We start from the raw sequence: 72,089 nt of genomic DNA, 5'->3' as shown, positions 1-72,089 counted from the left end.
TACTCAATAATAGAATAATTATTCATATTAAAAAGTGAAACAAGCCAAGTTAAAATGAGAACATTTTGTTATTATTATATCCATAATGATTAAACCTAAAGTTGAAACAAAACAAACTAAATAGAATCCTCTAAAACATTAATTAACTTTTGTGAATGTTGCAGAAGGTTGAGAGATTGCTTAAAATCAAAGTGGCATAAAACATCCTTCAACCAAAGCCATGGATATTGCCTTACATGATGGCTTCCACTCTATTATTTATGTGTTTGATTTTGGATTTGGACAGTGTTAGAGTGTCGTAGATGATAGTAATTGGACATAATATAATTTATATTATAACTAACTCTCTCAGCTGTTGGTGAAACACCATAATATCAAATGAATATTTAGTACTATTTGTTAAAAATTATATTTTTAATTATTCTAAAAACAATTCTACATGACAAAATTATTTAAGGTAGCTTTTGGGAACTGTAATTTGGATTTTGATTTTAAAATTTTAACTTTAACATTTTAGATTTGGTTGAATTGAAAATTAATCGGGGTACCTGTCCTCTAAAGAAAATTATTAGATCGATTGACCAAGTAATTAGTACGAATCGATTAAAACAAACAAAAAATCGACTAAGGAGGAACTTGTGCAAATTTTAGATCGTGATATAAAGGTTTTGAGAAGAAAATGAATCCCTCTTGTTAAGGTTCTGTGGTGAAACCATAATAAGGAGGAGGCTACATGGGGATCGGAAGACACGTTTCGACAACAATATCCTCATCTGTTCGAACCAGGTAAATTTCGAAGACGAAATTTTTTTTAAGGAAGGAAGAATTGTAACACCCAAAAATAAATAGGTTTAGATGAAATAAATAACCAAAAAATAACTTAGTTTTGATAGTTAAGTGTTTATTAAACTTCATAGAGATCTTAGGTTTAAACTACATTATTCCTATTTCCTTTTTTTTTTCAATTCCAATCAAGGAACAAAATCACTGTAACAGCCCGATTTTTAGTGGTGTCAAAAATAATGGTTTGAGGCCACTAAATCCAGCAAGTAAGCATTATTATTTACTATTTACCAGTCAAATATGGATTTTAAAAGGGTTTTTGATTTGATAATTTGTGTTTTATAATAATAATTTAGGTCAAGTGGTTTTAGAAAATGAAGTATCGAGACCTCGTTTCTATAAACCGAGCCGTAAATATTTTTATAAATATTTACAGAGTGCCAATAAAGTGGTATTGAATTTTTGTTGAAAAATTTTAACGTTTCAATAGTTAATTAATTAAAAACGACTAAATTGTAAAAGATGTAAAATTTAATCACTATTTGACTAAATGGGTAATTGATAAAAGAAAAGGGACTTAAATAGTAATTAAACCATGGTCAAAGTTTCCAAGCAGTGGTGTTATGATTGATTCTACTAGCTTTTGGATTAATTATTTTTTAGTCCTAATAAGTTTAGGATTAAATTGCAAATAAGTTTATTTAGTTAGAATTTAATTAAATTGAAGGTTTTGAAATTAAACCTTCCTTTGATGGTAATTGTCCCATATATTTATGTGATGGACAAATATGGGCATAGATTTGGTGTTTTAAATTAATTATTAACTAAGGGTAATATGGTAATTTGATGGATTAAATTAAATTAAAATAAAAACATAAGTAAAGAAGGTGTGGTTATCATCTTCTTCCCCAAATTACAACTGAAAGCTTCCATGAAAATAGAGTTAGGGATTGGCCAAGCTTTAAAATCCAAGCGTGGAAAATTGAGGAAAATAAAAAATTACCAAAATGCCCCTAAATCTTAATATCTCTGCAATTTAGCCAAGTAAGCCCGGGTAACTAAATTGTATATTTATATGATTGATTTTGAATATTATGTATGTGAATTGTATAAATTGACATATATGAAAATAAATCACATATCCAACAATGATCGACAAGCATAAAGTCTCGATTGAACAAATGAAAATTTGATGGATACAAGGTTCCCGAATTGGTTGTGGTCTTGCATGTGTTGCGGACACACCACAGCTCGAAAGAGCGTCCCATTATTAGCTCTCATGAGCTTCCTGTTATATGGTTCTTACGAGCTTCCTGTTATTAGCTCTTCGGAACATCCCGATAGGTTGTGATCTTGCATGTGTTGTAGACACACCGCAGCTCTTATGAACGTCCTGAAATATGGCTCCTCGGAGCTTCCTGTTTAAAGGCTCTTATGAGCTTCCCAATTAATGCTCTCCAGAGCTTCTCGATATTGCTCGCTTGAACTTCTCAACATTGGCTCGTATGAGCTTCCGGTTAATGGCTCTCTAGAGCTTTCCGTTACATGGCTCACATGAGCTTCCCGTTTTTTGGCTCGGAAGAGCTTCCCGTTAATTTTCTCGTATAAGCATTCATGCATATGAATTGATGGATAATATATGAATTGATGGATTACAATTTTGTACATTTTAAGTGTACTACCCGTGTATCCATCGATATTTTAATGGTTCAACAAGCACAATTATGATGTGAAACAATATGAATACGAATTGAATTATTATCTGTGTATGCCTGAAATACATGAAACTGATATTACATGACCTGTTGAAATATGAGATAGAAGATACATGCGTATGAAACTTGCCTGATGGCTTAGTACATTAATAATTACGATTATTACCAGAATATATATACGAAATACATGGAAATGATGGTACATGGTATATTGATATAAAGAAATGAATTATATATTTTTATGAAGAAACAGTAAGAGAATGATATGAATCATGATATGTACATATGTGAATATCTTTTAGATGTTGATACAAGGAAATTAAGTAAATTGAGACGAGTAATAAACTCAAGTGTGACATGTTGAGAAAATAAGTTTATCAATGTTGAAGTTATATGGAATATGTGTAAGTACGCTAACAAATGTTGCTGTTGATGCTTAGGCAAGTGCTAAGTTATTGGTTGAATGGTAATATGTTTATTTACATGATGCGTTGAAATGTTAAGTACTCAAGAGAAAATATGCAAGTACTAATGAAAGAGTGGTAAAGTTTAAATTGTGCAATTTCTTATGAAATGACTTATCATGGGATTAATTTGAGAAAGGCTATGGTTGAATATTATGCTTATGACTTTTGAGTTAAGCACATGGAATGAGTGTGAAAAGTAAAGAAATGCAAATGAAGATAAAGAAATTTAGAAGAGTTTAAAGTTATTTAAAATCCTACCATGCTAGGATAACATGTAAAAGTGATACTGTGGATTTATTCATCTTGTGAGCCAATGAATATAGCTTCATGAGTATAGCGGTATCATTATTGGATTATTTACAATATGAATAAATTTTATATTTGAAATGAATTGATATGATTAAAGTTTATACGAACTTACTAAGCATTTATTACTTACTAATTTGTTTTTCTTTACTTTTCAGATTATTAGAAGCTCAGTCGGGTTGGAAGCTTGTTGGAGCTATATCACACTATCCATCGGTTCTATCCATACTTTCGAAAGTTTTGATTATGTTTATAATGGCATGTATAGGTTATTTTGGCTAATCTTGGCTTATATATGTTTTTTTGAGATTAACCACTCATTTGACTTGTATTTTGGCACATTTTAGTTTGTGCACATTTGCTTTATGTGGGTGATGTGTGGTTTGATTTATGAATGTTTAGTGAAAGGCAAAGTGTTAGCTAATATGTGCATTTATATACACGTGTTTTGGTATGCAATGAACTGGTCATGAATCAGTAACTTGATATGTAAGGTATATATAACTAAATATGTTAGTATTCGATATACATTTTAGTATTAAATGGTAAGTTTTGTTAGTTAAGTAACTTGGTCTGAAATAATTCAAACTAGATTGGTAAAACTTGGGTACAATTATGCATATAAGTTAGTTATATATATGAATATATTGAATACATGAAAGTATATGTTATAATATGTCATTTGCGGTGCTTAAAAGAATGTTAGTTTTATGTGAAGATATTATATATATATATATTAAAAGCATGATTCTAGCTTGTTTTGAATGGCTTATTGTTGAGTAAAAATGTTAGATTTGGTCGAAGACAAGTTGGGTGAGAAATGTGGCCTGGAAATGGCCTATTTTCGTCCACATTGGCAGAGACACGAGTGTGTGACACATGGCCAAGTGATATGGTCGTGTGTCCCCTGTATTTTTAAAAAACAAAGAAAAACAAAATGCTTACACGGCCTAGCACACGGGCGTGTGGCTTGACCATGTGACCGCTGCACCTTAATAAATGCAAGTCAGTATGCTCACACGGCCTAGCACACGGGCATGTGTCTTGGCCGTGTGACCCAAGTCAATAAGCACCCTAATTTGGACACAGGCTAGGACACGGCCATGTGACCCTAATTTGAATGCCAACATGGGCGTGTCTCTCGACTGTGTGAGCCACACGGCTCGGCCACACGAGTGTGTGTCCCCTGCACTTTGGAAAAACTTTGATATTTTGCAAAAAATTCTCTAAGTTCTCTGTTTAGTCCTGACTTAATTCTAACGTGTATTTTGGGCCTTGAGGGCTCATATAAGGGACCATATGAATGGTTTATGATTGATTTCTGATATGAATATTAAATGATAATATCTATGAATGATCTGTAAATTTTGATAATACTCCATAACCCTGTTTTAACGACGGATAAAGGTTAAAGGTGTTACAATCATACTAGAATATATATTAAATGTGGCACAAACATAACAAGTATGGGCAAGAACCCAAATGGTTAAGCATTTATTCCTTTTATTACCTAGGTTTGAATCACGTCATTCTCCCCGTCCATTTCTTTTAATTTCGACAAGAATGGGAAATTATCTTGTAGCCCCTAACATTTGAAACCCTAAGTATTTAACCATTTTTCCTATTTATATTAGAACATTTACAAATCCAAATATAAGTTTGCTTTCAATTTCCCTATTTCTCTTCTCTTTCTTTTCCATTATCATCTTTGCAAACATTTTTGTTCCATTGCTGATCTTATCTTCTATATTAACTCATTTTCTCGCTGGAATTGCACCGCTGTCAGTTTCATCCTTAATTTCGCAAAAAAATAGTAAGTTCAATTCAAACCCAATAAATAATCCTGAATTTTCATAGTATTTATATTTGATATTAACCGTCCATCCAAATTAATGGATCTTTTATGAATCTTGCTAAGAAATATCGGTAATCTTGATTTTTCTTGAACCTGTTATTAATTCTCGCATAATTGTTGGATGAAAGACTTGTTGTAGGTATCTCAGATTAGATTTGGGCGTGAGGATCATCGCTCGATCTTCCAATAACAAGTGTTTGTTTCTTTACAAGTGAATCAGGGCAAACTATGCCTCGGAATAAGGCCACATGGCTAGCCACACAGGCGTATGGACCACATAACCATGTTTACCCTAAAACCCTAGGAAAACATTTCTCACATAGCCTGAGACCCTCCACATAGCCTGAGACCCTCCACATAGCCTTCCACACGATAGTGTCACCCCTACACCTTGATTTTAGATTTTTCAAATAGCCGCAATCTATTACATGGTCCAACCACACAACCGTGTAACCCCTCCACATGGCCTAGGGCTCACCACATGGTTCAGTCATATGATCGTGTGACCCTTTTTTCTCAAATTTTACATTTTTGCCTAAAATTTTATGATTTTTTTAGATTAATACCTGATTGATTCCTAAACTATTTTTAGTGTTTAATCTATTCAATTAAGCCCCTGATAAAATGAATAATGCCAACATACATGATCTAATTGATTGAATTAATATTATACTCATATATATGTAATGCCCCAAACTTTAGGGTTAGAAGTTTTGAGATTTGTAGGTAAGGTTAGTGGCTAGATTGGGCACTTGAGTTTGTTTCGTGTTTTAGTGTCTGAATGGGCCTACTGGTCTGGTGGTTGGTTGTGTGTTAGTTTTCCTTGGGGTTCTAGGTTCGAGTCCTCATGCATGCTTTAAGGAATTATTTTTCTACACCTTCTAATTGTTTTGAGTTAAAAATATTTATTAGATTTTAACTTTATTTTTGCTTTTGTCTTTGGAAAAATTGGCACGTTCTCTTCCTCTTTTACTCTAGACGTCCTCTTTCCCTCCCTTGGGTGTCTTTTTTTCAATCGAAAGATTTTTCTTCTTTTCTTTTCCTCTGTTGATTCTCAAATTAATTTTGGGTTTATCATTGTTGACTGATAGGTCTCTGAATTGGCTTGGGGAGTGAATCAAATGATTCAGGTGCTTATCTTGCAAATCAGGTGTGGGCTTCAAATATCTTTTCTTCTGTTTTTGATTTATTAATTCAATTCTGTACTATTCGATAATTCTGAATGTGTACTAAATTGTGTAATTGGTACCAAATTGCTGTGAAATTCGACAATTTATGTGTGTTCTGAACTGCTTATATTCGACATGAAATTATTGTTGAATCTGGAGGATTTATGTAAGATTCTATTTTTTAAAGAGTGGTTAACGATTGGGGTTTGTTCTGATGTTGCAAAACTAAGATTTCGACCAGTTTTGGTGTGGTTTTGTGACCACACAGGCATGTGCCCCCACGTGGGCAGTTCACACGACCTTGTGCAATTAGGATTTAGGGTTTTCGGGTAAATTTTGGTGCCACATGGCTGTGTCCGTTCCTCACACGGGCATGTGTATTTGGAAACTAGGGTTATCTGATTTGATGCCACATGACCTGGCTACACAATCGTGTAGAAAATTTGGGGATTTAGGAATCCCACATGGGATGTGTTTTGGACATACGGCCGTGTCTGCCCTATACCCTATTTTAGCACAAACAAATAGAAAGCTATGTGGCTGGATCACACGGCTATGTTTCTAGGTAACATAGGCGTATGCTTAGCCACACAGCCGTGTGCCTCCTTTCACACTGGTGTGTGCCTCTCCAAATGGGCGTGTTGACCCCCACACAGCATAGGAACTTCCACACGGCTGGAGCACACGGCCGTGTGGCCCTGTTTTGCAAATTTTTGTTCTGTAGCATCACTTACCCGTTCTGTTTCTTGTGTCATTCAGTAGTTATTGAGGTCTTTGTATAAGTATTAAGAACTCTAATACGACTTAGGATCGTGTGATTAACTGTAAGCGTGGTGTTAAAATTTCAATTTGATAGTTCGTGTTTGTAATGTGCTCTGCGAAATGAAACCGTGTTTGATAACTGTGAAGAAATTTGACGTTGAGTTTGTGTGTACACAAGCATTCTGATTCTGTACTCTGATTCCAAAGAGTGTGTATTTTTGTAATCGCACAGAATTCGATATTTGACTCACTATTTATGACCTTCTATGTCTGTGTAACTATTCGTGTTTGGTGTGCATTGTTGCATTGCATTATGATTTGGGTTTTGGTTGTGAAGAGAAGGAAGATTGATTCTGTTCTGATCTGGTAGTTTAACTGTAGCATATCTGTATAGCGGTTTATAGCAATGCACTATACTGAATGTACATCAGCTTTGCTGTGTACTATTATCTGAATGGCTTAGTCCACATACATAGTGTGTCGGGTTGGATGGGGTTTTCGAGGTCCTATATGGTGTGTCTGGTTTGATGAGTTTAAACAACTCTATTGGGGTGTGATCGGGGGATGGAGAGGTGTTTTGGCTGGATGGGTGGGTTTTCACAACTTGACTGCATTCATAAGCATCTGATTAAATGATTAAGTGTAAGTTTGTTTGTCTGCATTCTATCTGTTCGACTTATCATTTGTGATTGCTCTTGCGTGTAATGACGTTTTGTAACACTGTGTGTGATGAAAAGTATTTTGCTTGAGCACGTTCGTTTGGGACGTTGGCCTCGTGTATACCTTCTGATTCTGTATATCTCTGTAAGTATGTTTCACTAGTGTACTGCTATCTAGAATTCTGGTCTGTAATTATGTTGTTAGTCATGTCTCAAACTCACACTGAGCTTATGTAGTCACCCCTTAGTGTTTCCTCGTTCAGGTACATTTTCGAATTCTGATGCTGGACTTGGGCGGAGGTCTCAGAGTTACGCATTTTAAATAATTAGTTTAAGTATTGTTTTGAAAATTATGGTATGAACCTTTGTATTAAATGCATGTAAGCATTATTTGGACTGACGTTTTTGTAACACCGGGATTTTACATCTGAGAGTTTTGCGGAACTTAAATACTGTAATGTTTTTCGGTTTGTTAAACTAAAATTTTCCCACTATTACTTCGGTGATAAACGTGACCTCTGAAATTCAGTCTAAATTCCTAGGCTGGGTATTGTGGTGTTACAATATATTTTCATGAACTTTGAATAAATATATTTATTGTACCTGTATTTATGAATGTTCATATAACATACCTTATGATACTGTTAAATTGGATTCTTGAAAAACATATGTTTTGGCTACTGTGTAACACTCTTAACCCATATCTGTCACCGGAATAGGATTATAAGGTATTATTGAACAATATAACATTTATCAAACATTCAATATCGCATATCATTCATTCACATACACAAAGTCCCCTAAATAGGTCTACAAGACCTTAAAACATGCTTAAAAGTGGTTCGGGACTAAACCGATCACATATTAATATTTCCAAACACATAGAAAAATTTCATGAAATCATAGGTCACACGCTCGTGTGAATAGGCCGTGTGCCTCACACGACCTCCAGACACGCCCGTGGCACAGGCCATGTGAAAACAGGGCATAAATACTGACTTGTACCACACGGTCAAAGACACGTCCATGTGCCATAGCCATGGGAAAACTAGGGAGGTTACTGACTTGGGTCACACGGCTAACAACACGCCCGTGTGTCTAGCCCGTGTACTAGGCTATGTGTCATTTTGGAGGGTTATACTGACTTATGTCACATGGTCAGTCACATGCATGTGTATGAGCCCGTGTAACACACACGGCCAGTAGACACACTCGTGTGTCTAGGCCGTGTCAAACCTATAGGGTATACTGACTTAATTTGTAGGGCTACCCCAGGGGATACACGGCCGTGTAACATGACCGTGTGTCGTACACGGCAGAGACACACGCCTGTGTCTCTGCCCGTGTGGACAAAAATAGGTCATTCGTGTATCACATATAAATTGGGCTTTACGAATGACTTGTGTCTCTGTATCACATATTAAGTACATAACTTAAGCCAACTTATATGGCTAAAAATATACTGACATTTATATTATTAACAAGCAAATCACATGGCTAACATTATAGCTCAAAACATATCAAAACCACACTAGCCTATACATGTCATATACCATATATACAAAGCTTTCAAAGTACCAACAAAATGATCGATAGTGTGACGATGCTCCTTACAATCCCCGAGTCCAAGCTAGCTTTGACTATCTATAAAACATAGACAAATAACACACAGTAAGATTCGTAGCTTAGTAAGTTCGTAGTTAAGCAATTCAATTCATCAAATAATATAGTTCAACCATTTGCACGTTACCAAATCAACATTACATTAACACAAACCATATTCATGTCTCAAACATATACATACCCGTATCACCTCGTACTAACCTCTTTCTCAACCACGGTATTTATTTATCAGTTGAATCATTAGGGTTAGAAGTCAGATACTCAAGAATCACAATAGATAAGTACGTATACTATGGCCTGTAGCCAAATCAAGGTAACTCCTCTCAAAATACCTATATCATGGCCCATAGCCAATTCAAGGTATTATTTGCACCCGAAGTACCGATATCATGGCGCGAATCCAATACATTAACTTAATGACATTACATTAGCTTCATAATTATACCTAAGGTTTTAATCGGGAAGTTTCGCTTGTTGATTTCATCGTCGAACACTTCCACATAGTGGTATTCACAATTCCAAACATTATCCGCAATCTCATAAATACATTTTATGAAATATCAAAGCATATAACATCCATTTATAATGTAACACCTACAACTTACCTCGGTCGTAGAAACAACGAAACTAGCCGATTAATCGAGTACTTTGTTCTTACCTCGATCTAAGTCCGAGTTCCTCTTTTCTTGATCTATATAATATCAAATTCAACATGTTTATTCAACTACACATTCAATTTAACCCAAAAATACCTATTTGGGCATTTTTGCACTTTAGCCACTAAGTTTCACATTTTTTACAATTTAGTCCCTATTTCATAATTACACAAAATTCACAATAATTCAATATGGCCCATGCTTAGCCGAATTCTCTATAGCTTCATAACAGCCCATATTTTCATTTATTTCACACTTTTAACCACAACATTTCATATTTTCTCAATTTAATCCCTAATTGACATTTTTACTAAAAATCACTTTACAAAACATGTAAAACTATCAACAATTATTCATTTTTCATCATCACCTATCACAAATCTCAAGAATTCATCAATGGCAACTAACAATTTCATCAAAAAATTCAAAAATTAAGGTACGGGCTAGCTAACACTCAAAGCAACGATTACAAAAACATAAAAATCATCAAAAACCGAGCTAAAACGAACTTACATGCTTGAACATCAATGGCCGAAATCCAAAGCTTTCAAAGCCCTATTTCCTTTCTTACAATCAGTTATGGAGAAGATGATAACATGATTTGGCTTTTTGTTTTATTTTAATTATCATTAATATGCCATTTTATAATTTTAACCTTAATGAAACCATTATAAAATCATCTAATATAAAGCCATTTATGTCCATCTCCATTATAAATGGTCTAATTACAACATAAGGACCTTTCATTTAATAAGCCATAGCAATTAAGAACTTTTAACAAGTGGAATGCAACTTTTTCATTTTACGCGATTTAGTCCTTTTATCAAATTAAACACTCAAACGATAAAATTATTTCACGAAACTTTCACACATACATATTCACATGTGTCAAAACCATTTTTTGTATTTGGTAAAAAACGGGGATCAACTTTAAAATGACGTGTGGAGTCGCCACTAATCCTTTTTATTTAGGTGAGATCGAATCACCTAATAAAACATTTTGATTTATTACAACTTCGATTTTGGTCTGCGAAATTTGAGAAAAAGGGTTCGGGAGTCGATTACGTACGAGGAAGGATTAGCACCCTCGTAACGCTCAAAATTGGTACCTGATTGATTAATTAATATCCTTATGTCTAAGATTTAAAAATATTTTGAAATATAATTCCTTTTAAAACATTCGAATGGCTCAAGTCGGTCGTCGAAATTCTCTTGTTTCAAAGGAATACAACATCACATCCAGCACGATAGGACACGATCCTTTATACCTTCGAAACCATGATCAATCCTTAACTTCCAAAAGCTCATACGTTGAAAATTACAAAAGGATGCTCAATTATTTAGTCCAACGAAAAGTCGAAACCCGGCACGGTAGGGCCAAATTGCTCGAATTTCCAAACATTGAGCATTACCTTGTTTTAGAATTTAGGAAATACGGATGAAATTTTAAAGGAATATTTGATTATTTTGGACAAACGGAAAATCGAAACCCAGCACAGAAGGGCATGATTCCTCGAATTTCCAAACATCAAACATTGCCTTTGTTTTAGAAGATTTTTAAAAAAACATTTATAAAACCAGCTCGAAACACATTTTACTTAGTTCGCATGCAGTACAAAAACAATGAAACCAATAAAACTGGCCCAAATGTGTTGGAGAAGAAAGCATAATATCAAGCACAAAATGAATTTACATGAACATAACATTACATTGTTGAATGACAAAGATAATAATTCGGACATGCAATTTGAAATATACAATGATGATAACTTCCTAACTTATTCAAACAATATTAACAATCAAAACCGAATACATACATATATACATTTTTAATATTTGCATAGCAAATTAATAAAATATAAAACAAATTTTTGAATGATAATAAATGAATTTAAAGTAAATGAAGAAAAGAAAATTTGAAACCAATCCATTTATATAATTTTAACCTAAATTATATATATAATTTAATTAAAAAAGGCAATGCATGAGACAAGTTGAAATAAAGTATATGATAAAAATGAGCATAATAATATATGGATGAGTTTTAAAATAAATATTACATAAGAGGAAATTTAAGATAAATGATATACAAAATAATTTAAAACAAAATATACGTTGATTCAAAATTGAAAACTTACATATAACGAAAAACTTATTAGAAATAACAAATACATAAAGATAATAATATATGAAAGTGTTTAAAACAAAATTTATAATAAAATAGGATTTTAGAAGAAATAAACTATACACAAATAGATTTAACAGAAAATATATATACATATATGTAACGGTATAAAATAAATAACATATATTTAAAATAAATAATGTATGAAAGCCTTAGGTCAATAATACAACAATTTAAAAAGTAAAGGATACAACAAATTCTAAATTAATATGGAAAAATGGCTAGAACTTAAATATGTATATATATTGGATAATATATGATAAATATATAATAAAACCCTTTAAAGGAAATAATAAAAGGAGCAGAATGATTTAAGATAAATATTATATAAGATATTAAAATAAACAAAAAATAATAAAATATAAAAAGGGTTAAAATCTAAATAACCTGGGACCAAATCAGAACAAGAATAAAATTTAGGGTGAAAAAACATAAAAGAATAAACACTTAAGGACTAAATTAAAACTCGCGCCTAAATAAACAGGGATTTAAAATACAAATATCCCAACTCAAAAAATGCAGCGTTTAAATGAAGATCAAATTGAAACGATGCGTAAATTTCAGGGGAAAAAATAAAAATAAATAAAACATAATCGGTCCTAATTATGGATCAATGCAAGAAAAGAGGGACTCGTCGTGCAAATAACCCTTAAAGACCAAACACGTGGATCCCAGCCGAGCATGGGTCGGGTCATCGGGTTATGGTTCCTTAAACGGCACCGTTTTGAGGCCATTGAAATTGGCCTAAAACGACGTCGTCTGATCGACGTACAAAAGCAAGAAAAAAAAAGAAAAATCATTCTTCTATCTCTTTAAAAAAAAAAAAGAAAATCAAAACAGCCCTAAATTCTCTTAAAAAAAATTTCAAAACCCTTTTTTCTTCAAAACTTTTCAACCTCTCCTCCCTCTCAGTTGACCCGTGGGCTTCACCAATGCCAAACGTGCCTCCACCCCGTCGCGGTTCTAACCAGATCCATAAGGATCCGTTGACTTTTAGACTGGAGAATCAGACGTCAACCAAATTGTCACCAAAAAAGGTAAATAAACCTTCTTTCTTTGGATTCATCGAATGGATTCAAAATAAAGTAAAAAAGAACAAGAACAAAGAAATAATCTGCGAATCACCTTTGGTAAACTGTTTTTGGATTGATTTCTTTTCAAGCTTTTTGTATTGATTTTTTTTGTTTCTCTTCTCTGTGCAAACATTACATTGTCTTTTCTTTGACTTTTGTAGCCAAAAGAAAAATAAAGAAAAAATACAAAAATCTACTCATTTTTTGTCTCTGTTTTGCTGTTATTTTTGCATTTGCTTGCAGGTACAGAGTTTGCCGGCATCGTACGGAGGTACTAGGCGTGTCGATGTGGAGGCGCGAGCAATGGTAGCGCTGGGGGCTGTTGCGGCGCCTAGCAGAAACCTTAGGGTGTCTGTTTGGCTGAGTGTTTAGATTTTTGGGCCCTTGAGTATTGGGCTAGGGTTAATTCGGTTTTGGGTTTTAAATTTGGGTTTGGGTTTGTAATGTTTTGTGTTTAAAATTGGGTTATGTAATTTGGAGTTGTGGACTTTGTATTATTGTTATTAGGTTTCTGGTTTATGGGCCCGGGCTAAATTGGGCCTCTACAGGCCCCTCTTTGCTCATTGTCGTGTAACGAGAATAGATCTAAGACTATAAAAGGGCCAATTTTGCCTGGACCCGCTGATTCTTGGCACTTCATTTTTTCTTCTCCAAATAACCTCGCTCCAATCCACTATATCTTTAGAGGTATAGGAATTGGTGCTTTGACCTGCTCCAACGTAATTTCAAGGAGATGAGATTAGTGTGTTTTTATCCTGCTTTACTGTAACTTCAGAGAGTAAGGATTGTGACTTCGATCTGCTCGACTGCAACTTCAGGGAGATAAGATCTGCTAACTTCAGTCTGGTCCATTGCAGCTTCAGGGAGATAAGACTTGTTACTTCAACCCGCTCTACTGCAACTTTAGAAAGATAAGGATTGTGACTTCGATCTGCTCCACTGCAACTTCAGGGAGATAAGATCTGTAATTTTTATCCTGCTCTATTGCAACTTTAGAGAGATAAGGATTATGGCTTCGATCTGCTCCACTGCGATTTTAGAGAGATAAGGCTTGTAACTTCGATCTACTCTACTAAAACTTCAAGGAGATCTGATGTGGCTTCAAGCCACTCCAACACCATTTTAGGAAGAAGAGATTCGCTGAAACTTCAAGGAGATCCGCTGTGGCTTCGAACCGCTCCAACCCCATTTTAGGGAGAAGAGATTTGTAGCCTTGATCTACTCCTCTGGAACTTCAAGAAGATACGAATTGTAGTTTCGACCTACTCCACTACTGCTTAGGGAGACACGATCTGTAATTTTCAACCTGTTGCCCTATTGCTTAGGGGGTTAAGGCTCACCGCCTTCGATCTGCTCCACTACTACTTTGGGAGATAAGATCTGTAATTGTTACCCTACTGCTTAGGGGGTTAAGGCTCACCGTCTTTGATCTGCTCCACTACTGCTTAGGGAGATAAGATTTGTAATTCGGCCTATTATCCTACTGCTCAGGGGGTTAAGGCTCACCGGCTCCACTACTGCTTAGGGAGACAAGATCTGTAATTTGGCTTGTTACCCTACTGCTTAAAGGGTCAAGGCTCACCATCTTTGATCTGTTCCACTGCAACTTTAGGGAGACAAGATTCGCAATCTTCAGCCTGTTACCCTACTACTTAGGGGGTTAATGCTTGCTTCTTTGATTTGCTCTACTACTATTTAGGGAGACAGGATTTACAATCTTTAGCCTGTTACCCTACTACTTAGGGGGTTAAGGCTTGCTTTCTTTGATCTTTTCCACTGCAACTTCAGGGAGACAAGATCTGCGATCTTCAGTCTGTTACCCTACTACTTAGGGGGCTAAGTCTTCCTTCTTTTATCTGCTCCACTACTGTTTAGGGATAAGATCTATAATTTTCACCGATGTCGCTACACTGTCCTCTAGGGAACATGTCCTGTATGCCTATGTTTATGCCAAATGACTAGGATGCTATGATCAAAATGAACTAAATGCTCCTAACTAGATGTGATCCTTATGTCAAATAATTAGGATGCTATGATCGAAATGAATCAAATGCTTCTAACTAGATGTGTTATGAAAGTAGAAATGTCATGAGAATGATTCCTTCCTAAAATCTTAAAGTTCCATCACTCGTTATTCATTGAAGTATTATCACTGATGTATTACGATGCCATCTTGTTCAGCTAGCATTCTTGACAGAAATGTCAAAAAAACAATCACATTTTGCTCAGCAAGCTTGACCCGCTGCAATTTCAGAGTCCCTTCCACAGTACCTTCTAGGACATAAAGTCTGTATCTCCCATCGCAACTTCAGGGGAATAATTTTGTTTTTTTATTATCCATCCTGCTACAACTCAGAGGTGTAGGATTTGTATCGTTTTCAATCAATTTGATTTGTTACACCATTCCTTGAGTGTAATGACCCTGTGTATATGTCTGACATTTGCATGAATGCAGAATATCATTTTTCTTTTCCCGAGAATGATCCCCTTTTACACTTGGGTTGACATTGCTCGATATTTGTCGAGGTGGCGTCACTGACACAATACCTTGTTTTTTGTACAGCTGATATCTTTAACAGAGAATTCGAAAAGGTAGCCACAATTTAGACTCCTATCTCTCAAATATTTCCAACCCTTAGGCTTGGTGAGTTCTAAATAATGGTCCTGTTTCAGGTTCCTATACTATTTAGAGGCTTCTAGAGTAATATGCAGAACTTCTTTTATAAAAGTATTATTGATCCATTAATTGTTATTTCAATGCAAAATGCTTGAAAAAGATCATAACAATGAACAAGGAAATTCATTGGGAGAATATCTCGAAATGAATGAATTAATCAAAGATTGCAGATGCAATAGGAAGGAAATTAACTCAAAATGAATAAGTTAATCAAATATAGCAAATTAAAATTGATAAAATAGAAAACTAGGTGCCCTAGATATCGCAGCTTGAGCTTCTTTGTACCAACTTCTTGAGGACCCTTTTGAGCTCAATATGTGTTTAGGGGATCCAAAGTACTTTGCCGATGCCCCAAGACGTAGCATACTTCTTCATTGTTAATTTAGGCATAGCAAGACTGCTGTATGCCCCACTTTGATCCAAATTTGAGCCACCCTTTTTGGGTTTTCAACTCAAATCCCCTTTGGTCTCAAAGCGCCCTTTGCAGGTTTTTGCCTTGGCCTCTCCCTTTTTTTTTTCAATGCGTCATTTACAGGTTTTCACCTTGGACTCTTCTTTTAGGTAGAATACTCCTCGACTGGATTTGAATTCACTGGATTGGGCAAATCTTTGCCATCAACGGCTAGAAACGATGCTCCTCTTAGAACAGGCATTCTTCACTACATAAGTTCCTTCTCAGTTAGGCGCCCACTTTCCTCTGAAGTCCTTTTGTATAAAAAGGATCTTTTTCAACGCTAGGTCCCCCTCGTGGAATTCTCTAGGACGAACCTTTCTATCATAAGCTCGCATCATTTATTTCTGGTACATTGGACCATGACAGATGGCTTTCAACCTCCTTTCTTCAAATTCAACTGATCATATCGGGATTGGATCTATTCTGTCTGATCCAACTTCAGCTTTAACAAGACTTGGCCAAAAGAAATCTCGTCTTCAAAACCGTTTCTATCCCATTAAGCAAACAAGCAATGTGTTGCCCCGGCAAAAGTTCTGGCCGATGTTCGGTAAGTATAGAGGGTAAATGGTAACTTCTTTATGCCAGTCTTTACAAGCCTCGATTATCTTCTACGATTTTTTTTTGCTGCCTTTGCTACACTATGATATCGCGTCTGATCTTCGAACAAACTACGAACTTTTGATATTGTGCAGTTAGATATAATCTTTTTGGCATCTTTTTTTATTTTTTATTATTTTTTTGTTATATATATATATATTTTGGAATTTGATGATTGTCGACTTAGTAACATTGGCATATGAAACAACTTTTAACCTTTTCGCGAAGTAATCGACGACCCCAAAGATGGATCGATATCGGTTAGAAGCTTTTGACGAGATCGGCCCCATAATATCCATGCCCCACATATAGAAAATTTGTGAAGAAATTGAGGAGGTATACAAGTCTTGTCTTCCTCCGTTTGGCATTCATGGCTTGACTGATACAATCCCCTTCCATGGTAGATCAGCAGTACCTGAATCCTCATGATTAGTCTGGCTAATGTAAGACCATAAGCATGTGTCTTTCTGACACTCATATGGACCTCTTTTAACATCCATAGGCCTTAGTAGCCCAGGCATATATTGATGCGATATGTGAAAACATCTTTGAATTCTTGGAACAACTCAATGATGTCTTGCTTTGTCTTTGTGGTGATACAGACTCCGATGTTTGCCTCTTTCTCTTGTCCTAGGCTTACTTTCCATTGAATTTTTGTAAGGTAGGATCTGTTTTCATCTTACTCTACCATCCTTAACAAATCAGGAGATATGTTACAATCTCTGTCATTTTCCAAGTCCTGAGATCCCTCAAGACACATATCTCGCTCAAAAGGAGGTTCTGGGTCAGTAGCAACGTCGCTCATGTCATTGATATCTGGGGCCCTATTGCAAGCATATTCCAAAGAATAAATGATTCTAAGGATGATTATTTGTATGGTATGATCATGAATGAATATTTGAAAGAAAGTCCAAAGAACAAATGAATCTAAGAATGATTATTTATACAGTATGAAATGAAATAAAAGAATATTTGCTCAAAAAGATGCATTTTATTAAAATAAAAACTTAGAAAACAAGCCTATTTCACCAAAAGATTCTTATTGCTTCTAGGCTTAAAGCAACAAGCATGTTTTGAATATTACTCTAGATTAGCTCTAAAAATAAAGGGATCTCTTCCACAGTCCTATTGCTCAAAACACCCCCAAGTATGCAAGGGTTTGGAAACTTTTATTCCCCGGTTCCCTCTTCGAATATGTTGTTAATGTTCAGGTTCACCAATATCAAGTCTTGCACTACAGTCCTTAGCTCGATGTACCCTTGGATCTCATGCCCCTATCCATCATGGAACTCATAATGTTTACCCCCTTAATAGAAAGGTTGGGTAATGGATTTTCTGCACCAAAGGGATCATCGAATTTCACGATACCCAATTTGGTAAATCTTTTGATTAACTTTTTAAAAGCGGTGAAGTTCTCGATGGAATGCCCGGTGATTCCTGCATGGTATTAACATTGGCCGTTTGCATCGTACCATTTAGAGTATGGAGGGTGTATTGGTTCTATGTAAAAAGGGGATACAACATGTACGTCAAACAAAATTTGGTACAAATCCTTTTATGTGATTGGGATAGGTGTAAATTGGGGTTTTTTTTAACTCAATCTTGATTGGGTTCTTGCCTTGGGAAGACCTGATGACTAATAGTTGTCGTCCTTGGTTGGCTTACTATAACCCGCTTTGAATAGCCTTTGTTATACCTACTCGCATCATTCGCTTCCTTTTTTTTCTTCTTCGGGGCCTTTAAAGTCCACTTTCCCCTTTCCTTCGTTTCTGCCAGAACAACTGGTTTGGCTCGATCATCTTCTAAGTTAAAACCTGAACCTGTCAAGAAGCTCAACAGTGCCGATGTATCAGTCTGATATTGGGGTCCGATAACGACAGGTACCCCTTGCATGCCTGGTTGGGTCAGGACGCTTATTGGGGTAAAACCTAGGGAATAGATGATGTATTCATTATCATCCTAACTATTAACCACTAGGCCACTCTTTTTTTCAAATTCTCCGGCCAGTAACTAGGTTAACTGGCCCATCATATTTCTTTGGAGTTCTAGCATTTGTTCTCACATATCTTGTTGAATTTTGATCAATTACTCTTGCATCTATATTTTTCTTTGCTCTATTCTCTCCAACCTTTGGTCCATGCCCTTTGTCGGTTCTGAAATAATTTTACCTAATTAGGGTTTTTTTGGGAAAATCTAATGCAAATGATGCAATGCAATGCAAATGCGTGGAATGAATGCAAAAAAAGGAGAGGCGTTGACTCTGAATTCAATTCCATTAGAACAACGTTTATAGAAAACAAATTTCTTTACATAAAACGGATTACATATATGGCCTTGCTTTCATATTCCTAACGAAGACACCAATCTCTTTTCTTCATGGAAGTCAAATCTTTCAAGCTTCCAATAAATACCTTCACTAATTCCTTTTTGCTTGATCCAGACCGTGACTTATTATCCTTGCAATGTTAATTAGCTTTTTCAAGAAAATCGGGACGCAGCGGATCTCGAACAATCTTTATCGGCTTGGATATTCAGGTAAAGACTTATTTTCCTTTGCGAATCATCAGCCTTTTTCTGTTTTGTTTACTTAGACCATATTTAGACAACTGTATTATAATCCAATTTATCAAGGAATTCATTTTCTTATGACAAACTGTTCTATTTAGCAATTAAATATGAATCAACACCTCCTTTCTATGAAGATGTAATGCAATGCAGTCATAAGCAAAACAAAAACAAAACATGTTAGTACAGGAGAAATAAATGAAAAATAAAGCACCTATTCAGGTGACCACTGAGGTTCAGAGTGGCTCTACCTAGGGTAAGCTCCTAGGTCTCTCTATATGTGGCTCGATTCTAGAGTAAGGGTACCTGAACTAGCAGATTCCTCGATCCTCACCCATTATAGGCTCATACGAATCGAGTTCAGTTCAGGAGAATACATTTCCCTATGACCATGCGGAGATGAAAATCTCACGAAATCATAGGTACGGATGTATCCCGGAAGTAATCCACTAGACCATGCGGAGATGAAAACCTCACGAAGGTGTAGTTTCTCACTCCCACTTAGAGGGTGTGACCACACTGGTCATGCAATTCAATGCAATAGTACACTACAAAACTCGAACAACAACAATCATGCAAATGAATGCAACAAAGAATCAAATCAAAATTTCAATTTTGGACAAAAGGACAGAAATTAATCAATTTTATGGCTTGGCTCTCTTGTTCAGTTCCCCAGTGGAGTCGCCAAGCTGTCGAAACCTTTTTTTGTATTTGGTAAAAAACGGGGATCGACTTTAAAATGACGTGTGGAGTCGCCACCAATCCTTTTTATTTAGGTGTGATCGAATCACCTAATAAAACATTTTGATTTATTACAACTTCAATTTTGGTCTGCAAAATTTGAGAAAAAGGGTTCGGGAGTCGGTTACGTACGAGGAAGGATTAGCACCCTCGTAACGCTCAAAATTGGTACCTGATTGATTAATTAATATCCTTATGTCTAAGATTTAAAAATATTTTGAAATATAATTCCTTTTAAAACATTCGAATGGCTCAATTCGGTCGTCGAAATTCTCTTGTTTCAAAGGAATACAACATCACATCCAGCACGATAGGACACGATCCTTTATACCTTCGAAACCATGATCAATCCTTAACTTCCAAAAGCTCATACGTTGAAAATTACAAAAGGATGCTCAATTATTTAGTCCAACGAAAAGTCGAAACCCGGCACGGTAGGGCCAAATTGCTCGAATTTCCAAACATTGAGCATTACCTTGTTTTAGAATTTAGGAAATACGGATGAAATTTTAAAGGAATATTTAATTATTTTGGACAAACGGAAAATCGAAACCCAGCACAAAAGGGCACGATTCCTCGAATTTCCAAACATCAAACATTGCCTTTGTTTTAGAATATTTTTAAAAAAACATTTATAAAACCAGCTCGAAACACATTTTACTTAGTTCGCATGCAGTACAAAAACAATGAAACCAATAAAACTGGCCCAAATGTGTTGGAGAAGAAAGCATAATATCAAGCACAAAATGAATTTACATGAACATAACATTACATTGTTGAATGACAAAGATAATAATTCGGACATGCAATTTGAAATATACAATGATGATAACTTCCTAACTTATTCAAACAATAGTAACAATCAAAACCGAATACATACATATATACATTTTTAATATTTGCATAGCAAATTAATAAAATATAAAACAAATTTTTGAATGATAATAAATGAATTTAAAGTAAATGAAGAAAAGAAAATTTGAAACCAATCCATTTATATAATTTTAACCTAAATTATATATATAATTTAATTAAAAAAGGCAATGCATGAGACAAGTTGAAATAAAGTATATGATAAAAATGAGCATAATAATATATGGATGAGTTTTAAAATAAATATTACATAAGAGGAAATTTAAGATAAATGATATACAAAATAATTTAAAACAAAATATACGTTGATTCAAAATTGAAAACTTACATATAACGAAAAACTTATTAGAAATAACACATACATAAAGATAATAATATATGAAAGTGTTTAAAAACAAAATTTATAATAAAATAGGATTTTTAAAAGAAATAAACTATACACAAATAGATTTAATAGAAAATATATATACATATATGTAACGGTATAAAATAAATAACATATATTTAAAATAAATAACGTATGAAAGCCTTAGGTCAATAATAAAACAATTTAAAAAGTAAAGGATACAACAAATTCTAAATTAATATGGAAAATGGCTAGAACTTAAATATGTATATATATTGGATAATATATGATAAATATATAATTGTAATCACCAAAATTTGCCCGGATTATTAAAACTAAAAAGTTAATAGATAAATAATTAAATATTTATTTATTTAATTTAAACAGTCCATAAAAGTTTTTTTTTACAAAGCCCAAATACACAGACCCAACAGCCAAATAGCCCGTTACATTTGTAACCTAATCAGGCCCAAACTACCCAGCAGACCCACAAACACCCGTGACCCAATTAAAACTAGCTAGCCCAAATTCAAAAAGCCCAATTGGTCTAGCTTGTTACACCAAGGCAGGAAACCTTAGGGTTTCTGCCTTTTTTCTCGCGCCGCAAGCAGAAGCTTCCAAAAGCAATTTCAACGGATGCGTCTGCTCGTCTCTCACGACGGTTCAGTAACCCTCCATCAGCGTCGTGATCAGTGCACGCGTCTACACCACCTCGCTCGATTGCCGGATCCCTCGCTCGATTGCCTGCAAGAAAAGGAAACAAACAGCTGATACGCGATAAAGCAGAATAGAAAATGGCAAGGAAATCGTAGCACATCAGTCAAAGATACAATAAGAATCAAAGATTTCTTTCCTTATGTACCAAATCCGTAGGCTATAAAAAGCCCTTTGTAACTCTTGTAACAGGAGAGGCGCACAAATACAGAAATAAAAAAATAAATATAAGCAGTTTCAAAGGTGATAATCGAGTGACTTGTTCTTTTTTGGCACATATATATGAACTGTTTAGCAAAATACTAGGGGTATTTGAGAAGGAGAAGGACTACCTGTTCTGGATCTTAAGAGACGAGGATTTTTAACCCTCCGATCCTCGTATACAGTGGCCCTTAGGACGGCGCGTGGCGCGTGGGTCGGCGCTTGGCATACAAAGGCCAGAGCCGGAGCTCCCTTCTTCTCTCTTTTTCAGAGAGAATTTTTTAGTTTTTTTTTTTTAAAATCAGGGTGCAAATGAATTTTAAGCTGAGATGGTAGCTTATATAACTTGAACAAGCGGCGCTGATTCTGCGACCCCAGGATCCGCGTGTTGACCCGATTACCGAGGAGGATCCGCGCATTTTTAAAATTGGGTTAATTGCCCAATTGGTCCTCTTGCAATTTTTATACTTTTAATTTCATTTTATTTATTTGTTTATTTGGTATTAATATTTTAATTCTGTTTCAATTCGACCCTTCCAATGATTTACAATCGTATTAGGGGAAAAGGTGACGTTTTGGGAATAGGGCTATTTGCCTAATGACTCCTTTGATTTCATGAATGTTTCAAATTGGGTCTTAATTCAGTTTTAGCTTTGTGAATTTGCCCTATAATTTTGTTAAACATCAAATTTAGTCCTATATTTATTATATTATTCTATATATATATATATATTGTATTATTTGTTTATTTTAATTTTACTTTTATATTATATATTATAAAATTGTTTTATTATGAGTATTATTTTTAATTATATATTATTATTACTTATTATATATATTATTTTCCTTAAATTATTATTTTACATCTTTTATATATTATTATATTTTCACATATATTATATTTATTAATTACTTATACATATATATATATATATATATTGTTTTATATGTTACTTTATATCTATTATTTTTCTTATATGTTTATATTACATTTTATTATATAATCTTTATTATGTTTTATTTTCATATTATTTATTGTTTTATCATGTATATAAATTATATTATTATATATATATATTATTTTAAAAATGTAAAGCATTATTATTAAATCATATTTTTAACCCACACTATATACATATTTTTATTAATTATTTATTTATTTACCATGTATTATTTCTTTTTAAAACTAATGTTGTTATATTATGAAATCTTTTACATACTTCTAAACCAATATATTATCATATAATTATTATTCTTTTTATTATATTATCTATTAAATATTATTTTAAAATGGTTATGAAATGTCTTGTTTTTAATTGTATGTATATTTTGTTAGCAATCAATTACTCCTTTTTATATATTAGTTTCTTTTCACATGTTTTATATTGTATGTATCATGTATGTGTTAAGTTTATTTTTATTATAATATGCACTATATTTCTTTTATTTGTACATCATACATTATTTGATTTATGTTTTTTTATATCATGCATCATTTAAATATTATTTCGTGTGTTTATATACTTTGTTTATTCATTTTCAATACATGTTATACATATATCTTTGTTTGCATTTTTTGCTTCGTATGTATTATTCTTTATATCATAGTATTCATTTTTTATCTACCTAGTACAATAATATATTATTATGATTTATAATGTAATACGATTTTCCACGCATCATCTTTAAAAGACAAGGCTCTAAAATTTTCAAAAATATAAAGGCAATACTTGGTGTTTGGAAATTTGAAAAAGTAGTGCCTTAACTTATTGGGTTGCAACTTTTCTCGTTAAGTTTGAATAGTCAAGTACCCTTCTAAAGTTTTTAAAGGATTTCGAAATATAAATGACTGTCTTGGAATTGCAAAGTGATATGTCCTAACTTACTGGATGTAACATTTTGCTGTTTTGAGATAGAGATTTCTAAGTGCTAACTTATAGTCGATACTTTGATACAAGTAAACCCAAAATTTCAAATATTTTAAAGAGGATTATATCTTAAAATTTTTAAATTTCCGACATTAAAGACATTTGATAATCAATTAGGTACCAATTTTTGGGCATTACGAGGGTGCTAATCCTTCCTCGTACGTAACCGACTCCCGAACCCATTCTTTTATTTCGTGGACCAAAACTAATGATTTTAAAACAAAATGTTTTAAAGGTGATCCAATCACACCTAAAAAGATTGGTGGCGACTCCCGTTTTCGTTTTTTAAAATCGATTCCCATTTTCCAAAACTCGATTTGAAAATGGTTTCGACAATAATAAAACCCTTTAAAAGAAATAATAAAAAGGAGCATAATGATTTAAGATAAATATTATATAAGATATTAAAATAAACAAACAAATAATAAAATATAAAAAGGGTTAAAATCTAAATAACCTGGGACCAAATTAGAACAAGAATAAAATTTGGGGTGAAAAAACATAAAAGAATAAACGCTTAAGGACTAAATTAAAACTTGCGCCTAAATAAACAGGGATTTGAAATTCAAATATCCTAACTCATAAAATGCAACGTTTAAATGAAGATCAAATTGAAACGATGCGTAAATTCCAGGGGAAAAAATAAAAATAAATAAAACATAATCGGTCCTAATTATGGATCAATGCAAGAAAAGAGGGACTCGTCGCGCAAATAACCCTTAAAGACCAAACACGAGGATCCCAGCCGAGCATGGGTCGGGTCATCGGGTTATGGTTCCTTAAACGGCGCCGTTTTGATGCCATTGAATTTGGCCTAAAACGACGTCGTCTGATCGACGTAGAAAAGCAAGAAAAAAAAAGAAAAATCATTCTTCTATCTCTTTTAAAAAAAAAAAGAAAATCAAACCAGCCCTAAATTCTCTTAAAACAGATTTCAAAACCCTTTTTTTCTTCAAAACTTTTCAACCTCTCCTCCCTCTCAGTTGACCCGTGGACTTCACCGACGCCAAACGCACCTCCACCCCGTCGCGGTTCTAACCAGATCCATAAGGATCCGTCGACCTTTAGACTGGAGAACTGGACGTCGACCAAATCGTCACCAAAAAAGGTAAATAAACCTTCTTTCTTTGGATTCGTCGAATGGATTCAAAATAAAGTAAAAAAGAACAAGAACAAAGAAATAATCTGCGAATCACCTTTGGTAAACTATTTTTGGATTGATTTCTTTTCAAGCTTTTTGTATTGATTTTTTTTCGTTTCTCTTCTCTATGTAAACACTACATTGTCTTTTCTTTGGCTTTTGTAGCCGAAAGCAAAATAAAGAAAAAATACAAAAATACAAAAATTTGTGCATTTTTTGTCTCTATTTTGCTGTTGTTTTTGCATTTACTTGCAGGTACGGAGTTTGCTGGCATCGTACGGAGGTACTAGGTGTGTCGACGTGAAGGCGCAAGCGATGGTAGTGCTGGGGGCTGTTGCAGCACCTAGCAGAAACCCTAGGGTTTCTGTTTGGCTGAGTGTATAGATTTTTGGGCCATTGAGTATTGGGCTAGGGTTAATTCGGTTTTGGGTTTTAAATTTGGGTTTGGGTTTGTAATGTTTTGGGTCTAAAATTGGGTTATGTAATTTGGACTTGTGGACTTTGTATTATTGTTATTAGGTTTCTAGTTTATGGGCCCAGGCTAAATTGGGCCTCTACAACATGCTATAAACACCAAAAATAATATTATAATAATTTTACAACCTCATATTTGTGGTATGGGAATCACTGTTCTGATTTAACTAAAATTGGGTTGCTACATACTGTATCAATTAGTTGAAAGCATAATTATTGTTGCCTTATTTGATCTACCACAAATATGTTATCCATTTCCGTTTTAATATGTTATAAGCATGATATATTTTTTTTCATGGGATGAGACGATTTGAAAGGACGAAGGTCTGGCAGATTTTTGATATGCAATTCTGGTGGTTCATCCACATATTATCTGGTAGCTTTTATCTGCAATTATGTTGTATATTTACAACCATCTGATAGTGTATTAACCTACAACATTAGTGGTTCGTACATCCATTATCTGGTAGCTTTCATCTGCATATATGTTGTGTATTCACAACCATCTGGCAACGTATTAACCTGCAACATTGTGGTTTATCCACAACTCAATCTGTAGGGATGGATGAGTTCTAAGGAACTCTTATGGTGTGTAGCAGTAGGGTAGGATCTTTTCTGCTAAATATGTATCTGAGTTGCATTCACAAAAGTATGTGCAAACAAATCTGAGATATTTGAGATGATATATACATGTATATATGTAAATGTGTATGATGTTGATTTGTTAATCTGTTATTCTATTATTCCAAATCTTTCATTACCAACTACTATATGTGATGTGATTTTATATGCTAATTTATCTTGTGATGGAACTCGCACTGAGCTTCATAGTTCACTCCCTTTTATTTTCTACCTTTTCAAATAACCCATCAAGTTAGGACACGGGCATGGCATCCGGAGGGACTCAACTCTGCTTTTATTAAACTATTTTAGAGTTATCATTATTCGTTATTTTTTATTATTCAGAAACGATACTATTTTATTTCAAATCGTGGCATGAAATTGAGGGTTATACTTTTTCTTATATATTGCATGACATTTAATTAAGTTTTAAGATATTTAATTGTTAAATGGTAAGCATGAACCCCAATTTTTATTAAAAATATTAGAAACTATCATTTTCCGCTACTATACTTTAACTATAGTTCTGAGGCATAAATAATCGATATTTTACTAAGTTTTCTACTAAATTAGACAAATTTTTTAAAATGACCGGTTTCAAAACTCCATTAGCTTTATGGGTCTCTTCGGTGGCTAATGTGATCTTCCGAGTTCGGGTTAACGTCTAGGCCGGATTGATGAGGTTACAAATTCAGTTTTGAAACCTTGATGTTGAACGAAAAATAAAAAGTATTTTCAACTTTGTTATTAAGAAATTGATTTGTACTTAAATATCCACTTACTTAGGTATAAATTAAAAGTCAAGGGTTTATAAATTATTTTTTTTAATTTATGGTATAAATGAAATTTTTGAATATTTATAAAATGAATCTTTGTCAATGTTTGCAAAACCGGGCCGATGGATCAGACCTAATGAATCAAGAATAGATCGAGGTACCAGTTCAGAATAAGAGGTCAGACCGATTACTCGTGAACCGATTGGACCAACAATTGGACCGGTCAATCGAGTGGTCAAATCAGTCCAACCGATTTACTCTATTTTTTAAATATTTTATTTTTAATAATTTATTTAATTGAACCAATCAAGCTAATCAAACTAGTTGAACCGAGAACTGATAGTCTGATAGTTATGCCCACCAGTCTAATTTTTAGAATCTTGAGCTTCATTGATGATATATTATAAGTGTGAAATAAGAGAGAACAAAAATGTTCACATGTTTTTTAATTAATATTAGATTTTGAAATTTCCAAGTTTTAAAATTCAAAATTTAACTTTTATGAAATTCGACTTAAATTTTAGATCCAAATAAAGAATTTAAATTATCAAATTCAAATTCAAAATTTTAATCCAAATCATGATTTCCAATGCATAAGTTTCATATTGTTATATGATTTAGCATATCTAAACATTAGGTCACTTTTGTAAAAGGATTTTGCTTTTTATTTTTAAATATTATTATTTGGATTTAAGAATTTTATAATGATTTAACTTTAACGTATTGTGTGAAAAACTTAGCAATTTCAAAATGATTTCAACAGAATTTCAACCATAAATCTTATAAGAATTGCAAGACGACAACAACAATTATAATAAAGTTTTACAAGAGTAAGAGATTAATTATTATTAGAGAAACAAAAGTACAAACCTTTGAAGTGTTACAACAAGAAAGTTATATAAGGGTAGGAGCATGACCACAACAACAATAATATTTCTTATTATAGGAATTGATAACAAAAAGTTCAAATCTTAGTAAACAACTTTGGCTAATGATGTCAACAAATAGCAGCATTACCCCTTCAACTATGGCTTTGTGGCCATTATTATTACATTAATAAAGCTATGTGTAAAGGCTCTTAGGGGTAAACCTCGATGAGAGATGTAAAATCTACAATAGAAGGAATTTTGTAGGAATTAAAACCAGCTGCTAAAAATAGCTTACCCATTCTTCTTCCTGCCTCTCTTTTCCAGCCACCAACACCAACATCAACATGTCGAAAAAGAGCTGTGTTTTAGTTAAGTTTAAGGCTTCCTCATTCTCCCTCCAAATCATGTCTATTATGATCAACTTTCCTCCCACCTTGTCCTGGCTTGAAATGGCCTCTTTACATCGTTTCAAATTTGTCAAGCATCATTCATCATTCCAATCGTGCAATACTTTCTGTTCAATTGTCATTCATAATTAGCTCAAAACATAAATGGAATTTGTTGTGCAATATTTATAAAAGTAAAAATCGCCTCTCCAATTAGAAATGCCTCAAACATGTTGCCTCCAACATATTTCAAGTTCTTATTGCCTTGCAGGCCGACAACGATATTAGGAAGATCAAACACGTTGCACTCCATGTGTGGAAATGTATCAGCAATGGCCTTGGCCGTAGTTCCTGTGCCACCCCCAACATCTACCAGGTAGTTCAATCCCTCAAACGCCTCTTTACACTTTTCGACGAGAACATTAATAACCAGTTGAGAATCACTAGCTCAGCGATCGTTTATCAAATCTTTTAGCTGTGGATCATGGGCAAAAATAGATCCCACAATGTCTCCCCATATGTGGTAGCAAATGGGGTGTGATCATCGTTTTGGAACCAGGTGCTTAGAAAACTCCAAGGCTTTGTTATAATGGGATCCGTCGTAGCTTTCAAAGTAGGTGTTATGTAAAAGGGATTATCCTTGAGCAAAATAAGAGAAGAATTGGTAGATGTCACATGCCTTAATAGGGTTGAGCATCCGTAGCACCATAACAACTCGGTAATAATCATAGGCTTGCCATGATTTTGAATGATTTTTAGGATGCCTAAATCAAGTGCACACTTTAAAGACACGAAGCTAATTAACGAAGTTGAAAGCATGGCTCCAAATCTGAGCTTGTGCTTGGAGTGCTTCATTAGCATCCTCCACACCCATATTCATCTTGGCTGACATGATTTTCTTTCCTTTTTCTTTTTTGAAGTCCTTTTGTTTTGGTGTGAATTAGCATACGATTAAATATGCTATTTATAGGCTATAATACTTTTTTTTTTTGAAGAAATAGTCTATGATACTCTTGTTTGATTGGAAAGGGTTCCATATGTATATGGGTGCCGGTCTCATACTCAATTTATTTGGTAGAACATTAATGACTTTGACTAAATTATTATTAATGTTGCTAGAAGGTTAGCTAAATTTTCCACATATTTCGGGTTTTTTTTGAAGTTACTACGTAGATTGGATTATTTGATTATGAGTATCTAGATTAGATTATTGTCAGTATATATTATGTTTTCGGCAAAGCCGAAAATGGGGAGCTTGCTAAGGGTAGTCAACCGAATACAAATGGTTTACTGAGGTGACGTTAAATTCATATTCATTGAGAGTCTGCAATTTCTAATATTTATAAATTATTAATCTGAGATATAAATTTTATTATTATTATTATTACTATAGCCCTCAAAATTGAAAAATTATAATTCTAATCTCTTTATAAATTAATACAGGAAAATATTCCACTTTGTCTCCCCATAATAAAAATATTCTATCTAGTCCCTTCAAAAATGATAAAGAAATAAATTAATACATTATAAAATATATATTTTGCAACTCAAAAATTTATAATTCAATTGTGAACCCTAAAAAATGGAACTCGAAGCTTGGATGACCTAACTTCCCTTAAAAATTGAATAATATCATACATGATCACTAAAAGTTCATGTATTTTTCAATTTAATCCGTCCACTTCAAAATTATATTTAGAAATTTTTAATTTCAAAACCAACTATTGTTTTCCTTTTTCTTTTTAATTTCACAACTAAATTAATACCTAATTGATTATTGATATAAACCCAATCAAATAATTAAAGTTTAGTAAAGATGAACATTTCAAACCCAAAAATAGTTATGAATTTATGAAAATGACTCATTCCACTCCTACATTAATTGGATTAATTTTACCAAACACCCTTAAACTAAAATTTAGATTTTACACAAATTCTAAACTTCAAAACATTCTAATTAGGTCTTTAAAGTATTAGTTAAATATTAACTAATCTTTATTAGTGACTTCAAAATGGCATCCAACATATGCAAAATGATAATTTTGAAGATATACATTTGTCAAGTTTATGAGTTTATAGATTAAGTAATTATTAGCACTTCCAAATATTTATAAATTACTAATTTTAATAGTACATGTATTGCATGTAATTTTATGTGTTTGATTTTTAATTTATTTTTAGATAATATATTTTAATTATCTTAAATATTTTTAAATTGTTTATTTGAATTTTAAATAAAACAAAATTATATAAAATTATTTAACAATTCAAATATAATAAAAGAAATGTCGAAACCATTTTAAATCGAGTTTTGGAAAATGGGAATCGATTTTAAAAAAAAACGGGAGTCGCCACCAATCTTTTTAGGTGTGATTGGATCACCTTTAAAACATTTTGTTTTAAAATCATTAGTTTTGGTCCACGAAATAAAAGAATGGGTTCGAGTCGGTTACGTCGAGGAAGGATTAACACCTCGTAACGCCCAAAAATTGGTACCTAATTGATTATCAAATGTCTTTAATGTCGAAATTTAAAAATTTAAGATATAATCCTCTTTAAAATACTTTGATTTTGAAAATTTGGGTTCACTCGTATCAAAACATTGACATTAAGTTAACCTTTTGAAAATCCCTATCTCGAAACGACAAATTGCCACATCCAATAAGTTAGGACACAACGCTTTGAAATTCCAAGACAGTTGCTCGTATTTTGAAAATCTTAAAAAACTTAGAAGGGTACTTGACTATTCGAACTCAACGAGAAAAGTTGCAACCCAATAAGTTAGGGCACTACTTTTCTCGAAGCTTTCAAACACCAAGTATTGCCTTTATAACTTTTGAAAATTTTGGAGCCTTATCTTTTTAAAGATGATGCATGAGAAATCGTATTACATTATAAATCATAATAATATATTATTGCACTAGGTAGATAAAAAATGAATACTATGATATAAAGAATAATTCATACGAGGCAAAAAAATGCAAACAAAGATATATGTATAACATGTATTGAAAATGAATAAACAAAGTATATAAACACATGAAATAATATTTAAATGATGCATGATATAAAAAACATAAATCAAATAATGTATGGTATACAAATAAAAGAAATATAGTGCATATTATAATAAAAATAAACTTAACACATACATGATACATACAATATAAAACATATGAAAAGAAACTAATATATATAAAAATAATTGATTGTTAACAAAATATACATACAATTAAAAAACAAGACATTTCATAACCATTTTAAAATAGCATTTAATAGATAATATAATAAAAGAATAATAATTATATGATAATATATTGGTTTAGAAGTATGTAAGAGATTTCATAATATAACAATATTAGTTTAAAAATAATATATAGTAAATAAATAAATAATTAATAAAAATATATAGTGTGAGTTAAAAATATGATTTAATAATAATAATTTTCATTTTTTTGAAATAATATATACAATATAAATGTAAATAATATAATTGACTATACATGATATACATAACATATATAAAAATAAATAAATATTATAAAATGTAATATAAATATATAAGAATTATAATAGATATAATATAAAATAACATGTAAATATATATATAATTAATAAATATATAATATATGTGAAAAATATAATAATATATAAAAATAGTGATAATTTGAGGAAAATATTATATATTATACATATAAAATAACACTTTTAATAATTTTAAAGTATAAAAGTAAAGTTAAAATTAATCAAATATTAATAAAATATATATAGTAATAAAATAGGAGCAAATTTAAGGTTTTGTAAAGCTACAGGGTAAATTTAAAAAGCTAAAACTGAATTAAGGCTCAATTTGAAACACCCGCAAAATCAAAGGGGGTTACTGAGCAAATAACCCTCTTTCCAAACGTCGCCGTTTCCCCCTAATACGATTGCAAATCATTAGGGGGTCGAATTGAAACAGAATAAAATGTTAATGCCAAATTTCACAATAAATAAAATAGAATTGAAAGTATAAAAATAGCGAGAGGATCAATTGGGCAATTAGCCCAATTCTCAAAAATGCGCGGACCTTCCCCGGGTAATCGGGTCGACGCGCGGATCCTATAGTTGTAAAACGACACCGTTTTAAACAGACTATATAAGTCACAATTCACCCCTAAAAATCATTTTAACATCCGTTTTTAAAAAAAAGAAACAAAAATCCTCTGAAGAGGATTCGGAGGCTGATCCCGGAGCTGCTGAGCTTCGTCGAGGATCTCCTCACGCTCACGCCGCGCCTGCATCTGTGGTCCGAGGTTAAAATCCTCGTCCTTCCACAGGTAATATCTTCCCCCTTTTTAAAAGCTACTATTTTTGCTAAAAATAATGTACATACATGCATATATTCTAAAAAAAAACACACAGTTAAATCACCTTTTCTTTGAAACTGCTTGTATTCTCTTTTATTTCGTATGAGTATCTCGTGTATCATCATCATCGTTACAAGAGTTACAAAGGCTTTTTATAGCCTCTTGATTTATTACATAAGGAAAGAAATCTCGATTTCTTGTCTATGGTATCTTTGATTGATATGCTGAGATTCTTTTAGTTTCCTTTTCTTGCTCTTCGTATCTGCTGTGTTTCCTTCTCTTGCAGGTATCCCAACGAGAATCTCTCTCAATCACTGATGTTCGCATGTTAATGAATCCAACGCCAGATTCTGGCATGTCTCGCGCGTTGATGGTGGTGGTGACGAAGGCTGGTGCCAAGGCGCTGATCACGGAAATTGGACAGACGCGTCTGGAACCTTCTGCTTGCGGTGCGAGAAGATAGTAGGCAGAAACCCTAGGGTTTCTTGCTTGGGGCTGCAACCATTTGGGTCAATTGGGCCTTAGGAAATTTTGGGTTTGTAACGGGTATAGGCATTTTGGGCTAAATGGTTTAATTGGGTCTTTCTGGGTTTGGGTTAGTAGGCTATGGGTGGCAATAGTGGGCTTCTTTGAGTAGGGGTTAGTTTTGTAACTGGACTGTTTATTTTTGAGTGGACTTTTAAAATATTTATTTATTTATTATTTTTGCTTGGTTGTTTAAGGCCGGACAAATTTGGGCTCTTACAAGAAACTTTCAAATACCATATTAAAATATTAATATTTTGTAATTCATAATTTTTAATAATATGAAAAAGGTTTCAAATGATAACTTATGTAATAATTATTTAAAATAATAACTAATAAATGTTATTAAAATATATTAATTATTTTTATTGTCCAAATATAGTGCTAATAAAAATTTCTATCATTAAAGCATTTGTACAAACAATAAAAAAATACATTGTAAAATAAACTCTTCGATTTTTATTTTATTTTCTCAATACCCAATAATTTAACAATAATCATTTATAATTAATATTAGCAAAAATAATATTAAGTAAAAATTAAATTTTTTAAATGACTGTAACCAGCTTTTATGTCAACTTTTATTTCAATTATAATTATTTTAACTAAATTTGTTTAGTAATTGTAAAATTATGTAATAAATATATTTAAAAATTAATACAAAAATAAATGAGATTTTTGTTGAAATTGTAACGTCTGGACATTTAATTTTATTATACGATATTTTAGGTTCAAATCCGATTATGTGTATATTCTTTTAGATTTCATATAAAACATAAAAAGACAAAATAATCTAAAAATATTTGCTATTTTTGTAAAAATAATAAAATTTTGGTAATTTCATAATTGACTTAAGACATAATTAATGGACGACAACAACTCAATAAAACAATTAAGCTATAGATGCATCTTTCAAACAAATAAAATATTAATTAACTTTAACTGACTTAAGAATGAGTTACTGGTTCAATAGTAAGGTGTATGTTATTTACTTTTAGGTTTTATGTTGGAATTGAACAAAGTGGAAAATTTTGTTTTAATTTTTGGTTTTTAACTCTGGAAATTCTGGTAAGTTTAAATTTTGTTAAATTCTATCACATTTATTTTTGTTTTTGTTAAAGAGAATCCCCACTTTTGCTCCCACGTTCCCACTCCATTCACGTCAGTTTTATTTTATTTGTTTTCCCCAAATTCAGATTTTAGTTTTTCTTTTCGCTACTGTATGTTTTTTTTGGGGGGTCATTTCTTTCTCTTTTTCTTTTCACTTTGTCTTTTTGGGGTCTTTGGTTCTTCTTTTCGTTCCGCTGTTGACATATCATCCGTTCCTTTACAATTATCGTTCATCAAGGTTTTATCAGGTAAGTGTTGTCTTTTGAGTTTTAGATTGTTTGTTTTTCCTTCGTTCCTATTTGTGTTGTAAAGTCTGAATTTAATAGGTTTTGGTACATATGTGACATTAAGTTTCAGTGCAGTGGAGTAGAGATGAATCTATTGATTTTTGGTGCATTAAAATCGCGAAATCAAGTGTGTTTCTGAAACATATGTTATTGGAGATTGTTTTTGTGTTGAATTTCGTGTCTTGCAGCCGATTTTTGAGTGGTCCACAAACCACACAGCCGTGCACCGCACACGGATGGTCCACACGACTCTGTGCTGCTATATAATAGTCACACGGTCTGGAGTGTGTCATAGGAGCTGGCCACAAGGCCATGTGACCACTGTTTGGGATTTTTTTTTTGAGCGCACACTCGTGTGTTCTTCAGTCACACGGTCGTGTGCTTTCAGTTACACGGACATGTCATTCAGCCATACGGTCGTATCTTTCTTGCTCCTTAAATGTGTTAATTTTTGTTACACTTGCACAGTGAGTTACACGATTTACTCAGATGGCAATGTAACTCAGTCACGGCTGTGTGTCTCACTCACACGATTGTGTAGGACTGTCACACAGTCATGTGGCCTTATTTTTGAAATTTTACCCCTTTAGTGTTAAATGATCCATTTAAGTCCTTAAGAGTCCCTTTACATGTTTAAGCCTTTGAAGGTAAGTTTTGGTTCACGAATGTTGTTCGATAAGGTCCCTGAAGGACGTATTATTGTTAATATATATATATATATATATATATATATTCATATGATTAAATTCTGGGATTTACACAAACAACTTATGATATGGTATCTTAATCTAGTTTACGGAAATGGTTGAATGTTGTAAAGGGAGGTGTCAAAATGTTATTTCTGCTACTCTGTAACTAAATGTTAGTTTGTCAGATTCTGATTTCGCTAATCTGAACCATGTGTTTATGTGATTATTGGTTATGAAATTTGAGTTGAGCATGTCTGATTCTGTAAATCTGTGTGTATAATATGTGCATTGCAGTGTGGTTGGGATATGAATGTGAAGAGAAGGATGTTGGATTTGGCAGTTAAATTGTATTATTATTATATTTTAGCAGTAAAACCGTATTTATGTTAGCAGTTTGACTGCATAATAATATCGAGACAATGAACTTTTCGTGGTGTGAATTGGATGGATAGGTCTACCATTACTCAATGTGGTGTGTAGAGGTCGGAAAAGGTTTAGTATAGGTCTACCATTACTCAATGTGGTGTGTAGAGGTCGGAAAAGGTTTAGTATACCCTTATTAGTGTGTGTGCAGAATATAAAAAGATGGTGAGTAAAGGCTAGTTAGGTGGGGTTTTGGGCCATTTTGCGCATGACTAAAATTTGTATGTTTGATACAGTTAAGGCATTTTTGGTGCTCTCCTCTGACATGATATTCGATGTGACTATAAAATAATAATTGTATGCTTGTTTTTGCTTGTGACTTTATGGTTCTGATAAAAACCAATGTGTTATAAGGTATGATTCTTTAGTGGTATCCGACTATAAATCAGACTTGTGATTTGTTTGTGCGTTCAATTATTTAATAATGTATTGTCTGTTTACGTTCGTTTTAGACGCACACTAGGTTTCGTAGCTCATCCCTTAATTTTTTCCTTTTTAGATAATCTTTGAGATTAGAAGTTGAACTCGACAAATTAGAAGTCTCGAAAATGGCATGTTTTGATTTGATTTAGTTAAGTTTTTTTTTTTCTAGTTATAATAAACTGTTTTATTATGGACTATAAATAAAGTTTCGGGACTGCGGTATGGATTTTTAAACTTTTGAAAAACTTTGGATTTTTGTTTGAACTATAATTGTGATTCCATGCATAAAACTTTGGTTAACTAATCACTTGGTTTTAAGAGGTCATTTATGGTTTCTATTTAAAAGTAAATAGCAGACTTTTCGTTACTACATTGATTTCAAAATTTCGGACTAACAATTAGTAAAATCAAAAGTATTTGCAAATCGTATAAGGACATTTTGACATGGTTTTAACTTTATTACAACGTCTAATGGACAACCTTTTACAAAATCTAAGTAAAATTTGTTACTGAAATTTTGTTAAGTTGAAGCAAAGAGGTTTTCAGAAAATTTTAAGAAATTCAATCAGTAATTTGTTTTGGGCCACTTCTATGGCCAATGTAATATTCGAAATCCGGTCAAAATTTTTGGACTGGATTTTAGGGTGTTTCAGATGATGGCTTTCACTCTATTCTTTATGCGTTTGATTTAGGATTTGGATGGTGTTAGAGTGTTAGATGATAGTAATTGGATATAATATAATTTATATTGTCAAAATTATTTTTTGGTTTCGAAAAAAACGGGCGGGGATCGACTTTTTGAAAACCAAATGTGAAGTCGCCACCAATTTTTTGTTTTGGTGTGATTGGATCACCTTAATAAAATATTTTATTCTATTTAAATCAATTTTGGCCAACGAAATTTGAGAAAACGGGTTCGGGAGTCGGTTACGTACGAAGAAGGATTAGCACCCTCGTTACGCCCTAAATTGGTACCGAATTGGTTAAATAATGTCCTTATGTCTAAAAAAAATATTTTGAAATACGATTTCTTTTAAAACACTTGAATGGCTCAAATTGGACGTCAAAATTCGCTTGTTTCAAAGGAATACAGTCAATCAATTCCAATTTCTAAAAGCCCATACACTTGAAAATTACAAAGGGATGTTCGCTTATTTGGTCCAACGAAAAAAAAAACGAAACCCAGCATGGTAGGGCACGCTTTCTCAAATTTCCAAACATTGAACATTGCCTTGTTTTAGAATTTAGAAAATACGGATGAAATTTTAAAGGAATATTTGATTATTTGGACAAACGAAAAATCGAAACTCAGCACGGTAGGGGACGATTCCTCGAGTTCCCAAACATCAATTATTACCTTTGTTTTAGTGTATTTTCAAATAAACAATTGTAGGACTAGCTCAAAACGCATTAATTTTACTTGAAATAGAATGAAATAATTAATTTGGATTAATAAGTTAAAAATCCCAACGAGTCATTTGCGAATGAAAGGCGAAATTATAAACATGAGACAATATACATGGATAGCGAACTCTATTAATGAATAAAAATAGTATAAAAATAAATAAACAAATAAAAAATTTAACATGCATAAAATAATATTAAGCTCAGATCCAAACATTAACAATCAAAATTGTGAAAGCTAAAAATATAACTAAAGAAACAAATCAAAGTAAAAGCCCTAACAAGTTTTCAACCTAGATAAATAAAATTAAGGTAGCAACAGCAAATACCAATTGAAAATATGATGTAATAACCTATAAAATAAAAAACAACAAAATACACATAGTATACAAAACAATATGGACAAAACAACAAACACATAAATAATTATTAAAATAAAGATTATGAAAGAGGAAATTGAGTCAAATAATGTGCATAAACATTTTAAAAATGATATATGCGCTTAAAGTTGATAAATGTACATACATATAAAAATAGTATTTAAATGTGGGATTTTAATGAAAACAATATGTAATAAAATATGTTCTTAAAAATGACTTATTTACATAAATACACATATATATATATAAGAATTTATAAAATAAATTAACATGGGATTAAATTAATTTTATTATATATGTACAAACATACATAAAACATTTGAACAAATGTTATATAAATAATTAAAATAATATGATATAAAATGAACTTCAAAATAATAATTCTATAAAATAAAGTAAAATTATTAAAATGGTTTAACACACATATAAAGAAAACTAAAGGGATTTTAAAATTATAATGAACAAAAGACTCAATTGAAATAATGCAAGTACAAGTATACATAAAATATTTAAACGAGATATTACACAAAATGTTAACATAATATGACAAAAAACTTCAAAATAATTACACAAATAAAAACAAGCAAAATCATTAAAATGGATTAATCTATAAAAAATATTAAATGTATTTACAATAATAAGTCACACAAATACAAAATTTAATAAAAATTGAATGAAAATAGAAGGGATAATTTTTAAATGAGTCATTAATATTAGAATTAGGACCAGCACGCCACGCATGCGAATACACAGGGACTAGAACTGGAAATAATCTAAGCCCCAAAATGCTGCGTTAAGGCACGGATCCATTTGCATACAGCACAAATTATGGGGACAAATTGAAAAAACAAGAAAAAGAAAATATGGCTCAAATGAACTAAGATGCAAAAAAGAAGGACATATGGTGCAAATATCCCTCCCAGACCAAACACGCGGATTTTGATCATGTGCGGGTCGGGTCATCGGGTGAAGGCTACCATACAGTGTTGTATCTAGACCATTGAAGTTGGTCAAAACGGTGCCATTTCTAGTTCTTTATAAGGGCTAAATCAGCTGAACCAAAATAATCCCTTTCTCTTTCCTTTTTCAAACCCTAAATCCTCCTTCTTAATGGCCGATTCATCTCCACCAGATGGTGTTCTTCAAGCCTGGAGGAATTTCAGCCTTGAGATCTCCTCTTGGCTTCGATTTCAACAAAGTAAAAGGAAGTCTACAGCATATTTACAAGGTAAGACCCTCTTTTCTTTTTTTTTTCCTTTTTTATTAGTATAATCGATCAAAAGAGAAAGTAAGTAAGAAAATAAAAGAGAAAAATAGGTGAGAAAAATAGCGAATAAATCACCTTGCCCTATTTTCTTTCTATTTGATTGCTTTCCATTGCGTAAAAAAAATACATTCCTTCTGTCTTGGGCTTTATAGCCGATGAAAATAAAAAAAATACAAGTTTTTCTATTTTCTTTTTCTATTTACTATTGTTCCCTTGTCTGTTTGCAGGTACACGGTGTGCGTGGCACGTGTACAGAGGCTGTACATTGGCGTATGGAGGCGCAGTGGAGGCCGTACGTGGGGGAGCGACGCGAGACAGATAGGGGCTAGGGTTTTGGCTGAATTTGTTTTAGTTTTTGGGTCGTTTGGGCCTTAGGGTTAGTTATTGGCCTTATATTGGCTGTAACCGAACTTGGACTGCTGGTTTGGTTTAATTTATGTTTTGTATTTGGTTTTAATGTGGACCCGGGCGAATTGGCCCATTTACAGTTGCCCCTCTTTGCTCATTGTCGTGTAACGAGAATAGAGCAAAGACTTCAAAGAGGGCCAATTTTGCTCGGTCTCGCCAAATCATGACTGCTTTGGTGCTCTTCTTCTTCGAGGTAGCTTTGTTCCAATCCTCTGCAACTTCAATGGTATAGGAATTGTTGCTCCAACCTACTCCACTGTAACTCTAGAGAGACTAGCCTTATAGCTCTTAATCTGCTCTACTGTGACTGCTTCACCGCAACTTCAGGGAAATAAGGTGGCTCCGATCTGCTCCACTGCGACTTCAAGGGGACAAAATCTGCTATTTTAGTCTGCTCCACTGCAACTTCAAGGAGATAAGACTTTAATTTTAACCTGCTCCACTGCTACTTTAAAGAGATAAGGTTTGCTATCTTCGATCTATTCCACTGCAACTTCAGGGAGATAAAATCTATTATCTTCAGTCTGTTCCACTACAACTTCAAGGAGATAAGACTTGGTACTTCAACCTACTCTACTACAACTTCAGAGAGATAAGGTTTGCTATGATGACTTAATTTGACCTGTTGTAATTTCAGAGGTATAGGATTTGTGGTTTCACCAGTCTGTTACGCCGCTCTCCAGGGAACATAACCTGTAGAATCGATATTATGGGACTATGTTTATGCCAAATGATTAGGATACTTTGATCAAAATGAATCGAATGCTCCTAACTAGGTGTGTATGATATTTGCATGAATGCAGAATGTCATGAGAATGATCCCTTTTTAATATTTGGGTTGTCATTACTCGTTGTTCATCAAGGTTTTGTCACTGATGTATTATCTTGTATTCTTTGTTCGAATGGTATCTTTGGTAGAAAATCCAAAAATAATCACTGTTCGCTCTGCTGGTTTGTTCTACTGCATAAAACTTGCAGTTTCTTTTATCCATCCCACTACAACTCAAGGGTGTTTGGGTCTGAATTTTCCCCCATCAATTTGGTCTGTTACAGCATTCCTCGAGTGTCATGGCTAGACATGTGTGCCTGATATTTTCATGAATGTATCATCTTTCTTTTCCCGAGAGTGACCTCCGTTTATACTGATCATTTTCTATCGAAATTGTATCATTGATGCAATATCTCATCTTTTGTTCAATCACTATTTTGGACCAAAAATCCAAAGAGATGGTCCTAACTTGAATCCTTTCTACTCAGATATTTTCTTAAGCTTGGTGAATTCTAAACAAAAGTCATGTTTAAGGTTCTTGTATTATTTAGAAGCTTTCTAAGGTAATACGCGAAACTCCTTTTTGTGAAAGTATTATTAATTCATTAATCATTATTTCAATGCAACATGCTTCCAACAAATCACAGTAATAGATAAGAATGAAATTTAATTAGGGTATAACTTGAAATGAATAAATTATCGAAGATAAAAATGAGAGTCTATTGGGCATGCATATCTTGAAAAGAAAAATATTTCAAAGGTAGTTGATTATGAATAAGGTGAAGACTAGGTGCCCTTGATATGGCAGCCTGGGTTTCTCTGTACGAACTTTTTGAAGACCAATTTGGACTTGACATGTGTTTAGGAGATCAGAAGCACTTTGTCAATGCCCTAAGATGAGGCATACCCTTTTCCTTGTCAATTCAAGTATAGCAAGATTATCGCCTTCCCCATCTTTGATCAACATCTAAGCCGCCCTTTGCAGGTTTTCAACTCAAATCACCTTTGGTCTCAATGTGCCCTTTAAGGAAGGTCTCAGAGCGTCCTTTGCAGGTTTTCACTTTGGCCTCTTTCCTTTTTTAAGTGTAATACTTTTTGACTGAATCCAAATTCACTAGATTAGACAAATTTTTTCCATCCATTTTGGCTAGGATTAATGTTCCTCCGAAAAAAACCTTTCTTCACCACGTAAGGCCCCTTCTAGTTGAGCATACATTTTCCTCTAAAATCCTTTTGTATAGGAAGGATCTTTTTCAGAACTAGATCTCCCTCATGAAACCTTCTTGGGTGAACCTTTTTGTCATAAGCCCGCATCATTCTTTTTTGATACATCTGATCATGCTGAATAGCTTTTAGCCTCTTCTCTTCAATCAAATTCAACTGGTCATATCGAGACTGTATCCATTCTACTTCATCTAACTTTAACTCTGAAAAAACTCTGAGAGAAGGTATCTCCACCTCAATGGGTAGAATTGATTCCATTCTATAGACCAATAAGAAAGGCGTTGCCTTAGTAGAAGTTCTGACAGAAGTTCGGTAAGCATAAAGAGCGAATGGAAACTTCTCATGCCAATCTCTGTAAGTTTCGGTCATTTTTCCCACAATCCTCTTGATATTTTTATTGGCTACTTACACCGCCCCATTCATTTTTGGGCGATATGGTGATGAATTATGGTGTCTAATCTTAAACTGACTGCAGACCTCTGCTATTGTGCTATTGTTCAAATTTAATGCATTGTCAGATATGATCCTTTTAGGCATCCCATATCGACATATGATCTCCTTTTTCAGGAATTTTCTCACAGCTGATTTTGTAACTTTGGAATATGAAGCCGCCTCTACCCACTTGGTGAAATAGTCAATGACCACAAAGATAAACCGATGCCTATTTAAAGCCTTCAATGAGATTAGCCCTATGACATCCATGCCTTACATGGAAAATAACCATGGGGAAGTCATAACATGCAAAGGCGATAGAGGTACATGAATTTTATCATCATAGATTTGATATTTGTGACACTTCTTGGCATAATTAATGCAATCTCCTTCCATGGTAGACCAATAATATCCAAATTTCATAATTTTTCTAGCCATTGTTAAGACGTTAGCGTGTGTTTCACAAATGCCTTCGTGAACCTCTTCCAAAATTTTATTGGCCTCCACAGCATCCACACATCTCAAAAGTACTTGATCCTTTCTTCTTTTGTACAGGATCTCACCATCTAAGACATAATCACAGGCTAGCCTTCTCAACGCTCTTTTGTCATTCTCTGTTGCTTGATTTGGATATTCACGATTTCTCACATATCGAAATATATCCTGATACCAAGAGTGGTCATCTCTCTCCTCTTCCTCCATGTTGTAACAATAAGATGCGGCTTCACAAATATTCATCTAAATAGGTTTTACATCTTCTTGTTTGCTCACATTGATCATGGAAGCCAAAATAGCCAAAGCATCCGCTATCTGGTTCTCATCTCGTGGAAGATAATTGAAAGTAACATCATCAAACTCATCAATTAACCCCAACACTATGCTCCGATAATTAATCAATTTGGAGTCTCTTGTCTCCCATTCACCTTTAAGCTGGTAGAACACTAGCGCTGAATCTCCATATACTTCCAACACCTTGATCCTGCGTTCTATGGCTGCGCGAAGTCCCATGATGCATGCTTTATATTTTTCCATATTATTTATGCAATCAAAATCCAATTTACAAGTGAATGGATAATGATTTCCATTTGGGGATACCAAAACTGGCCCGATTCCATTACCCACAGCATTTGATGCTCCATCAAAGTTCAATTTCCATGGGTGACCTTTTGTAACATCCTCTTTAGTAGCCGCCACATACATTAATCCTTCATTAGGGAAATCAAAATTCAAGGGCTCATAATCTTCTAGAGCTCTACTGGCCAGAAATTCTGCTATTGCCCTCTCTTTCACGGCTTTTTGACTCACGTAGACTATGTCAAATTTAGAAAGCAGAATTTGCCACTTAGTCATCCTTCCGTTCAAGGAATTTGACTCCATCATATATTTTGGGGGGTCTAACTTCAAGATTAACCAGGTCGTATGGTACAACATGTATTGCTTCAACCTCCGAGCTGTCCAGATCAAGGCGCAATACAATTTTTTGATTGGTGGATATCTCAACTCACATTCCGTGAATTTCTTTCTGAGGTAATATATCGCCTTTTCTTTTCTTCCTGATTTATCGTGTAGACCAAGCACACATCCCATAGAGTTATCAAACACTGCTAAATATAGTATTAGCGGCCTATCTGAGCTTGGAGGTGACAGCACTGGAGGACTTGACAGATACTTTTTAACCTTATCAAAATCTCTCTAGCATTCATCATCCCATTCTCCTGGGTTGTGCTTTTTAAGAAGATGAAATATAGGGTCGCATTTTTCAGTTAATTGTGAAATAAACCGAGTAATGTAATTTAGTCTTCCTAAGAAGCCTCGAACTTCTTTTTGAGTACATAGTGGGGGCAATTCTTGTATAGCTTGAACTTTGTCTGAGTCAATCTCAATTCCCCTTTCACTGACTACAAAGCCTAGTAACTTTCCTAATCTAGCTCCAAAAGTACATTTCGCTGGATTAAGCTTTAGCTGAAATTTTCTCAATCTCAAGAACAACTTTCTCAACATTTTGATGTGCTCCTCTTCAGTTCAGGATTTGGTAATCATATCATTTACATAAACTTCAATCTCTTTATGTATCATATCATGAAATAAGGTCACCATGGCTCTTTGATATATCGCTCTAGCATTCTTCAGCCCAAATGGCATCACCTTATAATAGAACGTGCCCCACAAGGTTATAAAGGTAGTTTTTCCCATGTCCTCAGGATGTATCTTTATCTGATTGTATCCCGAAAAGCCATCCATGAAGGAGAATAATGAGTAGCCCGCCGTGTTATCCACTAGAGTATCAATATGAGGCAAGGGGAAGTTGTCTTTCGGGCTAGCCTTATGTAAGCCTCTATAATCAACACACATTCGTACTTTCCCATCTTTTTTAGGAACAGGTACAATGTTGGCTACCCATTCCGAGTATTTGACCACCCGCAGGAATCCAACATCAAATTGTTTTTTGACTTTCTCTTTTATTTTTAGTATAATGTCTAGCCTCGTCCTTCGAAGTTTCTACTAAATTGGCTTGCAATCTTCTTTTATAGGAAGGTGATGTATCACAATATCGGTGCTCAACCTGGGCATATCCTAGTAGGACCATGAGAAGACATCTTTAAATTCTTGAAGCAGCCCAACAAGGTCCCGCTTTGTTTCTTCGATAATGCATGTTCTGATTCTTACAGCTTTTCCTTCTTCCAAAGTCACCACCTCCACTGTCTCTTTATGCGGCAGAATTTGCTTTTCCTCTTGTTCTACCATCCGTAACAAGTCCAGAGATAAGTCACAATCTTCGTCATCTTCAAAGTCCTGAGATCCCTCTAAACACATGTCTTGCTCAAAAAGTGATTCCGAGTCAGTAGCAGCGTCACTTATGACATTGATATCCAGGGACCTATTATAGGTACAAAAAATATACAAAGAATGAATGAATTTATTGTTTGCATTGTATGATTATGAAGGAATGATTGAAGAAAGTATAAAAGGACCAAGATAATTACTCCGACGGAAAGAATAAAACAATTACTTGCGGAAAGAATGAAAGAATATTTGCTTGAAATGATAGCGAAATTGTACTTCATTGAAATAACGATGTTTGAATATGAGCCTATTTTACAAAGAAATTCTTACCTTTAAGCTTAAAGCAACAAGATTGTTTCGAACATTACTCTGAGTAAGCTCTAAACACTACAGGAATGTCTTCTGCAGTCCAGTTGCCTAGAACACTCCCAGGTTCATAAAAACAAATATTTGACAAGGTCCCATCTTCAGTTTCTTCTTCGAATATGGCATTGATGTGCATATCCTTCAACATTTCTTTGATGTCTTTTTTCTCCGACGTCCTCCGTTCGAGATGAATAATCCCTTCCGATACAAAAGTCTTCGATATGTGAGGGATTATCATGGGTTCCTACTTGACTTCATCACCATTCACACGTGCCCTTCTTCTTTCTTTCCTTTTCTCTAATTCCTTCTTTCTTTGTCTGGCATCTAGCCTGAACCCCAAACCAAAGCGGTCATATTTGTCCTTCAACATAGGCATCACAACTCTTCCTTGAAGACTCCTCCTAAGTCCCCTTCCTGGTAAAGCTCCTCTTCCAACCATCAACTGTAGACTCATCCTTGTAGTTTTGGATAATTTCGGCGTCGGAATCTTGCTCCCCTCATTAATGAATGTCACATTAAAAAATTCGAAAGACTGAAATGAACATTCGATTGCTTCATCATCTGTCTCCAAATATGGTGCATCACTGCTTACAGCTGCAATGATATCCTCTTCAGCATTTATCATTATCAACTGACCCTTTGATGCTAACTTCAACTTCTGATACAATGATGAAGGCACTGTCCTTGCTGAATGTATCCAAGGTCTTCCTAAGAGGCAGTTGTATGAGAGTTTGATATCTATAACCAAAAAGTCCATCTCATATGTAGCCAGGCCAATCAACAAAGGTATTTCTATTCTCCCCAAGACTCTTCTTTCTGTGCCATCGAATGCCCGTACTATATTTTGACACCCCTTCATGTGTGAGCTATCTAAAGATAATCTATTTAATGTAGACAAGGGCAGTACATTCAATGTTGACCCATTGTCTATCAAGACTCCCGGTAATGTGTATCCTTTACATCTGGTGGTGATGTGCAGAGCTTTAGTGGATCCCATACCTTCTGGTGGTATTTCATCATCGTTGAAGAAGTTGAAATTATCAGCACTTATGTTATTAACCAACCGATCCAACTTATTGACAGAGATATCATTAGTCACATATGTCTCATTTAGCAATTTCATCAATGCATTTCGGTGGACCTCTAAACTTAGGAGTAAAGCTAGTATAGATATGTGAGCTGGTTGTTTATGCAACTGTTCTACCACGCTATATTCACTATGTTTCAAAAATTTTAGGAATTCTTTAGCTTCCTCCTCCTTCATTGGTTCATTAACAAGCAGCTTAAACTCAACAGCTTTTCCTTTCTTTTGTTCTGCTATCGGAGCTTTTCCTTTTACAGGTTCTGTTCGGGCATTCACCAAATCATAGCGTCTTCCACTACACATGTGAGAACCCATATCTTGATCCTCCTTAGCTGAACTCTTCTTCCCGGTGATTGTCACATTACAATCATAACTCCATGGGACCCTTTTGTTGTCCTTGTAAGAGAAAATTGCTGGTTTCTAAATTATAACCTTCGCTGCCATTTGAATTCCCAACTCATTTTTCGAACGTGAAATGATGACCACAGGATACTTGACCTTCGGGCCTTTCGACGTTGATTCTGACGTGCATATACATCCCTCCTCTTTGGCTTCTTCATAAAATTCTATCTTCTTGTTGCCTATCAGGCTCTAAACCAAAGCTCTGAACTCTTCACATTCTTGAATTTCGTGCCCCTCTTCATGATAGAATTCGCAATATCTCTCTATCCCTTTGCCACTCCTATCTGGATTCGAAATAACTAATCACCTTTTTGCCATCTCCTTCTAGACCCATTTCAAAGGAGTTTTTACTTCTGTAATATCTGCCTTGATCTTTCTCCCTATACTTTCACTTATCGCGTTTACCCCGCCATCGGCGAGATTAGGTAACTGATTTTCTGCACTGGGTGCATTATCAAACTTCACAACACCCACTTTAATAAGTCTTTCAATTGCTTTCTTAAAGGTAGTGCAGTTTTCTATTGAATGCCCTAAAATTCCTGCGTGGTAGTCACATTGAGCGTTTGCGTCGTGCCATTTGGGGTATGAGGGTTGTAATGGCTTTAGGTAAAAAGGGGCCACCACATGTGCATCGAATAAACTTTGATACAATTCCTTATATGACATTGGGATAGGCGTAAATTGAAGCTTCTCAGTATTTTGCTTTGTGCCAGACTCTTGTCGAATTTAACCTTGACTCCCAAAGAGTCATCGCCTGGGTGATTAACAGAAACGATTTTGAGTACCCTATGTTCGTATTGTTCACCTCGTTTTCCTTTTTCTACGGGGCTAGCCTTTTGGTATTCTCTTCTGCTTCTATCCTTGCAGTTTCGATCATTTCTTCATTCATTACCATGTCTAAAATGCTTTTTGTGGCTCTTCCCAGCATGTGTGTAATGAACAGGGCCTTCGAAGTGTTGATAAAGAGCATCGTGGTTTCTTTTTCTAAAAGCGGCGGCTGAACTTGTATGGAAACTTATCTCCATCTTTGCGCATATTGTTTGAAACTTTCATTTTGGTTTCTTCTCCATATTCTACGGAGTAATCCTGTCAGGAGTCATATCTGTCACATGGCTGTACTGCTTCATGAATGCTTGGGCCAAATCTTTCTATGAACTAATCTTGGTACGACTCAGCTGATTGTACCACTTAGATGCTGCCCCCACTAAACTGTCTTGGAAGCAATGAATCAGTAGTTGATCATTGTTAACATACCCAGTCATTCTTCTGCAAAACATGGTAATATGAGCTTCAAGGTAACTCGTTCTATTTTACTTCTCAAATTCCAACATTTTGAACTTGGGGGGAAGGACTAAGTCTGGGACCAAACTCAGATCCTTAGCGTCAATTCCATGATGACTATCAGCGCTTTCTATTGCTCTGAATTTTTCCTCCAGCCATTTACACCGTTCCTCTAATTGCTTTTGTGATTCCATCCTTACCTTTTCCTCTTTTGCAACTTCATCCAAATCAGGAACAAGCCAATAATTCAAGTTATTAACAACGTTAGAGCCTGAGCCAGCTTGGAAATTCATCAGTATCAAAGCTCCGGCCTAAATCTGTTGAGGCCTGATCATAACAGATGGTCTCTGTAGATTAATCTCAAGTTGTGTCGGTACATGTGTTGGAGTGAAGCCAGGAGGATATTGAGGGTCTTCATTATAATCCATAGGACCCTTTCCCTTATCCATTCTTCCTATCAGCAATTAGGACAACTGACTCATCATCTCTCTTTGGGATTCCATCATTTGATCTTTCATCTCTTGTTGAATCTTGGCTAGCTGCTCTTGCATTTGTGACTGCATTTGTTCCTGCATGTCCTTTTGCATTTGCTCCAATTTTTCAAGTCTTTTGTCCATTGACTTGGTCCTTTTCCTTGTACCGTAGGGGTGCGTACTTGGTTGGTTTTCATTGGTTTCCAAATTACTGAAATAATTTTTAATTAATTAGAATCTTTTTATGACCTTTAATGCATATGATGTAATGTAATGCAAATGCATGAATGTAAAGGAGGCATCAATTTTGATTCAATTCATTTAGAAAACTTTACTAGAAAATAAAATTCTTTACATAAAACTGAGTTACAAATAAGACTTCGCCCTAATGCTCAGAGTCTTAATTTTCCTTAGCAACAACGCTAGGTCCTACCCCCGATCTGACTCCAACTCGTACTTCACGCTCAGTATGTCCAGTTGTACCTCTAAGGCTTGCAAGTAATCGGTTACCTCCTAAATCTGGGTTATGGCTTCCCCATAATGTAATCCCTGTTTCTGACATGATCTTACGCATGTTGGAGTTGTTCCTTTCAACGCTCCTCACTATCTTCGAAAAACTTAATCCGCATCTCACAGCTTTGTAATGACACTTCTAATTCTTCTATTTTTCTTTTCATTTCTTCTACCTTACTCAAGCTTGCTCTCAACTCTATTACAGTATTATGGCTTTGATACAGATGAAGAAACTTCTTGAGTTCTGCCACTTTAGCCCTTAATTCACCTTGTTCATTTCTGCTTTCTGACACACTCTTCTCTAAATCCTCATTTCGTGCTTGAGCCTCTCAGAATTTCCTTTCCCATCGGTCGACTTTGGTCATTTCCTTTCGAATTTCCTGGCGCCATTGTTATGAAGTTTTACCTAACCCAGCAGTCCTCATAGACAGGCGTAACTTCTTATAATGTGTCTTCAAACTGTCCAGATCCTCTTCGTCCTTACTTTTTCCTTTTCTCAACTTTTTAGCCTCTGACCTCTGAACATCTACGTCTAATCTCAGATGCATCTTTTCTTCCTCTAATTGTTTGATCTTTTTTCCAAGCTCAGAACTGTTCTTCTTAAAGTCTTGCTTTATAATTTCCAACTCTGACGGGGCGACTTGTAATTGTTCCTCCATTGGTCGGGTGCTTTCTACAATTGGTCTAGGAATATTGTCATTGACCCTTTTTCTAAACCATCCATTATATTCAAGTGTCACCATGGAGCCAACAGCCAACCTCTTCATCCAGCGAGTTTGCTTCCAAGAATCAGATAGTTGCCAAACTTTCTTCTTATAGTGGTCACCTTTATATGAGAATTCACACTGAGCCAGCCCGTAAGTCGTGGGTACAAACTGCCTCGATTTATATTGCCTTAATGCCAGCAAAGGAGTATACCCATTGGCTCCCTAAATTCTGGAAAACGGTACCCAATCAAAGTTCCCACATCAATACAGGATCTCATCAGGAACTATCTAAAAAGCTCTCCACTCTATATCCCCCTCCTTGAGGTTTTGAAGAATTTTCATCCACTTCTCCTCTGAGATATCATCTCTCCTTTGCATAACTGCCTCCGCCTTTAACGGGGAGTAACTTTCCAAAAAGACCCGGTAGGAAACCTTGTTCACTTTCTAAAAATGCCCATGAAACCACACCATCAACAGCTGTGCACACCCAATAAACCGCACCTCGCCTGTCTTTCGACACATGCTTAAGGATCTGAACGTCTCAGCCAATATTGTAGGTACAGGTGTGATTCCCTTCTCAAGACGGTCGAATAAATCAGTAACAGCCTCATCCATATGCTTTAAAGCCTTAGGAAAAATTACCAATCCATAGATGCTTAAGGCGAAGATATCGACCCTCTTTCTTTTATCCGGATGTGTTAAAACCAAATCTCTCAAATTCTTCCAAGGAATACATTTACTATCCCCCTTTTGTTGAATCCGAGCAGTGACCCAAGACTCGCTCATCCCTGAAATATTCATCAATTTCTTCGCGAAAGTTTGACCATTAAAAACCTTGGCATAAACTTTTCTAACTTGAACTTTTGGACACCTGAGCAGGGTAGTATATTCCTCCACTGTAGGCACTAAATCCAATTCCCCAAAAGTGAAACACTTGTAAGCAAAATTCCAAAATTGAACCATAACTCGGAACAGATGCTTGTCCACCCTAATATCTAGCAAGTAGGATATATCACCATAGCTTTGATAGAATAACTGTTTGGTTCCTTCATCCCAACAAGCACATATATCTCTCAACTCTTGCAACTCATTCTGTGTTACATTGATGCGAGTGAATTTCTACAACTCTGATGTATATCCTTCTGCCAGGCTATCCCCTTTCTCCAATTGTAACTTCTTTGACCATGTACGGACGGCCGCATTATCCTCAACGTTATTAAGAAATTCATTCTTCATGTTAAATCTTCTAACTTAGTAATCGAATACGAATCAACACCTCATTTAGTATGCAATGTCATGCAAAACACAATCAAAACAAAACACAAGTTAGTATCAAATATAAGTAATAAGATACAAGCAAAAACCAAAAAAATCAGAACACAGATATGGGAAACTACTAAAGCTTAACACAGCTCTACCTAAGGGTAGCTATTAAGGTTCACTATATGTGGTTTGGTTCTAAAGAGAAGGTACCTGAACCAGCAGATTCCTCAATCCTCACCTATTATAGGCTCATATGGATCGATTTCGATTCAGGGGAATACATTTCCTTATGACCATGTGGAGATAAAAATCTCACGAAATCATAGGTACAGATGTATCTCGAAAGCAATCCACTAGCCCATGCGGAGGTGAAAACCTCACGAAAGCATAGTTTCTTACTCCCACTTAAAGGTATAACCACAACGGTCATGCAATGCAATGCAATATTATTCTACAAGACCCGAACCATAACAATCATACAAACAAATGCAATCACGATTTTCAAAACAAATTCTCAATACTTCGACAAAAGGACAACAAGTAATCAATTTTATGGCTTGACTCTCTTGTTCGGTCCCCAATGGAGTCGCCAAGCTATCGAAACCATTTTTTGGTTTTGAACAAAAAGGACGGGGATCGACTTTTTGAAAAACAAATGTGGAGTCGCCAGCAATCTTTTGTTTTGATGTGATTGGATCACCTTAATAAAATATTTTATTCTATTTAAATCAATTTTTGCCGACGAAATTCGAGAAAATGGGTTCGGGAGTTGGTTACGTACGAGGAAGGATTAGCACCCCCGTTACGCCCTAAATTGGTACCGAATTGGTTAAATAATGTCTTTATGTCTAAAAAAATATTTTGAAATACGATTTCTTTTAAAACACTTGAATGACTCAAATTGGATGTCAAGATTTGTTTGTTTCAAAGGAATACAGTGTCACATCCAGCACGTTAGGACACGATCCTTTAAACCCTCGAAACTACGATCAATTCCAATTTCTAAAAGCCCATACACTTGAAAATTACAAAGGGATGTTCGCTTATTTGGTCCAATGAAAAAAAAACGAAACCCAGCACGGTAGGGCACGCTTTCTCAAATTTTCAAACATTGAACGTTGCCTTGTTTTAAAATTTAGAAAGTACGGATGAAATTTCAAAGGAATATTTGATTATTTTGACAAACGAAAAATCGAAACCTAGCACGGTAGGGGACGATTCCTCGAGTTCCCAAACATCAATTATTACCTTTGTTTTAGTGTATTTTCAAATAAACAATTGTAGAACTAGCTCAAAACGCATTAATTTTACTTGAAATAGAATGAAATAATTAATTTGGATTAATAAGTTAAAAATCCCAACGAGTCATTTGCGAATGAAAGGCGAAATTATAAACATGAGACAATATACATGGATAACGAACTCTATTAATGAATAAAAATAGTATAAAAATAAATAAACAAATAAAAATTTAACATGCATAAAATAATATTAAGCTCACACCCAAACATTAACAATCAAAATTGTGAAAGCTAAAAATATAACTAAAGAAACAAATCAAAGTAAAAGTCCTAACAAGTTTTCAACCTAGATAAATAAAATTAATGTAGCAACAAAGAAATACCAATCGAAAATATGATGTAATAATCTATAAAATAAAAAACAACAAAACACACATAGTATACAAAACAATATGGACAAAACGACAAACACATAAATAATTATTAAAATAAAGATTATGAAAGAGGAAATTTGAGTCAAATAATGTGCATAAACATTTTAAAAATGATATATCCGCTTAAAGTTGATAAATGTACATACATATAAAAATAGTATTTAAATATGGGATTTTAATCAAAACAATATGTAATAAAATATGTTCTTAAAAATGACTTATGTACATAAATATATATATATATATATGTGAAAAATAAAATAGAATAAAATAAATAAAAATAAAGAACACATAAATTTTACGTGAAACCCTTTCGGAAAAAAAAACCACAGCAGAGGAGAAGAAAATTCACTATGTCGAAAAATTTTTACTCAAATACAAGAGGAATAGACTATGTCTATTTATAGGCTTGCAAAGCCATATTCTAGTAGGATTGAAACACCTTATCCTAATCAATATAAAATAGATGGAGTTTAATAAGGTTTAAAACCTTATTCTAAAATAAAATAAAAGAAGTCTAGTTCTATATGGATTTTACTTTTATTTTATTTTCCATCGTATTTTATTTAAATAAGAATTTGGGTCACTTAATTCTAACAATCTCCACCTTGACACAAATTCTCAATGAACAAGTTCTTCATCGCGAACTTTCAATAAACAAGTTCTTCACCTCTTCCAAAAACCCCTTAAGGGTTTAACTTCAACAATGAACACCAACCAAGTCTAAGCAATGCTCAAACTTGGTTATAGGAAGTGACTTAGTCATCATATCTGCAGGATTTTCATGAGTGCTAATTTTGCTCACAACAATATCACCACGAGCAATAATATCACGAACAAAATGATACCGAATATTAATGTGTTTTGTTCTCTCATGAAACATTTGATCTTTTGTAAGAAAGATGGCACTGATCGTCACAAAATATCGTGCTGATTTGAAGGTCTTAATTGAGTTCACTAAATAGTCCCTTCAACCAAATAGCTTCTTTACAAACCTCAAGAATCGCCATGTACTCAGCTTCAGTGGTAGACAAAGCGATCGTAGTTTGCAAAGTGGCTTTCAACTAATTGCACAACCTCCGATTGTAAAGACGTAACTGTGAGAGATCTTCTTCTATCAAGGTCTCCAAAGAAAATCAGCATCAACATACCCTATAACTCCATCTTTAGTTCTTCCAAACTGTAAGCAAACATTAGTAGTGCCTCGTAAGTATCTTAAAATCCATCGAATCGCTTTCCGGTGTTCTTTACCAGATTCGCCATGTATCGCTAAGCTGACCGATCGCATATGATAAATCGGACGTGAACAAACCATAGCATACATGAGAGATCCTATCGCACTAGAGTATGGAACATGTGACATGTACTCAATCTCATTATCGATTGAGGAGATAAGGCCGATGAAAGTCCTGAAATGGTCGCTAAAGGAGTACTAACAGCTTAGCACTCGCATATTGAACTCCGCAAAGAACTTTCTCAATGTACCCCTTCCGACTTAGGTACAATTTACTTGCTTTTCTATCTCTCGAGAATCTCCATACCAAGTATCTTCTTTGCTGGTCCTAAATCTTTCATCTCAAATTCTTCACTTAGTTGGGCTTTAACCTTTCTTATCTCTCTTTATCTTTTGTCTGCTATCAACATGTCATCAACATAAAGAAGTAGATACACAAAAGAACCATCACTGCTTTTTCTTAAAGTAGACACAACTGTCAAAACTACTTCTTTTGAAATCATGAGAAGTCATAAAGGAATCAAACCTCTTGTACCACTTGTCTTGGTGACTGTTTCAAACCGTAAAGGGACTTTTTCAGCAAGCAAACATAGTCCTCTTTTTCGAGACTATAAAACCCTCCGTTGTTGCATGTAAATATCTTCCTCAAGTTCTCCATGCAAAATGCGCTTTTACATCTAACTGCTCAAGCTCCAAATCATGCATGGCCACAATACCAAGCAAAGCTCGAATCAAACTATGCTTAACAACCGGAGAGAACACATCATGAAGTCCACTCGAATTTGATCAGAACCCTTTGCAACAAGCCTTGCTTTATATCCGGGTTCTTCAACTCCTGAGTCCCTTCTTTCTTTTAAACACCCATTTACAACGAATGCCTTTTTACCTTTAGGAAGTTTTACAAGATCCCATGTTCTGCTTTTTGTGGAGTGATTCCATCTCCTCTTGCATAGCAAACATCCACTTTTTCGAGTCTTCATGACTAATCGCCTCGAATAATTAAATGGCTCTTGATTCAGATCTATATCTTCACCACATTTAAAGCATAAGCAACTAGATCAACCTCGGCATACTTCTTTGGAGGTTTAATTTCTTCTTGTCCTGTTTTTGGCGATAGAGTATTGCGGTGAAGAAGCAACTCTTTTCTCAATTTTGTACCGGCTTGAGGAGTTGATTCAGTATTAACTCGATGCTCCACCTGCTTTTGGTTTTCTTTATTGGAAGAGTCTTTAAGAGATAAGTTAGGTAGCATAGCAGTTTCATCAAAAACAACATCTCTGCTAATCACAACTTTTCTATTTTCAGGACACCATAACTTATAGCCTTTTACACCAGCTTTATAACCAAGAAAACGCATTTAATGGATCTCGGTTCCAATTTTCCATTATCAACATGAGCATACGCAGGACACCCAAAAATCTTTAAATCAGAATAATTAGCAGGATTACCAGACCATACCTCTTGTGGAGTCTTTTTCTCAATGGCAACAGATGGAGATCGGTTGATCAAAAAACATGCAGTAGAGGCTGCTTCTGCCCAAAATGACTTCGGTAAGTTGGCATTTGACAACATACATCGAACCTTCTCCATGATCGTTCTGTTCATTCGTTCTGCAACGCCGTTTTGCTGTGGAGTATGACGAACTGTCAAGTGTCTCATGATCCCTTCTGACTTGCACAATCTATTAAACTCATCGTAATGTAACTCTAAGCCATTGTGCATGACGGAGGTATTTTATCTGCTTTTCCGTCTGCTTTTCAATCATAATTTTCCAAGACTTAAATGTGGAAAACACATCGCTTTTCGCTTCGTGAAGAACGCCCAAACTTTTCTCGGAAAATCATCAATAAAGGTTAGCATATAATTAGCTCCACCTCTCGAAGGCACTCTGGACGGCCCCACGATCGTAATGGATATACTCCAACGTTTCTTCGTGTTATGGATTCCTCTAGTGAATCGAACTCTCTTTTGCTTCCCAAAACACGGTGCTCACAGAAATTCGGTTTGCAAATTCCTTGCCCATTAAGAAGTCCTCTTTGCTTAATTTCGCCATGCCATTCTCACTCATATGCCCTAGGCGATATGCCAAAGTTTAGTAATATCATCATCGACAAGGAAGAGGAAGCGGCAATTGCATCACCAAGAATGAAGAGAACCTCAGAAACATATAACTTGGCAATCTTTCTTTGCCCTTTCATCACAACAAGGGACCCTTTGAAATCTTTAAAACCCCACTTTCATTTGTGTATCTGCATCTTTTGAATCAAGAGTACTCAACGAAATTAAATTTCTTTTCAATTCGAACATGCCGCACGTCACTAAGTGTTCGACAACTCCATCAAACATCTTAACTTTAATTGTTCCAACACCGCGATTTTACATGAAGCATTATTTCCCATCAAAACAACACCTTCAGATCATCGTTTCATAAGTTGTAAACCAATCCCGATTGGGACTCATGTGGAAGGTGCACTGAATCAAGTATCCACCTCGCTTACTTTAGAATCATTGATGAAGCAACTAGAAGTTCACCATCGCCGTAGTCTTCTACAACATCGCCTTCACCGAATTTTTCGTCTGTTTTCCTTTTGATTCGCACCTCCTTTTAATCTTATTTTGTAGCTTATAGCACTCAGATTTAATGTGCCCTTTCTTCTTGCGAAGTTGCAAGTTTTACCTCTGCTTGAAGATTTCGATCTACCCTTAGATTTACCACGAGGATTCCGTTCTGTGTTCTACCACGATCATCATCAACATTCCGGTCTTGTCTCCCACGAACAATGAGACCTTCTCCCGAGAGTTGGGTTTAACCACAAGATGCTTCATCTTATCATACGAGGTTAAAGAATCATAAACCTCATCAACTGTGAGAGACTCGCGGCTATATAAAATCGTGTCTCTAAAGGTTGAATAAGACGGGGCAACGAACAAAGTAGAATCAACCCTAGATCTTCCTTATCATATCGAACCTCCATGGCCTCCAAGTTTGAGAGAATTTCTTTAAACACTGTTAAGTGTTCGGTGTATGACGCACCTTCCTCCAAACGATGAGCATAAAGACGCGCTTCATATGCAACTTGCTTGTTAGAGTTTTCGACATACATATTTGTTCTAGCCTCTTCCATAATGCAATGGCAGTTTTCTCTTTCATCACATCCCGCAAAATTTCGTTGGACAAATGCGATGTAATTGTGTTAATGCCTTTCGATCCTTACGCTTCTTCTCTTCATCTGTTAATGTCGAAGGCATCTTATCTATCCTAGCGGGGCATCCTCTAGATCCATCTGCAAGAAGCGCTTGCATCTTAATTTGCCACAACGCAAATCGGTGTTGCGATCCAACAATGAATTTCATACTTCAAAGACGCCATTACCGTGATCGAGATGAATAACCCTAAGCTCGATACCAATTTGTGAAAAATAAAATAAAATAAAATAAATAAAATAAAGAACACATAAATTTTACGTGGAAACCCTTTCGGAAAAAAAACCACAGGCAGAGGAGAAGAAAATTCACTATGTCGAAAAATTTTACTCAAATACAAGAGGAATAGACTATGTCTATTTATAGGCTTGCAAAGCCATATTCTAGTAGGATTGAAACACCTTATCCTAATCAATATAAAATAGATGGAGTTTAATAAGGTTTAAAACCTTATTCTAAAATAAAATAAAAGAAGTCTAGTTCTATATGGATTTTACTTTTATTTTATTTTCCATCGTATTTTATTTAAATAAGAATTTGGGTCACTTAATTCTAACAATATATAAGAATTTATAAAATAAATTAACATGGGATTAAATATGTACATAGGATTAAATTAATTTTATTATATATGTACAAACATACATAAAACATTTGAACAAATGTTATATAAATAGTTAAAATAATATGATATAAAAATGAACTTCAAAATAATAATTCTATAAAACAAAGTAAAATTATTAAAATGGTTTAACACACATATAAAGAAAACTAAAGGGATTTTAAAATTATAATGAACAAAAGACTCAATTGAAATAATGCAAGTACAAGTATACATAAAATATTTAAACGAGATATTACACAAAATGTTAACATAATATGACAAAAAACTTCAAAATAATTACATAAATAAAAACAAGTAAAATCATTAAAATAGATTAATCTATAAAAAATATTAAATGTATTTACAATAATAAGTCACACAAATACAAAATTTAATAAAAATTGAATGAAAATAGAAGGGATAATTTTTAAATGAGTCATTAATATTAGAATTAGGACCAGCGCGCCATGCATGCGAATACACAGGGACTAGAACTGGAAATAATCCAAGCCCCAAAATGCTGCATTAAGGCACGGATCCATTTGCAAACATGCACAAATTCTGGGGACAAATTGAAAAAACAAGAAAAAGAAAATATGGCTCAAATGAACTAAGACGCAAAAAGGAAGGACTTATGGTGCAAATATCCCTCTCAGACCAAACACGCGGATTTTGATCATGTGTGGGCCGGGTCATCGGGTGAAGGCTACCATACGGCATCGCATCTAGACCATTGAAGTTGGTCAAAACAACGCCATTTCTAGTTCTTTATAAGGGCTAAATCAGCCGAACCAAAATAATCCCCTTTCTCTTTCCTTTTTCAAACCCTAAATCCACCTTCCGAATAGTCGATTCATCTCCACCAGATGGTGGTCTTCAAGCCTGGAGGAATTTCAACCTCGAGATCTCCTCTTGGCTTCGATTTCAACAAAGCAAAAGGAAGTCTACAGCGTATTTACAAGGTAAGACCCTATTTTCTTTCTTTTTTTTCCCTTTTTTATTAGTATAATCAATCAAAAAAGAAAGTAAGTAAGAAATAAAAGAGAAAAATAGGTGAGAAAAATAGCGAATAAATCACCTTGTCCTGTTTTCTTTCTATTTGATTGCTTTCTATTGCGTAAAAAAAATACATTCTTTCTGTCTTGGGCTTTATAGCCGATGAAAATAAAAAAAAATACAAGTTTTTCTATTTTCTTTTTCTATTTGTTGTTGTTCCTTTGTCTGTTTGCAGGTACACGGTGTGCGTGGTGTGTGTACAGAGGCTGGGAGCTGGTGTACGGAGGCGCAATGGAGGTCGTACGTGGGGGAGCGGTACGAGACAGATAAGGGCTAGGGTTTTGGCTGAATTTGTTTTAGTTTTTGGGTCGTTTAGGCATTAGGGTTAGTTATTGGGCTTATATTGGCTGTAAACAAACTTGGACTGCTGGTTTGGTTTAATTTATGTTTTGTATTTGGTTTTGATGTGGACCCAGGCGAATTGACCCGTTTACATATATTATAACAAACTCACTGAGGAATCAATTTAGTTGGTGAAACACCATAACATCAAATGAGTATTTAGTAATATTTTCAAAATTCACATTTTAATAATTTTTCTAAAAACCATTGTAAATCAAACAAGAAAAAATTTATGTTTTCTAAACTCAGATAGTGGAAATTTCAATGAATTTGCATACATGCATTGAAGGGGTACTTTGAGAAAAACCATGGCATACATTTTTGAAAATTTTATTTTTTGTAGAAAATTAAATTTGAGACTCCATTTCGGTCCTACTTTAATTATTGTTAATCTGAAAATAGACTGTAAACCCTAAAATGTAAACATTTAAGGAAAATAACTAATGCTTGAGCTTTTATTTGAAAACAATAGATATGCTTTAGATCTTAAGACCTCAAAAGAGACTGTGAACACTCAAGGTAGACGTGATAGGGGCAGGACGCGTAGGGCTACACCTGTAGGGCTGCCCATTATTCAGGGTGAAAACATGATCCTTGAAGAGGATTATTTTGAGAACTCCACCGCCAATGCTGGCAAAGGCTATGAGAACGACGATGATGTCGTGACTCAGGAAATGTTGAAAGTGTTACAAAGGGTTGTTGGAGCCCAAACTTGATCGGGGAGTTGAGGATATGTGGCGAAAAGGCTCTGGTCGAATGGGAAAAAAATTGTTAAAGGAATTACTGGAACGACTCCCACTATGGTAAAATACTAGATGGAGTCAACAGAAAAAATTGTAGAGGACTTAGACTGTACTCCAGAGAAAAAGTTGAAAGGCACTATGTCCTTACTCAGAGAGGAGGCCTATTGTTAGTTGGGGAGCCACGAGATTATTTGTCCAATATGATTTCTGCTATGGTTTTTGAAAAGTTAGTTAAAAAAAGGTTTTAAGGCTTATTTAGCCTATGTATTGGATGGGAATGCCAATAGCTCTGTCTCAGATAGCATCCGAACCGTTAAAGAATTTTTAGATGTGTTCCTCGAGGAGTTGCCAAGGTTATCTCTAGATCGGGAGGTAGAATTTAGAATTGAACTACTGCTAGGAACCACTCTAGTGTCCATTACTCCCTACCACATGGTGCTTAAAGAGCTGTAAGAACTGAAAAATCCAACTTCGGGAGCTTTTGGGTCGTGAGTTTATTAAACCCAGCATTTATCTATGGCGAGCTCTAGAACTGTTTGTGAAAAAGAAAGATGATTCCCTAAGGCTTTGTATAGACTATCGATAGTTGAAAATTTTACTATAAAAAATGTCCTCTACCTAGAATCGACTGCAACAGTGTTTTCAAAGAAAGATCTAAGGTTGGAGCACTATCAACTTAAGATAAATGAGGTAGATGTGGCCAAAACTGTATTCAGAACCCAATATGGCCACTATGAATTCCTTGTAATATCATTTGATTTAACCAATACTCCTGTCGCCTCCATGGATCTAATGAATAGAGTATTCCAACCTTTCCTTGATCAATTCATCACTGTATTCATCAATGGTATCTTAGTCTACTCCCAAACCAAACTTCGTCATGATAAACACCTTAGGAAGGTTCTACAAATCTTCTGAGAAAAGAAGTTGTATGCCAAATTAAGTAAGTATGAATTCTGACTTAGGGAGGTCATTTTTTTAGGACATGTAGTATCCGAAAAGGGCATTCGAGTAGTGTAACACCTCCGACTCTACCTAGGAGTTCCGGCTAAGCCGAAGGCGTTACATTTGATCACCGAAGTGATCTCGTAAAACCATTCCTTTTACTTGAGTCGATTTGTTAAAAACACGCTCTTTTGTTTTAGGAAAAGAATTCATTAATTTAGGCCAAGATGGGTTAGGGTGTTACATTTATTATGTGCATGCACAGATTTATCAAATGTTTCCTATATTTTGTTTAATTTGCTATTATTTCATGAATTGAATGCTTTATTGTTTTTATGTTTATATATAATGGTTTAGAAATTAGACTCACACTGAGTTATCATAAGCTTACTCCCCCTTTCTTTACCTCTCAGGTAGCGCAAAGAGCTAGGACCAGAATGGCATCGAAGGAACCTCAGATTAGTAGCTTATTTTGTTTTTATTCAAAAGTTTGATTAAAGTTTTCCTTATTCGTTTTGGGTTGTAATTTTAATTATTTTTTACTTACATCTTAGGTTTGGGATTATTTAGTTTATTTATGTTAAGCATGGTACCTACTTAATACTCTAATAATTGCATGCAACATGGTTTAGAAAACTAATATTTTTTTCATAGTTATTTTCCGTTGCTTTACAAAATACTCAAAGTTTTGATAAATCATTTCTTGAAAACCTTAACCATTTTCTAAATGCCACAATGATAATATCATAATTAAATTTCTAAGAAAAGCCGGCTCCATAAATGAATGTTTTTCTAAAAACAAAAGTGCAATTTCCTCACAAATTAACTCAGGTAAAAAGGTGGCTTTACAGGATCATTTCGGTGATTAATGTAACGCCTTCAACTTAGTTAAAAGTTCTTGGTCTGATCGAAGGTTTTACATGTTTGACGGAAAGGAATTGGTATCATAACAAATTTAGCCTTCAACTTTTACATATTGTGTCAATTTAGTTAAAACTAAAAAATAACCATCAACATTCAAACTATCTCAATTTAATCCTAATTCTAAAAATATTAAATATATAAATACATAAATATTTTTAAAGTACATAATAAATCCAACCATAGTTGAGTGACCTGTCTTGCATTTAGTTGAGTGACCTGTCTTGCATTTACTTAACAAAAAATTATATTTTTTAAAAAATAAAAATGATTTTCTAGAATTTAATGTTATTTAAACCAAATCGATCGATTGGATCAAGAATCGATTGGGGTATCAATCTAATCAGAGGTATAAAAACAATTAACTTGTATACTAGTACCGGTTGATTGAACCAAGCTAAAAATTTGATTGAACTACAGTTGAACCGATTTTGATTCAAAGCAAAAAAATATATATATAAAATTATAAAAATTGATTCTAGTTGGATTTTTTAGCTTAATTTAAAAGATCCATATTAATTAACCGGTCAAGTAATTTAAGAACTGGGTTAAATTAAATTAAATTCTGATGGGGCAGTGACTTTGGGGTGTTCTCGGATACGGAGGCAGATGACTTGATACGAGACATGTTTGGGAACAGGCTGGTTGGTTATGACCCACAGGAGGGAGTTGCTTCAGTGCTAGAGGCAGAATTGTGGGCAAGAGGCTTTCGGTCCCCTCGGAAAGAGGCTTCCAGAAGGTCTTTGTGGAGTGTGATAGTCCTTTGTTGGCATGGCCGATTTAAGCTCGCTGGCTTTGGACCAGAACATTGCTGAGTTATGCTGCCCAGAATGGGGTGTTAGTGTGTCTCATATTTGTCGAGGAGCTAATCAAGTCGCTGAATATACGGCGAAACAAGGTCTTGCCATTGGACTGCTTAACAACCTGCTAGTATAAAGCTTCTGTTATCAAAAACTAAAAATAAAAACAATATATATATATATATATATAAAAGACTCGTAATGACCAACCAGGGAACACAATTAACCATTTACAGCAAAACCATATGACAAATGCCTCAAACTTTCCTAACTAAGAGATCCACACCAAATTCAGGCTCAATAATTAAATTCATAACCGGAGAATGTCGATATTTTGGCGACAGCGAGAACGTGAAGTTTGACAGTAAAAGGCTGACTAGTATCTTGAGTTCCGCCATGGCAAAATGCTGCCCGAAACATGAACGAGGTCCGGTGCCAAATGGTATGTACACATGCGGAAGCTGACATGCACCATTGATCCCATTGCCAAACCTTTGGGGGTTGAATTTGTGGACATCAGGTCCCCAAATAATGGGGTCTTCGTAAAGTGGCATCAGCGTTACCCAAATGCAAACTCCTTTAGGCACATCAATGTCTCCTAATTTCGTGTCTTGAATCGCCTCCCGAGTAAGCATGCAGCCGAGAGGATAAAGTCGCAATGTCTCGTAGATCACCATTGTGAGCTGCCATAATTTTCAAGTGGTTATAAAAAGTGTCAAACGAATTCGAAAAGACAAGTGAAAGTAGGTTTCACCTTCACACTTACTGTTTTCATCTTGTTAAGCATGCTGGAGCTCGGCAATTGTCCGTCGCAAATTTCGATAACCTCTGCCCGAACTTTGTCTTGCCACTCTGGATACAATGCCAATAACATCAAGGTCCAAATTGCCGGCACGGCTCCGTTTTCATAGGCCGGAAAGCATATGTTCTTGCAGTTATCTACGACGAAATTGTCCATTTCGTCTTGGCTTAAATTACTGCTCTTTGCTCCTTTAATGATCACTTGTAATATGTTCTTCTCTGATGTTGTTCCTTTCACTTCCTTCAAGATTAATGAGTGAACTTCCTTCTCTAAACTCCACATTTCTCTATTGCTTTTAGTTGGAAGCGATCTAATAAATTAACAAAACCAATCATATTTGAAGATTAATGGTCTGAGTCCATAATTAAGAGAAAATACAGCAAAGGGGTCCAATCTAACCTTAGCCCAGGAATCCCTTGCAACACTACTTTCTTGCATGCAATTTCTTGAAGTGCTCTGAGCTTTGTGATAATCTCTTTACAGTTGTTTCCAAAACAAACTTTTGAGATCACTTCTCCAGAGAAGTTCCTCAAATATTCATCAATCTTTATGTCGGCAACACCCCCTTCCGATTTGATCATACGATTCCACTCGTTTACTACCGAAACTGCCGACTCTACCATTAATTTCGTCATACCCTACACATCATGGACTAGTACACCATTATTTGACTTCACACAATATGCCTAGAGATTGTCAATAATTAAACCATACCTTTACTTTGTCCACGTTGAATTCAGGAGCCATCACTTTCCTTTGATGTGCCCATACTGCACCATTTGCATGCAGAATTCCCTCACCATACAGTGGAAAAAGCCCTTTTTTCTGATAGGAAGGCCTTCCCAAGTCAAAAGAAGTGTATGCTGTAATTTCTTTCACAACATCCGGGTGACTCATATGCAAAACCTGTATATTCCCCATTGAAAGCATAAATGTTGGACCTGAAAATTTTACCATAAAAAGAAAACATCTCAGAGCCTGAAATTTCTGCAAAGGCTAAATTATGAACTTATATATGTATGTACCATACTGTTGTCTCCACTGATCAAGAAATGGTAAAACAGAAGCACAACAACCATGGGTTATCACTTGTTTTCCTTCTTCTGCCATATTTGAAACCTTAGATCCTGTCTTCCCAATCTGCATCAGGTTTCCAATCAAAATCGACGGTCGAGGACCTCGAATCCCTTGCTTTTGCAGCTTCGAACGTTGCCTTTGGGGCTCGGACACAAGTGAATAATACAGGCGTATGATCAAGCCAATCAATCCTACTAACAAGATAGTAGATGTGATCCTCCAAAGCATAAACACCAAGTCCATAGCGTTCAACTCTGCTTTCCCTGAATTTCAGTGATGGTTGAATGATTTATCGTATTTTATGTTGAACAACGATGACTTAATATGCAGAATATTTTATATTTTCTTATTAGCAATTGAAAAAGAATTGTTGAGGTGGTCGACGCATTTGCTGATTTGTTAAATTAGGAAGGCACATAAAAAGCAACATATATTATTTCTAAATGCAAATAGTCGTATGAATTAGTTAAGAAGCGACAAATAGGATAATTATGAGGGCTTTTCTCTCTTTCCAAACAGCTCAGCTATCGATTTAGAGAGAAGTCAAAGCAGTGTTTGTTTGTAAGACTAGTTCTCCATGTGAAAGCTTAGCAGGGCTCCGCCTATTTCTTCTCCAGGTTTTCCGGGAAAATTTCAATTCATAAAACCATCATGTGCTACTAATTATATGGCTTATATTTGGTACATTATGAATTTTTTTTTCCTGGACATGGTGCAGTCGGAGGTTTATGGAATTATAGATATTTTTTGAATTGAAGAGGTATAATTTTATTTTATTTATATCTTTATAAGTAATGAATAACATATATAATAGATAATTTATTAAATTAGTTGTTTTATTTTTAATTTAATTTAATACTTTTTATTTTTATTTTTATTTTTGAAGTACGTATATTTTTCTATAAACTTTACACTATTATTTAAGTATTTTTTACTGAGGTGATGACACGAGACAATATATTATTGAGGATACTTTAATCTTTTTATTTTAATAAAAACTAATAAAAATAAAAATATGTATTTGGTGGGATTAGAACCTACACTAATTAAATTGATAAAACCTTAAATTTATTATTCAATCTAATTTTCAGTTTAATGTATCTTATTCATTTTTTAATATGTACAATTTATTATCTTTATCAGTTGTATATATTAATAATGTTGTTAATTAAGTTAATGTTATAAGTCAGCTCAACACTAACTCATAATTGATGACAATACCATAAAAAACAATTATTGTGCATTTAGTATTGTAAATCTGATATATTTACGTGTTTAAATTTCGTTTTACTCATAATTTAATCTATTTTTTATTTTAATTATGTACATATTTCATATTTTATTATGATTATTTAGTTTCAAACTATACAACAAATAATAAAACATGTGATAAAATTTCTTATTAATAGTGTCGTTGATTGAGTTGGTGCCACAAGTTAATCTTTTTTCATATATATATATATATATATATATATATATATATATTTAATGTGATATTATTAATTAGTTTCAAACCAAACGTTTTGATTATTTAAGGTAAACTATCAAAATAGTCATTTTTGTTTGCCTTAAGTTACATTTTAGTCACTAAGTCATTAATTGTCGTTAACAGTGTAACTATAAGCTAACGTGACACATTAAATCATCATTTTAAATGAAAATTTTAGGTTAAATTATATAATTGGTCCCTATATTTTTTCTTTCTCAGCAATTTAATTTTTTTTCTTTTATGTTTCTTTTTACTTTCTTTTTTATTTCTTTATTTTTAATTCTCTTCTGCTTCTCCCTCTATTTTCCTTCCTTCCCCAGTTTTTTAAACATAGTTTTTCTATGTTTTCCATTTGTTAAAACTAGTCTTATACTTTTATTTTGGTATTGGGTATTTCTTGTACGTTCTGTTTAATCTTCCTTTTGATTAGTTTTTAATATGTTTTTAGCTTAGGGTAACAATTTTGTATTGATATTCAATGAAAACACGAATAAAGATTCTTTTTTGTTTAACATTTTTTTCTTATTATAGACAATTGTAAATTAGGGTTTCTGATATTTTACGGTTATTGCTAAAACTATACAAATGATCCAAAAATAGATTATTGTGGTGATTTTATAGAATTGCTTGGAGCTGATATTTTAATGAAGATTCTCAAGAATATGGTTAACTCTTCTGATCTCATTAGGGTTAGCTTGGTTTCTAGTTCTTGGCATCAATTTGGTAAGCAAATAAATGTCTTTGGTAGAATTTAGCTTGGTGCTCTATTATATATCTAAGAAGAATCGGTATTGATTAATTCAATAGGATCAATCTTATTCAACTTGTATTGGTCGAAAACGGTCTATGGGTTTACACATAGAGTATGTAATCAAAGACATTTGGCTTTAACAAATAAAGAAATAAAAAGAAAAAAATTAAATTGTTCAAAAAAATAAAAGTATAGGGACTAGTTTTAACAAATGGAAAACATAGAAAAACTAAGTTAAAAGAAATGGAGAAGGGAGAAAAACAGAGGGAGGGAGAAGCAGAAGAGAATGGAAAATAAATAAATAAATAAAGTTAAAAGAACATAAAAGAAAAGAATTAAATTGCTCAAATGAAAAAATATAGAGATCTATTGTATAATTTAACCTAAAATTTTCGTTTAAAATGATGATTTAACGTGTCACGTAAACTTACCGTTGCACTGTTAATGACAATTAACGGCTCAATGACTAAAATGTTACAACACGATAATGTAAGTGACTAAGACGTAACATTTCAAATATAAGTGACTAAAATATAATCTGAGGCAAACAAAAATTACTATTTTGATAATTTATACGTTAATTTTACTTTCTTTATAATAAACATATAATATATATGCATGCATGCATACACCAGAGGGTTACACCCTCGTGGTGTTCCAACACACCTTTCGTGGGTTTTTTTCTGTTTTATGACACAAGTTATTGAAACCTTATGGCTTAACATATTTGAAACCCATATCAAATAAAAAAGGGTAAGAGAGGTTGACCTGCTTGAGATATGGAATTACCGTAAATCGGCACGAGTGATTTTTGTGCTTTTGTTGGAAGGAGTCACCTCAACTTATTTTGGTACGATGTTGGCTCATCGTACTAATTGTTGATGCAAGATTTTAACAAAATGAAGAAGGTGATGGAAATAATTGAAACGATTCACCCATATAAAACGAAAAGTCATTAGTGATTCATGAGATGAAAGGGAGAAGCAATGGAGAGCTCCCATTGTGGAAGAAAGGGCCCAAAGATGTGTACGGTGGCTAGATAGATTGACGATTGGAAGAGAGAAAGGAACCCCACCCTCGTTTTACTTAATCCTAAAAATTGCATATGTATGAAAGCAGTCACATTGTGATCATGTATAACAAAAATCTATATAAATAAATTATGTTTTGAATTATATTACAACGAGTTATACAAAATAAGAAACTAACATGAATAAGACACATACAAGGAAACATGCCAAAATTTACATAAATTGAATTGTTAGCATATAAAATATAGGTTTGGATTTTAATTGGTCTCTAAACTTTAAAATATTTTAATTGAGTCTTCAAATGTCAATATCATATCAATAGAGTTCTTTTGTCAATATAGTCATTAACTTGGGTGTTAAATGTCATCCCAAATAAGACCTGGAGTATATTTAAAATATGCAGAGCAAATTGCAAATATTTGTGTAACTATTAGATGGATAACTTGGATAATTTGATTAGCTTATTTTGAATATTTTCTATGTTAGATTCAAACTGACATTTAATGTCTAAATTGATAGTTAAGCTAACAAAACAACTTGATGACTCAATTAGAATATTTTAAAGTTTAGGGACTAATTTAAAATATGACCGATTATTTAGAGATATTTAGTTCAATTAACCCCAAAGTGTGTATTTTTTTATACAAAGTCTAGAACTACCTATAGCCCCTCCTCAACCCTTAAATAGGAGGATAATGCGCTTCAACACACTCAAACTCATGTCCTCCTATATTGACAACAATTCTGATGTCAATCGAATTAGGACTTAATCGGCCAAAGTGTGTATTTTAAATATACTCCACATTATATTCAAATTGACATTTAACATCTAAAATAATTATTGATGAAAAAACATGATGACTCAATTAAAATATTATAAATTTAAAGATTAACTTAAAATCTAATTGACAATTTGAGGACTTCTTAACTCAAAGAAAATACCCATGATTTTAAACCAACTTTTCTTTTCTATCCACAAGGGCGACCATTTACTTCATAACATAGGCGAATCCGGGAGTCGCATTCTAAAATAGAAAATTATTATTTCAGCCCTTTAGAAAACTTTAAATTAATTAAGATAAATTACATTTTGGCCCTCTTAAAATTATAAAATTTCTTTTAAAATTTATAAGATATAAACTATTAAAAAATAAAATTTTATTTCGATCCGTTAAAAAAATTATCTGGATTCGCCCTACTCTATATCTAACTAAATATCTAAAACAACCCAAATAAATTCCTAAACGACAATGTTGTGCAGTTGAAATTTATTTAACATACATACTTCAAAAAGAAAAAAACAAAAATCAACAATAAACAATAAACAAAATGGATTAGCTGTTCTATGTTGGTATAAGAACATTAATTATTGTGATAGACGGGATTCCCCTTAATCAAAGAACTTGGCTTTTGGATTTTGGGGCCCTCAAAAACTTAGCAGACGTTATTTGAAAAGAAGGGAGCTCAATTGAACAACCAACCTTAATTATAAAAATAATAATAATTCAACCTTAAACAGGTCTTAGTTGATACTTGAAAAGCCAAAGCAAAATTGACCCTTTACATTAAGGCTTAATAATTCAAAAAGATAGAGCTTCGAATCAAAAGTCAACCTCGGAGGCCTCCTAATTCAATAAAAAATTTAAAAAATAAATCATTACATTAAATCTCAAAGTTACTAAGGCATCACCTTTATCCTTGAGCCATGACAAAATTGATTAATCAATTGAGGGTAAAAATCAGGGAGAAAAGCTTTGATCAAGTCCAAGGGGGGATATAACAATTGGGGAAGAGCAAAACAAGGAGGAAATTGAACAAAAGCTGAAACTAATAAAATTAAAGTTGAAAGAAGTCGATTTAGGACGCCAATTTAAGGAGTCATAGCTTTCAACCAATTGGAAGCCTGAGTTAAAGTATATGGGATGTGAAGAATCCACTCAAACATTGAGGTGGTGAAACCAAAATAAAGTACCAAATATCCGTGCCATTTGAGTTTGGCTTTATATAAATGTTTTATAAATTCAAGCTGACTTTACTTAAATTAATATTTATAAAAATAATTTATTGTTATCTTTCTTTGGTGTAAAACAAAACTATAAATAATTTCAAAAAGATATTCTCTTGCTCTATCCTTCTCTAAAACTACTTGGACATCTTTAAGGAGGCATCATGTAACCTGACCTAAAAGTTATGGTTGGATTCTAAAGGCCACATTGGCCACGAAAATGGCCCAGTAAAAAAATTTATCAGATTCTTAGAAAATTTATTCTTAAAATATTTTTGCTTATATATTTCAAAAAATCGATACTGGACTTCTCTTTTTTTATTAAAAAAATAAGTTTCTACCAAGTTTAATTAAAGTCCAATTAAAAAGTTGCTTACTGTGAAAATAAAACGTCGATAATGACAATGAATAGTAAAGAAAGAGAGATAAGAACACATAGAATTTTACATGGAAACATTTTCTGGAAAAAATCATAGGCGGAGGAAAAAAAAATTCACTATTTTGAATTCAAATGATATAAGAGGAGAGACGATTACGTCTATATATAGGTTTAAAAACCTTATTCTACTTAAAGTCAAATAGAAGTAATGCAGTAAGATTAAAACACCTTATTCTAATTAACATCAATTAGAGGAAGTAAACTTCAGAACTTAATATAGGGGTTTAGGTTATTCCTAAGCTCCCAATTAACACTATGAATCGTGTCTACTAGCAGCGATTCCAAACACTAATCGATTACGCTTTCGCTGAAAAGTCGAAAGCTTAAACTAGTTTTCCCTTGCCTTTCACCTTGCTCGAAGAAGGTTCCAATGATTCCGATGCTTTACACATAATAACCACACAATATACACAATCAACATTGATCTGTCGTAATTTAGTGTAGCAGATTAAACTAGTTTTCACATTTAAGGAGCTTGAATACAAGCATTTTCATTATGTTTTAATTTAGTTTCTTTAGTTTTGTTTACATTCAATAAAATATGCACATTGAGTCTTTTTTTAACCTTAAGGGTCGAATGAGGCCTAAGGGATAGCTAACGCACTTTGTGAGTGTGCAGGAGACCATTAGAGGGCATTTCGGGTCAATATTGGACACTATGTTGCAATATAGGGAATCTGATGTCGCAACATAGAGGGAAAAATAGAGAAAGTAAGAAACTACCTTCAATGTCGCGACATAGGCTAAGGGTGTCACAACACAGGTCCTGGTGTGTTGTGACATCGACTCTGTGACGAGAATAAAACACGAAGTAGGGGCATTTTGGTTTGCACAATCGAACTTTAAGCTCGAGAATGTCAACTACCCTAGGGCTAAAGACAAAGGCTACCTGAAGGCTATAAATAGACCTCTTTGGCACACATTATAGGCATCATTCCATTAGCTTAGATTTTCTCTTTAGGTTTACAAATTGTTTTCTTTCTTTCTTAGTTTCTGTAGTTTTAGTTATTTGTTTTCTTCAAGAGATTTGATTCTAAAGGAGATCAACTTTTGTGGATTCGCACTATTTCTCAATATAAATCAGGCTTTGTTAAAATATCTATTTCACCCCATTCCTTAATTGATTCTTCCATTTATTCCATATTTTTTTTTAATGAAAACCATGAGGACCTAATCCTTTTATGGGGGATTAGTGAGTGGAGGCATAATCTCTTAACTATTTTGTAGGGTTACTCAACGGATCAACTGTTTGGGAAAGGAAGAATGTGAAACAAACCCTAAGCTTGAGTGGGAATTAACCCAAAATTGGTATTGCCCATTCGTGAACACCTTTACCCCAAGCTAGTCTGGACTACGAGGTCAGAAGATAAGTAGTTCTTGCTGACTCGTTATGTTAGTGAAAGATCGAAAGATCTTGCTAGGGTAGTGACTAGTTGGTTCAGAAGAACTCAAAATGATAGTTAATGGGATTGCCAAAGCAAGCTGATCACCCATATTCAGATTTGATTCACTTTATTTGTCCCTATCTTTTACAGTTTTAATTCTTTAATTTGATTGTAATTTATTAGTTTACAAACCCTAAAAACACTTCTTGTTTTGCTCTCATACTATAAATGATTAAAGAGTATTAATTAGATCTTTACTTGTTTGGGTTTAAATTGATATAATACTTGCCTCCCTTGGGTACGATCCTCAAAGTACTCACCTACTTCGTTATAAAATCTATATTACAACTTGACCCGTATACTTGCAGATATCGCCCCGTAATTCTCTATTTTATTCTAATATTCAC

At 34.0% G+C, this 72,089-nt stretch overlaps 1 protein-coding gene, 1 long non-coding RNA gene and 1 pseudogene across 2 annotated transcripts; 1 reads left to right on the top strand and 2 right to left on the bottom strand.

The window, feature by feature from the left end:
* Positions 1-28,439: 28,439 nt before the first annotated feature.
* Positions 28,440-29,496, bottom strand: LOC108488979 (probable O-methyltransferase 3; annotated as a pseudogene).
* A 5,014-nt stretch (positions 29,497-34,510) lies between these two features.
* LOC128281461 (uncharacterized) lies at positions 34,511-36,294 on the top strand. The gene is made up of 2 exons (XR_008271673.1): positions 34,511-34,848; positions 35,871-36,294. It is a non-coding gene; the product is annotated as an uncharacterized LOC128281461 (long non-coding RNA).
* Positions 36,295-62,837: 26,543 nt separating this feature from the next.
* On the bottom strand, positions 62,838-64,897 carry LOC108488128 (cytochrome P450 714B2-like). Its single transcript, XM_017792433.2, has 5 exons — positions 64,531-64,897; positions 64,220-64,446; positions 63,905-64,143; positions 63,470-63,815; positions 62,838-63,386 (listed from the first exon to the last, which is right to left on the bottom strand). Exons 1-5 carry the CDS (start codon positions 64,823-64,825, stop codon positions 62,961-62,963), a joined length of 1,533 nt encoding a protein of 510 aa, XP_017647922.1. The 5' UTR covers positions 64,826-64,897; the 3' UTR covers positions 62,838-62,960.
* Between the last annotated feature and the right edge of the window lie 7,192 nt (positions 64,898-72,089).

This window comes from Gossypium arboreum, chromosome 10, assembly GCF_025698485.1.
Source record: "Gossypium arboreum isolate Shixiya-1 chromosome 10, ASM2569848v2, whole genome shotgun sequence".
Classification (NCBI taxonomy): Eukaryota; Viridiplantae; Streptophyta; class Magnoliopsida; order Malvales; family Malvaceae; genus Gossypium; species Gossypium arboreum.
This window is presented reverse-complemented; position numbering and strand designations above follow the sequence as displayed.

Coding starts and splice junctions, on each gene's coding strand:
- LOC108488128 (XM_017792433.2), bottom strand. CDS start 64,825: ATGGACTTGGTGTTTATGCTTTGGAGGATCACATCTACTATCTTGTTA. Junction 64,447..64,530: donor TCAGTGGAGACAACAGTATG/GTACATACATAT, acceptor TAAAATTTTCAG/GTCCAACATTTATGCTTTCA. Junction 64,144..64,219: donor TCAACGTGGACAAAGTAAAG/GTATGGTTTAAT, acceptor CATGATGTGTAG/GGTATGACGAAATTAATGGT.